Source organism: Budorcas taxicolor, chromosome 15 (assembly GCF_023091745.1).
Source record: "Budorcas taxicolor isolate Tak-1 chromosome 15, Takin1.1, whole genome shotgun sequence".
NCBI classification, from domain to species: domain Eukaryota; kingdom Metazoa; phylum Chordata; class Mammalia; order Artiodactyla; family Bovidae; genus Budorcas; species Budorcas taxicolor.
In genome coordinates, this window is record NC_068924.1 from 45,823,968 (window position 1) to 45,893,704 (window position 69,737).

The 69,737-nt window shown below is 48.9% G+C and overlaps 3 protein-coding genes across 4 annotated transcripts; 2 read left to right on the top strand and 1 right to left on the bottom strand.

Annotated features, from left to right (window-relative positions):
- Positions 1-2,487: 2,487 nt before the first annotated feature.
- Positions 2,488-11,718, top strand: HPX (hemopexin). The gene is made up of 10 exons (XM_052653266.1): positions 2,488-2,564; positions 2,962-3,032; positions 3,125-3,196; positions 3,368-3,489; positions 5,129-5,279; positions 5,977-6,189; positions 6,452-6,559; positions 10,958-11,088; positions 11,170-11,326; positions 11,447-11,718. The coding sequence occupies exons 1-10, from the start codon at positions 2,488-2,490 to the stop codon at positions 11,716-11,718; spliced, it is 1,374 nt and encodes a 457-aa protein (XP_052509226.1).
- A 10,538-nt stretch (positions 11,719-22,256) lies between these two features.
- Positions 22,257-45,044, top strand: APBB1 (amyloid beta precursor protein binding family B member 1). 2 transcript variants are annotated; one of them, XM_052652293.1, is made up of 14 exons: positions 22,257-22,367; positions 29,487-30,218; positions 36,165-36,340; positions 36,439-36,495; positions 36,579-36,661; positions 36,757-36,820; positions 37,243-37,392; positions 37,737-37,864; positions 38,253-38,367; positions 38,511-38,595; positions 38,995-39,078; positions 43,957-44,072; positions 44,217-44,393; positions 44,476-45,044. In XM_052652293.1, the coding sequence occupies exons 2-14, from the start codon at positions 29,501-29,503 to the stop codon at positions 44,641-44,643; spliced, it is 2,121 nt and encodes a 706-aa protein (XP_052508253.1). In that variant the 5' UTR covers positions 22,257-22,367; positions 29,487-29,500; the 3' UTR covers positions 44,644-45,044. The 2 variants fall into 2 exon arrangements, with proteins under 2 accessions (XP_052508253.1, XP_052508254.1); XM_052652294.1 differs by lacking the exon at positions 22,257-22,367 and adding an exon at positions 22,646-22,735.
- A 139-nt stretch (positions 45,045-45,183) lies between these two features.
- On the bottom strand, positions 45,184-49,693 carry SMPD1 (sphingomyelin phosphodiesterase 1). Its single transcript, XM_052652581.1, has 6 exons — positions 49,248-49,693; positions 47,550-48,322; positions 46,843-47,014; positions 46,459-46,535; positions 46,104-46,249; positions 45,184-45,951 (listed from the first exon to the last, which is right to left on the bottom strand). Exons 1-6 carry the CDS (start codon positions 49,545-49,547, stop codon positions 45,542-45,544), a joined length of 1,878 nt encoding a protein of 625 aa, XP_052508541.1. The 5' UTR covers positions 49,548-49,693; the 3' UTR covers positions 45,184-45,541.
- Between the last annotated feature and the right edge of the window lie 20,044 nt (positions 49,694-69,737).

Here is a 69,737-nt window from a genome sequence, read left to right on the forward strand (position 1 = left end):
CTCAGCGGTAAAGAATCCGCCTGCCAATGCAGGAGACACCGATTCTCAGAGCCGGGTCTGAGAAAATCCCACGTGCTGTGGAGCAACTGAGCCCTGTACCACAACTACTGAGCCTGTGCCCTGGAGCCCGCAACCCGCAACTACTGAGCCTTGGAGCCACAGCTACTGAAGCCCACCTGCCCTAGAGCCCGTCCTCCACAAGAGAGTAGCTCTTACCCTCCGCAACTAGAGAACAACCCACAGGGAGTGGCTCCTACCCTCTGCAACTAGAGAACAACCCACACAGCAACTAGAGAACAACCCACACAGAGAGTAGCTCCTACCCTCCGCAACTAGAGAACAACCCACACAGCAACAGAGACCCGGCGCAGCCAAAGATAAATAAATAAAATCATTAAAAAATTAAAATATGTACTTTTTTTGATCTAATGCTATTACATACTTAATAGACTACAATATCGGAGAAGGCAATGACACCCCACTCCAGTACTCTTGCCTGGAAAATCCCATGGACGGAGGAGCCTGGAAGGCTGCAGTCCATGGGGTCGCTGAGGGTCGGACACAACTGAGCGACTTCACTTTCACGCACTGGAGAAGGCAATGGCACCCCACTCCAGTGTTCTTGCCTGGAGAATCCCAGGGACGGGGGAGCCTGGTGGGCTGCCGTCTATGGGGCGCAGAGTTGGACACAACTGGGGCGACTCAGCAGCAGCAGCAGCAGCAGCAGCCTACAGTATAGTAGTATATAATGGCACATTATAGCTGAAGCCCCAGTACTGTGGCCACCTGATGCGAAGAGCTGCCTCATTGGAAAAGACTCTGATTCAGGGAAAGACTGAAGGCAGGAGAAGGGGACGACAGAGGATGAGATGGTTGGATGGCATCACCGACTCAATGGACATGAGTTTGAGCAAGCTTCAGGAGGGGGTGATGGACAGGGAAGCCTAGTGTGCTGCAGTCCATGGGGTCACAAAGAGTCGGACACGACTCAGCGACTGAACTGAACTTAACTTTAGGAAAACTAATCTCCTTGTGTCATTTCTGCTGCTCCGGGTCTTCACTGCAGCACACTGGCTTTCCTTAGTTGTGGTGAGTGGGGGCCACTCTTCAGCAGTGATGTGCAGCCTTCTCGTTGGAGTGACTTCTCTTTTATTTGCACTGAGAAACCAAAAAATTTGTTAGTCATTTTATTGTGATATCCACTCTATCGCAAGGGTCTAGAAACAAACTCTAGCTATCTCTGAGGTATGCCTGTACATGCCCGGTACTAGTTTAGGTAGAGAAAATGTAATGGTACAGGAACTTCTCTGGTGGTCCAGTGGTTAAGACTACCCTTCCAATATCTCGAGGAACTAAGATCCTACGTAGCACAGCCAAAAAACATTTAAAAAATTTTTTAAATACATAATGGTACATAAGACAGGCAAATCAAAACTAGCAAAGAAAAAAAGCATAAACTAGCAGAAGCAAAAGCATATACAAATAAAATAATTTCAAGTTTTATTAAGTAACATAGAGGAAACTACTGAGATTCTGAAATAGCTAGATGAGGTGGACAAGAAAGGTTTCACTGAAAAGACAGCATTTAAGCAAGAATCAGCTATTAATATTGTGAAACCCCAGGACAGTTGTTTTTATTCTGTGATAGGTAAACAAAGCACTTTCCCCTTAAGAGAGAAACTGTGAAGAAAGTCTAATTACTAGTAGGTCTCTCTGAAAGAGACACCTCCTCCAGCCCTTCCATCCCAGGTGATTTTTGCAAAGTCTGTGGGGGTGGGAGCAAGGGCGGAACTTGGACTTTCAGCAATGGTGAAATATTATTGACTTGTCAAGGGCAAAGATAAAGAGACTTGGGAATGCCCCCAGCAGGTCCCTGATGGAGCTTGGAAGAAACTGTTCTCTGAGCAGTTCTAAGTTTGTTTGTATGTGTGTGTGGTTATTAAATATATGTAAGTGTTAGACTCTTTAAGAGTCTCAGAGCTGGGCTTGGCACAGTTCACAAAAATGTTGCTTTCCTCTTCTCTCCTCCTGAATTGTTCAGGTAAGCCCAACCACAGCCAAGTGGTCCTCAATCAATCTAACCCCTTCTTACCCTTTATGGGTACCCAGACGCATCAACAAGGTGAAGAGTCATGTTGAACATCAATGGCCTGGGCCAGTCACTGCTCAAAAGTCACTGAAGGGCTTTGCTGTCCACCTGAAACTATCACAACATTGTTAATTGGCTATACTCCAATAAAAAATAAAAAGTTTTTAAAGAAAAGTCACTGAAGGGGGATGGGGCCTCCTGCCGGGAAGAGTTAGTCTTGGACTTAGATTTCTGTTCAGACCCTGACCTTATTTGCACTGATGTAATCAGCCAATATTGGCATAGTCCTGAGAGATCTCGTCCCCAGCAGGCTTGGAGTGGGGTTGGCGCTGCTGCCTTCTCTATATAGGGGGTTCAGCCAGGCGCCTGGCGCTGTCCTGGGGCCTCTCCAGCTCACCATGGCTCGGGCATTGGGAGCACCAGTTGCACTGTGGCTGTTGGGCTTGTGCTGGTCTTTGGCCAAAGCCCACCCTCTGTGAGTGAAGCTGAGGCTGGGCAAGAAGGATCAGGGTTGGGATTAGAGTGGGATAGGGCCAGGTTTTAGGTCTGGGGTGAGTCTGGGGTAAGTCTGGGTTCTTGGGACTTCCCTGGTGGCTCAGACGGTAAAGCATTTGCCTAAAATGCAGAAGACCTGAGTTTGACCCCTGGGTTGGGAAGATCCTCTGGAGAAGGAAATGGCACCCCACTCCAGTAGCCTTGCCTGGAAAATCCCATGGACGGAGGAGCCTGGTAGGCTACAGTCCATGGGGTTGCAAAGAGTTGGACACAACTGAGTGATTTCACTTCACTTCACTTCTTCAAGTCTAGGGTCAGGAGCTAAGGGAGAGGGGTTAGCTGCTGCGGAGCCAGACAGCTCTGTGTCTTCTCTCTAGGGCTAGAGCTCCTGAGCATGGGCACGGAGTTGAAGGTGGGAACGTGGCCAAGCCGGATGCAGACGTGACGGGTGAGACCCTGAGTCTCTGTGTCTCTGTCTCTGCTTCTGCATTGTATCCTCTTACTGGTCTTTCACCTGCTGCCTCCCTACCTCCTCCCCAGAACGCTGCTCGGATGGCTGGGGCTTTGATGCTACCACCCTGGATGAGCATGGGAACATGCTGTTTTTAAAAGGTAGGAGGGGCTGGGATTGGGGCATTTGGGATCTCAGACTTGGTCCCCTTCACCAGGATGTGTCCTGGTGGTCTTAGGAATTATTTAAGAGCATCACCCACGGCTTCTTTGTAACTATCTCAGTAGGCCAAAAGTTTGCTCTGGGTCCCTCAGTGACTGTATGTTTTGCAGGGGAGTTTGTGTGGAAGGGTCATGCCTGGGCCCGACAGTTAATCTCAGAGAGGTGGAAGGATGCCCCCAGTCCCGTGGATGCTGCATTCCGCTATGATCATAACAGTGTCCTTCTGATCAAGGTACGACTGGACCCAGATCAGGGCCAGGCCAGAAGTGCTGGAGTCAACATGAGAAACCCTCCCCCCAGGTGGCCCTTGCCAACAGGTTCCAAGTTTCCTCCTCCTGGGCCTTCCTTTCCTGAGAAAGGTCAGGCTGTGTGTGTGTGTGTGTGTGTGTGTGTGTGTGTGTGTGTGTGTGTGTGCATGTGGTCCTGACAGGCGCCACATCCAGCGGCTCTTCTTCAGTCCTAATCTGTGTCCACTCCTCTCTGGTATTCCTCAAGCTGTCGACCATCCTTTCCTTCCTAGAAATTCTTCCTTGGCTTCCATGACCCCGCATCTGGTCTTCTTCCTGTGGTTGCCAGGTTGTTCACTGTACAGCAGTACCTGGCTGAGGGGTGAGTGGAGGATGAAATCCACCCCACTGTGCTCATCAGGTCCCATGTCCTGGCCCAGCTTGTGTCTGCTCCTTCTGGGCACCTTCTCCTGACTCACAAAGATGCCGCGTGGCTGGGTGGCCCTCACTGCCGGGTTTGTTTTCCCTCCAGCCTTTTTTTTCTTGCTCTTCTCAGCTTCTCATCCTGGGCCACTCCCTGAATATTCCCTGGGGATCCTTCTCAGATTCTCTATTCACCCTCTCTGGGTGATCTCAACCATTGCCATGGCTCTGAGACTCTCCACGCTGTGGACACCAGATATGGATCTCTCCCCAGAGCTCCAGACATTTCTTTGCATTTTCCTAGCTGACATCTTCAACTTAGACGTTCTGTACACACCTCAAATGCAGCACCCCTCAAACGGACCACAGTATCTTCTGTACAAATCCCTCTCCTCCCGAGTCCCCTGTTTCAGCAAATGGCACCACCACGTGCTGCATCCTGTCAGCCAGGTGCACACGGGTCATGAGACCTGGGCCTTGCTTACCTCAGGTTGATCTCTTCCCCGGCCACATTCACTGTGTGCCAGCCACATGAGTATACTGTGTACACGCTACTCCCTCTGCTAGTAATGCCCTTTCCACACTTGTCTGCCTGGAAAATTCCTGCTCAGTTTTGAACACCTGGCCCAAATGTTCCCTCCTCTGTGCAGCCTTCGAGGAATTCTCTAGGTTGACTTAGGCACGTCTCCTTTATTCCCAATGCACTTCACATGCCTCCACCTTGGAGCTCACATGGCTAGGGCTCACTACGGTCTCAATTTCTGCTTTTGTACAGTGAAAAAAAAAATGAAGTCCTTGAAGGCAGAGGTAGAGTCTTGTCACCCCTTTACAACCAGTGATTCTCACAATACTTGGCATGCGGTAGTCATTCAGCAACTGTTTCTTGAGTGAATAAATAACAAATGAATGTTTGAGTGGATGGATGATTGCAGGATGATTGTGGATGTGTTTGCTAAAACCAGTGGTGTTGCAGATCATTGTACCATGGGAGTGCTAGTTGTACATAATCAGATGTGTGTGTGTAGGAACAATGATTGGATTTGCACAAACTGAAGGTATATATTTGTGCAAGGGGTCAGCACATTGTTGTCCACAGATGGATTGAGAGTATGGGGGACTGCAGAAAAATATTACGTTAACTGTGATAGACAAAAGGTGTTGTGTGAGCAGAGTGGCAGTGTCTGGCGTGCATATTAAAAAAAAGCGTGCTTTTGTGTGTAGGGGGACAAATTCTGGGTATATCCTCCTGAGAAGGGGCAAGAATATCCAAAGTTGCTCCAAGAGAAGTTTCCTGGAATCCCAATCCCACTGGATGCAGCTGTGGAATGTCACCGCGGAGAATGCTCTGAGGAGGGTGTCTTCTTCTTCCAAGGTCAGTGCCGGCTGGAATAAGAGAGTGTGGAGTAGTGGTGGGATGGTGGTGAGGGAGTAGAGGTAGGGAGGGTGGTGCTGGTAGTACCATGATATGGTTTCCCAAGAAAGAGAAATAGAGAAGCTAATTAAGGTCTGCACAGTTTAAGTAGGGGAAGTAAGAGGAAGTCATTCTGGGGAAGTTAACTGGATATAATTCTGCTAAAAGTCCCTCATGTCCTCCATGACCCTTAGGACAAATCCATGTTCTTTAGTCTCACAGACAAAGTTCTTCATGACCTTACATACAATTCTCCAAGTCCCCCCAGCCTATTGACTCTCCAGGGTTTAGTCTCTCAATCCCTTCCCTTGAACATGAAGCCCCCCAAACTCTCTGCTAGTCCCTAGACACCCAATTTGCTTCATGCTTTAGGCTTCCATCTCCCACTCTTGAATGCTTTGTAACTCCTTCAGATTTTAGTTTAAGTATCACCTTCTCTGGGAAGTTTTCCCAGACTCTTCCCACTGCCCTTGCTGAACTGATCATGTGTACTTTGCTGCTGAATTCTGTCATATGACTACTTTCCTCAACTCTTTCCCTGCTGGGCTGTGAGCTCCATGTGATGGGGGCCACATCTGGTCCATCCTGGGGCCCAGTGCAAGCACAAGAGAGGGCACAGTCTGGCCTCACCGAATGCTTGTTGGTTGATTGGACAAAGGCAACCACACGTGGTTCTGGGACTTCTCTACAAGTACCATAAAGGAACGTTTCTGGCCGGCCGTTGGGAACTGCTCCTCGGCCATACGATGGCTCAACCGCTACTACTGCTTCTGGGGTAACAAATTCCTGCGCTTCGACCCCATTGATGGAAAAGTGAATTTCAGTTATCCTCGGGATGTCCGAGATTACTTTATGCCCTGCCCTAACAGAGGTGAGAAAGCCCCAGCCCTGGGACCCCTGGAGGCATGTCCACCTTCCCTGAGTCTGCAAACGCCATGCACCCCAGCTCGTACCCTCACCTATGGAATGATACCTTGGCCCTTGCGCCAGCCCCACTTCCATTCTGGCTCTTCCCAACTGTCTTCATATGGGGAAGACATGCACCCCCAATACGCCCAGCGGTTTCTTCCACCTCAGCCCTCATTCTGACCTCTTGCCTTCGTGTGTTCTCCCTTGCTTATTTCTCCCCCAAGGCCATGCACACAGGAATGCAACCCAGCATGTGGATAAGCGCTGTAGCCCACATCTAGTCTTGTCTGCATTGCTCTCTGACAACCATGGTGCCACCTATGCTTTCAGTGGTAAGAGATGCCCTCCAATCCCCCCATCTCTGTCCTCCATACCTCCCAACTCTTTTGTGTGTGCCTCTCATCTCTGAGATATTTCCTCCATTTTCATCACTGTGCCCCTTATGAAAGGCTCCCATCCTTTCACCCTGGCATGCTCCTTTTCACCTCTCATTTCCTCAGATGCATATCTAAGGAACCTATCTCATTGTCCAGGCCTCTAACTTCTTCCACCTGTCTGCCTCTCAGTACTATCCATGCCAGGTCTGTGCCTTCCCTGGACCCCCTGAACCTATGACTCCTCATATTCCCTTTGCTCCTGCATGTCTCTGACCCTCTCCCCACCCCCCTACCTCAAGCTTATCTCCAGGAGCTCCATCTTTTTCCAGGTGCCTGGTTCCTATATCCAGGCCTCTGGGCATAGCATTACCTGGAAATAAGATGTTCCCGTTGCTGAGCATCAGCCAAGAAGTGTTCAGTTCCTTAGATCTTTAGGCAATAGCTTCACTAGCCTGATAAGATTTCTCCCCTGAGTGACCAGGGGAGACCCCTCTCCCCAGACCTGTGCCATTAATTAGTAAAAGCCATCTAATGCTACCTAAAAAGGATGTCTTGATCTATACTTGAGGACAGCTCTAAGACAGTGACCTACCCCATTACACTCAGCCTAAGACATACGTATGACAGGATACAAGTGTGAAACAGTGGTTTAGAATACAGCAGAGTGAAAATCCTTCCTTACTCCTAACCCCTGAACAAATCCGATCAGATCTGACTACCAAGCTATAATGAAAAATACGCAGCCACAAGCAGAGCATATCCCCATGACAAGGGGGATATATGACATAACAGCATATCCCCATGCTGTAATGAGAACATACGTCCGAGATGAAACACACACCTATAGTGAACAAGTAGACCTGTACTGAGAATACATGCCAGAGTAAGAACACAGCCGGATCAGGAGAATACGCAGCTATGGTGAGAGCAAGGCACCACTGGCAGAACACACACACAAAGTGAGATAGCTATGGAAATAGAGACAGAGATCGGTAGAAAGACATGGAGATAGAAGCACTAAGAAACTAGGGCTACAGGGACCACACAGAGACAGATAGAGAACACTCACCCATGGCGAGATCATGGAATCTCAAGGCCATGTGCGCATAAACAGAATGCAGCTGAAATCCTAAATCAAGAGCATTAGAGGTGTTCCATAGCTGTTGAGAGAACACCGTTATGTTAAAAGTACCCAGCCAAGGTGGGAACTCACTATGTTGGCAAAAACACCAGTACAACCCAGCTGTTCAGCAAAGGGCCAGTTCTCCCCTCTCCCTTATTGATAAATCTCTTGTCTCTAGCTCACGGTTTCTAATCCATTCTTTCTGCTTTCCCACCTTTGGCTCACACATGGACCATTATGTCCTCGCGATTTTCTCTAGTTAGGATCTTTTAGCCTCAGATACAACTCATAACTGCCTCAGTTGCTCTCTTTCCTACTGGCTTTCCAGAGAGAGAATGGGACTGGCCCAGCCCCATAGTTTTATTCCAGACCACATTAAAGTGGCTGCTGGCTGGCCTCTGCATTGGCTACTGATGGACTGGGGCTCAGCACTTATTTCTTCTGCCCAAAGAGCAGCATAGCTCTGATTCTCAAAATAGGAGCCATGAGCAGGGTAGTTTCATCAGAAGGCAAAGGTGGACATGTGGTCACTGAGACTTGCCTGGTTAATACACATAAAGAGAGCTTGTGGCTGCATGGTAACACCGACTATTTATCAAGCACCGGATAGGCACTGGGCATTGTTCTAGGCACTGGAATACAGTGATCAACATGGCAGACAAGACAATTACCCTCATAGAGTCTGCTGGAGAGAGAGATGATAAAAAAAGAGAAAATAAAAGAGAATACTTTCAGGCAGTGTTAGTAGCTGTGAAATGTCCTGGGAACATTAGAATATTTCTTATTCCCAAATACCATTTGAAGCTAGTATAAATGGATTTGTGAGTTGTTATTTTAAAATATAAAATAAAAAATGTTAAGTGTCAAAAAGCTGTGAAGAAAATAGGACAGAATAATTGGATAGGGTGAAGAGAATGATGGGCCCCTTCTCTGAGAGGTGAATTTTTAAAAAATATTTATTCTACTTTTTATTTATTTGTCTGCACCAACCTTAGTTGCGGCATGTAAGATCTTGCTCCCTGACCAGGGATTGATTAAACCCAGGTTCCTGCATAGGAAGCATGGAGTCTTAGCCACCAGACCACCAGAGTAATCCTGAAGAGATGACTTTTGAGCTGAGATTTCAGTGATAAAGAGAAAGTAGCCCCATAAAGCAATGGAGGAGAAGCATTTTAGGGAAGGTGAACAGCAAATAATTTGAGGAGTCAAGAGAGGAGGCCAGTGTGTTGAGTGTTGGGAAAGAGCAGATGAGCAGCTTCAAAAGAGGGAGAAGGAGCCAGATCACATGGGTCTGGGCATTCCCTGGTGGTCCAGGGGTTAGGACTATGTGTCCACTGCTGAGGGCCCAGGGTTCTGTCCTTGGTCGGAGAACCAATTTCCTGCAAGCCGTGTATGGGCCAACCAAAAAAGAAAAATGCTTATATCATGGGCCTGGTAAGGGTTTTCAACTGTAAAAGGAAGCCAGGAGGGGATCTTGAGCTGGGCCATGATCTGTTCTGACTTAATTTTATAAAAGATCATCCTGGTTTCTTATGGAATGTAAGTCACAGAGCTATACTTGTATAACCAGGGAATCAGGCGAAGAGTTCTCACAGCTGTCTGGATTAGAGGTGATGACAACTTGGACTGGGAAAACAGCACAGAGGTGGTGAGCAGTCATCATAATGTATTCTGGAAGTTGAGTCCATAGCATTATCCAATGCCTTGGATATTGGTCAGAGTGGGGAAGGGAAAAGAGCGGTTTCAAGAATGACTTAGCTTGGGGAAGTGGGCAACTAGGTGACAAATGGTTCCTTTTATTAAGATCGGAAAAGACTAGGGCAGAAGGTGTGTGTGTTTGGTGGGAGCAGAAATGAGTTTGGACACATTCGGGTATTGGTATCTAGTAGCCCCAAATGAACACGTCAGGTAGGCAGCTGAGTTTGAGCCTGACACTCAAAGAAAAGGTCCATCAGAAGTGAAGAGAACAGATCAAAAGTCTTCAGTATGCAGATGGGGTTTAAAACCCTGGGCTAGGTAAAATCACCGAGAGAGTGAGGGCAGGTAGAGTGGAGGCCCAAACTAGGGGATTCTAATGTGAGATACCAGGCTGAAGAGGCATCAAAAAGGTAAGAACACTGGAAGAGTCTGGAATAACAGGAGCCAAAATTTAAAAAAAGGAAAAATTTAAAGAAGGGAGCTGTGAGCAGTCAAATGCTGCTAAGCGGTATAGTAAGGAGAAGGCATTAGATTTGGCAAGTTGGAGGATACTTAACCCTGAAGAGAGAAATTTCAATGGCAGAGGGAAACAGGAACGTAAGTGAAGTGGACTGAGGAAGGAAAGGTAAATAAAAGTTTAGACAATTTCTTTCGGAAGTTGTTAGGAAACGGGGAGAAGAAGATTAGGGGCTGGTGTGGCTACTCCCTCTGTCTCTGACCATCTCAAGGGATTAGAGAGCACAGTCCGCGTGAGAACACCCAGTGGGAGCTTGCTGTGCTCTTCCCTTTCCTTTCGTTTTTTCTTTTTGAACTTTTAATTTTGTATTGGGGTTTAGTTGATTAACAATGTTGCGATAGACTCAGGTGAACAGCGAAGGGACTCAGCCATACACATACATGTATCCATCTCCCCCAAACCTCCCCTCCCATCCAGGCTGCCACACAACACTGAGCAGAGTTCCATGTGCTATACAATAGGTCCTTGTTGGTTTTCTACTTTAAATACAGCAGTGTTTTAGGTTATAGGTCCTTGTTGGTTATCCATTTAAAATATAGCATTTCTAAAGAGAAATGATGCAAATGAACTTACAAAACAGAAAGAGACTCACAGACATTGAAAGTGGACTTTTGGTTGCCAGGGGAAAGGGACAGTTAGGGAGTCTGGGATGGTCACACGCTGCTTCCCTTTTAACTTCTGGCCACAGTCTCACTGTAGCACCTCCTCACATGGACATCTGAGATGCATAAGGAGCCCACAGCAAACCTCATTACGTTGGCCTGAGCTAGCAACCTGGCCACTCTTCTCCAAGCGTGCCCTTCCATCAGGCCCCTACTGCCTCCAGTTCCAATCAGGTCACCATGCCTAACTTTTCCAACCGCATGCTTGCTCTATTTTCTCTCCTAGCCTCTTCCCTCCTGGCCTCTGGATGCACTCTCTCCCGCTTCTTGGGACGCACCCCTGCATCTGTCACTTGCCTCTTCACGGCCTGGCCTTTTACCACCAGTGCTAAAGCTTCCTCTGCTACCCACAGAGAACCACTACTGGCGTCTGGACAGCAGCCGGGACGGATGGCACAGCTGGCTCATCGAGCATCTGTGGCCCCAAGGCCCCTCAACAGTGGATGCTGCCTTCCTCTGGGATGAAAAGCTCTATCTGATCCAGGTGTGTGAGGGGAGAGAGGCCTGAGGTGGAGACTGGGGAGAATTCCCTGCTCTGTGCTGATGAATGTCCTTTGTCCTCCAGGGTACCCAGGTATATATCTTCCTGACAAGGGCAGGCTACACTCTCGTAAAAGATTATCCAAAGCAGCTGGAGAAGGAATTCCCTCAAGGGGTCAGCCTTCATTCCGTGGATGCAGCCTTTACCTGTCCTGGATCTTCTCGGCTCCACATCATGGCAGGTGAGTGGCGTCGCGTGCTGAGGGGTGGTTGGTTCTGTGCTTCTCCATCAGGGAGTGAGAAAGGCCAGGTGCAGATCCCCATGATGTGGAAGCCACATTACATCCGGTGTCTCTTCCCAGGCCAGAAGCTGTGGTGGCTGGACCTGAAGTTAGGAGCTCAAGCCACGTGGACAGAGCTTCCTTGGCCCCATATGAAGGTCGATGGGGCCCTGTGTACAGAGAAGTCTCTGGGCCCCCACTCGTGTTCCGCCAATGGTCCGGGCTTGTACCTCGTCCAAGGCCCCAATCTGTACTGCTACAAAGACGTGGAGGAACTGAGCAAGACCAAGGACCTTCCCCAGGCCCAGAGGATGAACAGCCTCCTGGGCTGCGCTCCCTCCCAGCACTCCTGACGCGTGTCTGGCCCGGCTCCTCCTCCCAGTTTCCTTACAATAAAGCCAGAGTGCTTCTTCACTTGAATCAAAGGGCCCTCGTTATGGAACAATCTCACTTCTTTGAGTTGAGAAGCTTGTAACGTCTCTTTTTGAGGCTCTTAAACCTACAGGAGATAAGGGAGGGGAGGGCTGAAGGACAAACCTCATTTCTTTGCAGGTGATTTCTGAATCCCAGTCATCACAGAGAAACAGAGGGGAGGGAGATTCCAGAGGTAGGGGATATATATACATCTATCTATCTATCTATCTATCTATATATATATATATCTCATTATGACTGATTCATGTTGTTGTACGGCAGAAATCAACATTGTAAAGCAATTATCCTCCAATTGAGAAACAATATTAGAAAAAAGAGGGGAACAGAGAAAAAATGTAGAGAAAGGTACCCCTGTGTTGGCACAGGAAGTAAGAAGCAGAGCAGGAACTCTGCCCTGCTAATAACTGACCACACCTTGGCCCCAGGACATAGGGAAATAGGGCTGGAAGTGGCTACGCATACACCAAGTGGGCTGGCCCAGTGCTGCCATGAAGGGCTGTGGCAGTCTTCAAATTGTAGGTCCTGGGGGTTCAGGCAGCATCACAGCAGAAGATGAGGCTTGGTTGCTATGAGTCAGGCACAACAAGCAGAATGAAAAATGAGTGTTTCACCTGCCTGAGGCAAGCTGGGAAAATGGAAGAAGGACTGACTCGGGACCTGCACTATGAAACACATTTTCAGAATGTCACACAGCCTCGTGGGTGTCCCCTGGGTATTTGCACCATCTAGAGGTTACAGTGGTTTGTTCTTTTCTGGTCATAAGCTGACCAAGACTTTAGGGTCCAAACTTACTGACAACCATTTGATTGGGGATTGACCTGGACTATAGGCAACTGGGTCTCAAGGTGACACCTTTTTCTTCCTCTACCTTTCCATGTCACTTGAGGTTGAAAACTTGTTTTAGGCTCAAAAGAAAAAAAAAAAGCCTCAGACTCTAGCAAGGGGCCCTCTCTCTGAGGTTCCATATGCTAGCCTCAGTGACCTGTTCCATTAAATGGGCACAATACTAGACACTTCCCTGTGACAATGAGTATGGACTCAAACCTACCTCTTGGATTCACTCCAGAGCATCCTTGGAAGGATAACCACACTCAGGTCCATGGTCCCTCCTGACCTGGTGGCCCCATCCTCTGTGGGGCTTTGGAGTCTAAGTAGAAGAGAAGACAGACAAACCTGGCACGGAAGGCCAGGCCATAGCATGGTTCCCAACAGGCACCAGGCCCTTGTTATTTAGGAGAACAACAAGGTTGTTGTTGTGCCCCAGGTTCCTTTCCCAGGCTCAATGGCTGGGAAGACAAGCAGGTGATGAACCCAGGTCCCTTAGATCATGGTCCATCCAGAACTGGAGTTTGGCTGGGATTGGAAACAGAGGTAGGGGCCAGGCACCAGGGCTGTGGGATCCACTTCTAAGAAGTGTCTTGAGTTTTCCCTTCCATCCTTGAAGATGTCTGGATGGTTCTCCTCCTGGGGTTGGCTTCTTGTCCTTCAGCCTGAGGGGTGAAGACAAGGCCAGAGTCTTAGTTCTGGGTCTCGTCCAGTCCATGTGCCACCTCTGGGGCCAACATGGCATCATGTCAGGATGCCTAGAGGTGTTCTGAACAGTTATCCAGCAACTCTGCTATTGGAGGCTAACTTCCTCCTCTCTACTGAGAAAGGAGGACTATGTCTCCTCTTTCTTCTCTCTGTTGAAGGGAAGCCTCTAAGCTTGCGTCCAAGGAACTTTCAGAAAAGCTCAACTCATGATTCTTCCATCCACCCTCTTAGTACCTCCTATGCTCAGGGCAGTGTGTCAGGCAGTGGAAAAAGAGATGGGTTGGACAGTTCCTTCCCCCAAGGTCTGCCACTCTACACAGTTGGGGCGGGGGGAGGTTAGGGGGGAATGCAGACAAGGCATCAGATAAATGCAATAGAGTGAGACAGACATTCAGATGGAAGACTACATATGAAAATGAAGTCAGAGCCAGCAATACCTGGATGGGGAGCAAGTTCAGTTCAGTTCAGTTCAGTTCAGTTCAGTTGCTCAGTCGTGTCCGACTCTTTGTGACCCCATGAATCGCAGCATGCCAGTTCTCTCTGTCCATCACCATCTCCCAGAGTTCACTCAGACTCACGTCCATTGAGTCAGTGATGCCATCCAGCCATCTCATCCTCTGTTGTCCCCTTCTCCTCCTGCCCCCAATCCCTCCCAGCATCAGAGTCTTTTCCAATGAGTCAACTCTTCGCACGAGGTGGCCAAAGTACTGGAGCTTCAGCTTTAGCATCATACCTTCCAAAGAAATCCCAGGCTTGATCTCCTTCAGAATGGACTGGTTGAATCTCCCCACAGTCCAAGGGACTCTCAAGAGTCTTCAACACCACAGTTCAAAAGCATCAATTCTGCGGCACTCAGCCTTCTTCACAGTCCAACTCTCACATCCATACATGACCACAGGAAAAACCATAGCCTTGACTAGACAGACCTTCGTTGGCAAAGTAATGTCTCTGCTTTTGATATTTTGAATATACTATCTAGGTTGGTCATAACTTTTCTTCCAAGGAGTAAGCGTCTTTTAATTTCATGGCTGCAGTCACCATCTGCCGTGATTTTGGAGCCCCAAAAAATAAAGTTTGACAATGTTTCTGCTGTTTCCCCATCTATTTCCCATGAAGTGATGGGACGAGATGCCATGATCTTCGTTTTCTGAATGTTGAGCTTTAGGCCAACTTTTTCGCTCTCCTCTTTCACTTTCATCAAGAGGCTTTTTAGCTCCTCTTCACTTTGTGCCATAAGGGTGGTGTCATCTGCATATCTGAGGTTATTGATATTTCTCCCAACAATCTTTATTCCAGCTTGTGTTTCTTCCAGTCCAGCGTTTCTCATGATGTACTCTGCATATAAGTTAAATAAGCAGGGTGACAATATACAGCCTTGACGTACTCCTTTTCCTATTTGGAACCAGTCTGTTGTTCATGTCCAGTTCTAACTGTTGCTTCCTGACCTGCATACAGATTTCTCAAGAGGCAGGTCAGGTGGTCTGGTATTCCCATCTCTTTCAGAATTTTCCACAGTTTATTGTGATCCACACAGTCAAAGGCTTTGGCATAGTCAATAAAGCAGAAGTAGATGCTTTTCTGGAACTCTCTTGCTTTTTCGATGATCCAGCGGATGTTGGCAATTTGATCTCTGGTTCCTCAGTTAGGAAAGCCTTTATAGCTGAATTTTAAAAGATGAGTAGAACGTATGCAGTCCTTTAGCAAATATATATTCACTGCCTGCTATGCACTACCATGCCTGGTGCATTACAGGCAGAAGAGGCAACACAAGCACAGAAGAGCCAGGAGTGGGAACCACAACTACTCAGCAGGGCTGAGTACAAGGGATGAGTGAGAGGCTGGTTGGAGGTGAGGCTGGAGAAGGAGCCAGGGGCTTCTCAGCTTATGGGGGGCTTGCCCATCAGGCTAGGAAGCTTGGATTTTGTCTATCTTTGGGGAAATGGAGACCTACTGAGGGATTTTAGACCAAGGAGTCCTCACACTTGCTGAGATTTACATTTTAGAAAGATGACTCTGACTGTTGCAGAGCGGATTCTGAGTGAAAGGAGATCACTGTGGATATAAGAAAGTCACTGAGGAGGTCAGTGCTGTGGTCCAGGTATAAATCATGGAGGCCCGGACACTGGTGCAATGGAGATGAAGAGAAGCAGGCAGATTAAAAATCATTTAGGGGATTTCTCTGATGGTCCACTGGCTGAGACTCCATACTCCCAACACAGGGGGACTGAGTTCGATCCCTGGTCAGGGAGGTAGATCCCACATGCTGCAACTAAGAGTTCACATGCAACTAAGTCCAACTAACACCTGGTGCAGTCAAATAAATTACTTAATTAAAAAGAAGACATTCTGCAGGACTTGCTGATAGACAGGATAGGAGGGTGACAGAGTGAGAATTTCATCACCGAACGACTCCATGGCCCCTTTTTTCCTGCTCATCATTGTGCCACTTCTTCCCAAACTTCCATGGTGCCCTCTCAAATGCACACTGCATGGTCAATAAGCTTCTCTATATTCTTTACACACTCCGTGGTTAATATACTTCTCTTTTTCTCTCCAACGAAGAGATCGGGCTCTGCCCCAGGGACTTCTTCCTTCCCCTGGAGCTGTTCCAGTGGAAGGGAAGCAGTTCACCATTGGCAAGACTCCCATACATGCCTATGCTATTTTCTTCCTCTTTCTATGCAGGTTAAATTCTTTTCTTTGGCATCAAGCAAATGAGCCATAGTATCCTTATGGCTCCCATCTACTAACCTCCTGACTATGTCCTCACTTGCTGAAGACCCTACTTCAGTCACCAAACTCAGACCCTAGTCTCATTCACAACTGCTCCACCTGTGAAGCATTTCCTTAAATTCCAACACCCTCCTTGTGACCACAACCTCCTACCTGTATCCTTCTTCATTCTCTCTCTCACTGCTCTCTGACTTTTTTCCCATCCAAATTGAACATCAAGGTTGATCAACTGAACAATTTTCTTAACAATGGCTTTATTTCTCTGTTCCCTTTAACTTCTATTTAATCTAACCATGGAAAAGGAAAAAAAAAAAGCCAACTTTAGGGCAGAGAAAGAGTGTAAGCTTGAGTCAGACAGGTTTGAACTCCAGTCCCAGTTGGCCCACTTACTAACTCTGTAGATTTGAGAAACTCAGCCTTTCTGATCCTTGTGTGTGGTGTATATGTATATGCAAAAAAGGAAAATATGTATCAATCACTGTTCCATAAGGATAGAGAGGGCACTCTAGATATTCCAAGTAAAGGAGGATTTGGTTTTTTTTTTGCATTAAAAAAAATTACTTATTTTTAAATTGGGGGATAATTGTTTTACAATGTTGTGCTGGTTTCTGCCATACATCAATCTTAGAGGAGGATTTGGCAGCAAGGAATTTGTTACAAATTGTGGGGGAGGTCTGAAGACGTGTAAGAAGGAAAACAGAGTTACCCAGAGACCAGGAAACTACCACTAGTCTTGACTTAAAGGAGCAAAAGGCAGAAAAGGTATTGCCCAAAGTACAACAAGGAGGTGGAACCCGCAAATCTGCACTGGGAGCTAATGCAGCTAGAGTTTGTATTGCTGATGCTACTTAACAGCCTCCATGTTTGCTAGGGTGGAGCCACTGCTCCTGAATTAGCCAGAGGCCCTGCCAAAAGCAGAGTGACTCTTTCCTTCCTCCCACTTTCCTCAAGTGAGGGTTCCCATTGGCACGATCTAACTGGAATGAAGCGACAAAGGAACCTGAGAAATGTGGTTTTCAGATCTCCAGCCTTGTTGGTACAAGGGAGATTACAGGACAATGGATGTAGGGCTGAGTACCAATAGGCAATATTGACCTCATATATGTGTCATAACTCTTGGTTGCAAGCTATAAAACCTGGCTCAAAGTGGTGTAAACAAGAAATATTGATCAACTTATGTGACTTCAGGAAAAGGTAAACAAAGGTGTTAAATGGATGTTATCAAGCATCTGTCTCTCTCTATCCTTTAGCTCTGCGTTTTTCACATTGGCTTCATTCTCAGGCAGGCTTATCCCTTCTTGTGGCAAGATAAGGACCAGGCTTATATTCTACCAGCACCACTAGCCCAAAAGTTGAAGGAAAATTCCTGGAACTGAGTTTAACTGGCTCAGATTAGTCACGTGCCTATCTCTGAATTGATCATTTTGACTTGATCCTGGATAAGAGCCCAGCACTGAAATAGGTTGTAGAGTTTGAACGATTCCCATCTGAACCCCACAGATTTAGAGTGGGGAGGAGATGGGTCTTCAAAGAAAACTGCTGTGCTGTTACCAATCAGAGGAGGAAAAGATGCTGCACTGGTAACAACAAAGGCAACAACAACTTGTTCATGACAGGATAATACTTATAAGGTTTTCCATATTCTCCGGCCAATCCTCCTTCCCTTCCTCAGCTAGAGACTTCAGAAATATTGATATCACTAGGCGTGAAATACCTTAACCTCTTGCCTGGCTCCCACCTTATTAATTATCCTATCTACCCTCTATCCTCAACCCAACCCTTCAGCCTATAAAGCTCAGGTGTCCAATTCTATCTGAGCCCTTGATCCCACCTCCTATCATCACCTCCAGGATCTCAATCTGTCTTTCATTTTTTTTCTTTCCTTTCAAATCTATCTTCTCTACTTGGTATCTTTCTGTAGTTTATACCCAGGTGGCGCTAGTGGTAAAGAACGCTGCCAATGTAGGAAATGTAAGAGATGCACGCTTGATCCCTGGGATGGGAAGATCCTCTGGAAAAGGGCATGGTAACCCATTCCAGCATTCTTGCCTGGAGAATCCCATGGACAGAGGAGCCTGGCAGGCTACAGTCCATAGGGTCACAAAGAGTTGGACACAACGGAAGCAACTTTGTATGTATGTAGGCACACAGACCATATTCAAGTCTCTGTCATTTTTAAGAAAAGAAAAGATAAAATCAGAATCTTCAATTTTGTACCACTTTTCAGCTACTGTCTATTCTTTCTTCCAACTTTCTTAAAGAGGGATCTGCGCTTACTTATCCTACTTCCTTATTTTCATTTGCTTAAGTACTATTGCACTGTGGCTTCTGCCTCTGTTTTCTGCTAATATAGATCATGGGGGATCCATGACCTCCATATTGCCAAATTCAAAGGACACATTTTTTGACCTTGACCTGTTGGAAATCTCTGCTGCATTTGATGCTGTTGATCACGTCTTCCTCCTTGAAAATCTTTCCTCCCTTGGATTTCTTCCATGACATTAGATCTCTCCTAATCTTCTCTTATTCTCTGTTTCTTCTCCACTTTCCTCTGGGCCTTCTTTTCCTCTGCTGCTCACCAAATGCTAGCATTCCCAGAGTTCAGCCCCCCATCCTTTTCTCATTCTCTACTTGGCCTTCCGAGGAATGTACTAGAATAGTCCTGTCAAAGAATGGTGTTGAGGAAGTCCTTGCTAAACCTAGCAATTGACTTTTGAGAGCCACTGCATATAATATGTGAGAAGGCAATGGCAACCCACTCCAGTGTTCTTGCCTGGAGAATCCCAGGGACGGGGGAGCCTGGTGGGCGGTGGTCTATGGGGTCGCACAGAGTCGGACACGACTGAAGTCACTTAGCAGCAGCAGCAGCATATAATATGTAGTAAGATTTTACTCATGGATTTCCCAAATGCTAACAACCAATCTGAAGAAAGAGGGTTTACTGTATCAACTACAAGAAAAATTACAATATCAAAGCAATATTAACATGTAGTAGTAGAAAAGGTCATCTTTGCTCCAAAAGTGTCTTTGCTGCTAATAAGGTTGCAAGCTCTATTCTTCCCTATAGGTGACTTGGTTGCCAAGTCAGATACAGATGTTCACCAGGCTGATCTATTAAACCAAAGAACATAAAGTCAGTACTCCTGGTAAATGACTCTGGATGGATTTGCTTCTAATGTTTTTCCTGGTAAGTCCAAGGTAATAATTTGAAAAATGTGCTGCCTCAGAGGGACCCACATTGGTTAAAACCACACCGACTATCTGAGATGGCTCATAAGCTACTGGTTGTTCTGGAAACCATCAGAAGGGGGATGAGATACAACATAGAAAGGCTGGATGAAGGGTACAGGTTGACACCCCACCAATCAGGAGGTTTTGCAGAACTAGGAGAGCAGGGATTCAGGAAAACTGTGTGTGGATCAAACTGAACTACATGTACATCTTTTTTTTTTTTTAACAGCTCCGTTACAGCTCAAAGTTCTATTCAATAAACAAAGGATAGTACACCCTCCAGGCGTGACGGTGGAGAGGGTGGAGATCCCAAAGGAGAGGCCTGGACATACATCTTAACTACACTTAACTGTGTTTGCATCTTAACTAATTAGATGCCTCTCCCCATCTTCACCATCACCTGTGATTATCATCTCTGATTACCTGAAGAGAAATCCGTGGATATTACAGCCATCCTGCTTAATGGGATTGGCAAGACACGTATTCTGGTGGGCTGTCTGTAAATGGGTGCTAGTCCTGGATTTTTTTTTTTTCATTTGCTCAAGCAGAAATCTGGAAGTCATCCTTTCCTTCATTCTACCTTAGCCAATCAATTAATCACTAACTGTTGAGTTCTTTCTCCTGAATATTTATTAAAGCTATGCAATCTTCTCCATCCCTAATCCCACCACTATAGTCATCTCCTAGAATTGCTTTCTAACTGGTACTTATCCTGCCAATTTTGCTCTCTTCCTATCTATTCTCTACTTAGCAGCCAGAAGTGATCTTCTAAAATGCAAGGGTGGGACTTCCCTAGCAGTCCAGTGGTTACACCTTTGCTTTCCAATGCAGGGGGTGCAGGTTTGATCCCTGGTTGGGGAAGCTAAGATCCCACACGCCTTGCAACATATATATATATATACATATACATAAAACAGAAGCACTATTGTTACAAATTTAATAAAGACTTTAAAAATGGTCCACATCAAAAAAATCTTTTAAAAAATTTACCTCTTAAAAAAAGAGGATTGATGCTGAAGCTGAAGCTCCAATACTTTTCCCACCTGATGAGAAGAGTCCACTCACTGGAAAAGACCCTGAAGCTGGGGAAGATTGAAGGCAAAAGGAGAAGCAGGCAGCAAAAGGATGAGATGGTTAGATAGCATCACCAACTCAATGGACATGAATCTGAGCAAACTCCAGGAGACAGTGAAGGTCAGGGAAGCCTGGTGTGCTGTAGTCCACAGGGTTGCAGAAAATTGGACACAACAGAGCGACTGAACAATGACAAAGATGTAAAAAAAAAAAAAAAAAAAAGCAAAGGTGAACGAACATGTCCTTCCCCTGCCTCAAACCTTTTGATGATTTCCCATTGTCCTTAAATTAAAGTCCAAAACCCTAACAACATGGTTCTCCTTGATTTGGCACCTGTCTACCTTTCCAGCTCACCTTATGCCATTCTTCTACATTATCACACCCATCCTGGCCTTCTTGTACTTCTCCTTTGACTTGGAATCATTTTCTCTTCTCCCGGATGACCTTTTTCTTTTTCACCTCACCTAAGTGCCACTGCCTTGTGAAAGTCTTTCCAAATGTCCCCAGGTAAAATTTAGTCTACTAACATAGTATTCCACAGACTTCCTTCAAAACACTCGTCACAATTCTAATCATATATTTAGTATCACTTTCTTTTGTTATGCAAGCTTCATGAGGGTAGGGACTGAATCTTGTCTCTTAACAAGTTCCTAGCACCAAGGACAGTGCCTCCCACACTATAATTATTTGTTGAGAATTTTCAAATGAACAAGGACATCTTTCTTCTTCTAACTCATACTCATCTTTCAAAGACAAAAGTCATATGTTATTCCCTCCAAGTTGGGTGACAGTCAAATCTGATTTTTCTTTAGGACCCTAGGACATAGCCTGAGGCTTAGTACATGGTATATAATAGAAGTTTGTCAAATCATAATAAACTCTTGGCTAGGAGTTGATAATTTCTGAAGTCGAATGATGGGTATATGAGAGTTCATTATACTATTGTGTTATCTTTCTATATATATATTTGAAAATCTCCATAACAAAACATTAAAACATTTATATTCACCTCAAGTCAAGTGAAAGTGTAGTCAAATATGATCTTGAGACTTCTGGCTTAGGCAAGCAGTAGACAGTGATGCCACTCACTGGGATGGATGAAATGGGGCTGCATCCAGGCATGTGTGTTTGTGTGTTCTCAGATACATGTACTGGAGAGAATTCTTTTTCACCCCAGTGTAACTTCTTAAAAGGTAAAAAAAAAAAAAAAAATAGGGTGAGACAGAGTTTAGATTTGGACATTTTTAGTTTTAGGCACCCCAAAGGCATCTTTAGTCAGTTGCTCAATAGTTTGCAGGTACAATAAATCAAACCTCTGCCTTAGAGGAATGAGTTAGGGGAGGGTTTCTGGATGGTGACACTCCCTCTCACTGGCTTTGATGGCCTCTGGGCCACTGACCTGACCAGTGGGGACTACCCCACTATCCAGGGAGTCTGCAGTGTTGAGCGCCACCATTCCTTCCTTCACACTTTTCATCTGCATTCTCCCCTTCTTCTTGCCCTCCTGTGAATTTCTGGCAGGGAGCTATTCGTTCTTCATGTCTGCAAGGCCTTGGTGTCACAGTCTCATGTCCAGCCGCAGGGGTAGGGTGTGAAGAAACATCTGGGTTCCAGTTTGTTTCCCCCACTTACCTGTGACCGCAGACAAGTCGCTTTACCTTTCTGAACCTCAGCATCTTGTCTGCAAACTGAGGATAATCAGAGCAGCGACTTCACAGGGCTGGTGTGAGCACGAATGCGTACAAAGGGTTTAACACAGAGCCTGGCACCATGAAAGCGGTCAATAAATACGAGCTATTATTATCACCAACGCTGTGTCCTCATCGCTTACCACCAGGACGTCAGGGAGTGCTGCCGCGAGAGCCGAGCAGGCGGCCTCCTCCAGCCCCTCCCCGCGCGGCCGCGGCCCGGGCACCGCCACCGCGGTTCTCGCTCCAACCTCGGCTGAGCGTCGCCCCGCGGCGGTGCGGGGCCAGGGCCCTGCGGGGCGCGCAGGGTGAGTCCGGGGTCCCCTGGTGGAGGGTGGTGCCGGGCTGGGCGGGGGTCGGCGGATGCTGGGGCAGCCCTCTGGGACCTGGGGACCCACCCGGGCGCAGGGATGGCGGCCGGCGAGGGGGTTGCGGGCGCGGGGCTCCTCGAGGCCGCAGGGTGCAGCAGGGAGGCGCCCTGCGCTCGGCCGCCGAGGGGCCCAAGATGGCGCCCCTCCCCCACCCCTGCCCCGCGCGCGCCTCCGCCGCTCCGGGCGCGGCCCCGCGGCCCGCGCGCTCCTGGGCGGGGGATGTTGTGATGGAGAAGCTGCCGCCGAGCCCGAGCCCCGCAGCCTGAGCCACCTCCGCCACCCGGGCCTGGGGCCTCCCCGCGCAGGTAGGAGCTGCCCCTGACGGGGCCCAACCTGGGCTGTCGGATCCCTGCCCCCAGCGGCCCCCGGATCCTGCAGCCCGAACCCCGGGGCGGCCCGCGTCCCCCGGCCAGGCCCCATCCCTGCGGGCGGCCCTCCCACCGCGTATTCCGACCGCCCTCCTGTGCCCTCCTTCCAAAGTCCGACTCTGCTAAGGTCCTCATGCCGTTGCCTCCCCGACCTTTACCTGCTGCCCCTCCGGAATGAATAGGGAGCGAGAATAAGGATCGGGGAGCTGGGGGCGGTGGGGGATGGGGGAGGGGAATAAGGGGATGGGGGAGGGGTGGTCAAGGACTGGGAAGGGGACCTGGGGTGAGGTGGGCCGACAGGCCGCATGGATTCCTGCAGGGACCCAGGCCTGAAATCTGTCAAGCCGCATTCTGTTGCCCTCGGCGACCGAGGGGTGTGCCCCGGGGCCGGGTGGCCCCAGCTCAGCCTGGAGGCCTAGCGCTGGCGGGAGCACTCATTAGGAGCCGTTTTCCCACTGTCGATTCAGAGGATATTTCGAATCTATTTTGAACCTGCCTGTGTGTTTCTTGCTTTCCCAGCCCCTCGGAGCCCCAGCTGGCTACATGCCTTAAAGCCAGAACCTCGTCTACACTTTGATATCTTTATTTCCTCGCTTCCCATTCATTCTTGAAACCACTTCACTCCATCTTCCATCTCTGGCACCTATGGAAACTGCTCAAGCCAAGGTCACTGGAGACTTCCATGTGGCCAAACCTAATGGACGCTTTTCCTGCACGTCCTTGCCGTTTCTTAGTGTTAGTGGTGTGTGTCTACTCTCCCTGAAACATTTTCTGGGTTTCTCTCCTGCAGCCTTTTCTGCTCCTTCTCAGTTTGCTGCCTCCTTCCCCTTTCTTTAGTTGCTGGTGACACTCTTGGTTCTTTCCTAGACTGTCTTCTCTCATTCTGCACTTTCTTCTCATATTTTATTCACTCTCAAGTCTCCAAATTTCAACTCTCAGAAATGGATACTTTCCAATCAGCTACCCAAGCTGGAATCCTGGGCAACATTCTAGATTAATCTCTGTCTCTCACCCTATATCTTATGTCAGCAAGTTCTGCCACATCCACTACCTAAGTATTTTTCAAATTCATTCATTTCACTCCATCTCACCCACTGCTGCCAAACTTAATCTAGGCCACCCACCCCCTTTTTTCCTTGATTGCTTTGATAACATACCCTCCTGCTTACTTCCCGTTAATACTCTAACATAATTTTTCTTTACTAAAAAAAAAAAAACTATTCAATCATTTATTTATTCAACAAGTATGCTTTGAGCACCTAGTATATAACAGGTACTGTTTGGCGCTGAAGATTAATGATGAGCAAAATACACTATGCCCTTGTTCCCATGGAGCTGACAGTCTAAGGGTAATGTCAGATAAGATAAAATTACAAATATAATAATTACCATGAAGGGAAAGGTGAATGGTGTCTTGAGAACACACAGGAGCACAAGCTAAACTGTACTGGAGGGTAGGGAGAGAGGACTGAGGAAAGCTAAGAACATGACATTTGAACTAAGCTGTAAAGGATGAGTAGGAGTTAAGCTGGGAGGGTAGGGAAAGGGAGTTCTGGGCAGAAGGGGAATCATGTGTAAACACCTTATGGAAGGAGAGAGCAGGATGTCTTTAAGGAATCAAAAGAAGACCAGTGATGCTGGACAGCAAAGTGTCAAACGTGGAAGGAAGGTAGAGGCCAGGCTGAGCTGGACAATTTAGACCATGTTAAGAATTTTGATCATAAAGCCTTTGTCCTTGGTGTGGACTGTTGATGGTAGTAGATGTAGAATATCAAATCCAGAAATTTTTCTTGGATAGAAGATCGTCAGTACTTGGGGATAGATTGAATATGGGGAGAGACGGAGAAGGTGGTGTCAAGGATGGAATTCCTACTTCTGGTTTATAGAACAGGTTGGATAGTCATGTTATTTCATGAGCCAGAATCCTGAAAGAGGACCAGTTAGGGTGTGGGAGAGAAACATGAGTGAGTATGTTGGTTTGAGAGGCCCTTGAGACATCCAGCTAGAGGTATTGAGTAGAAAGTTGAATGTATCTGTCTGGAGCTCAGATGAAGGTTCTGAAATGGAGGTATACTTTGGAAATCATCTGTTTGCAGGGGGCAACTGAGGTTATGGGCATGAATGAATACTTGTATTGAATATTGGGTGAGAATGAGAAAACAGCATGAGAATAAGCCATGAGAAACTCCAGCAGAGGAAGATGAGCCAGCAAAGGAGTGTAAGAAAGCATCAGACAGTATCGAGAGTGTAGGAAGAAAATCAGGAGATACAGTGCGTGAAAGCCATGGCTGAAAGCTGGATGAGAGGCCATGGTGTCAGATGCTGCTGAAAGTACAACCAGGATGAGGACTCCCAAGTGTCTGTTGGAGTAAATGACACTGGGGTCATGTTGACCTTGGAAGGAGCTGTTACTGAGGTGTGTTGGGAGTGAAAGCAGGGCTGGAAAGAGTTGAAGAGTGAGACCCAGGTGAGGAAATGGCAGCTGTGAGTAAAGACATCTCTTTCAAGAAGTTCATGGTGTCAGGTTGGGAAAGATTCTGTGTTTAAGTTGGGAGATAGTGGATCTTATTGAGAAGCTATTTACTACATGGAAGAAAAAATGAATCAACAGTGGTTAAAAAAAAATTCCTAGAAAGGCATGAAAGGAAGAATTTAAATGACAGGTGAAGCAGTTGGTTTTGGAGAAAAGGAGAGAAATGAATAGATGCTGAGTCAGTACGTTTTTGGGCCTGAGGATGTTCTCTGGCTGATGGCTCCCATTTCCTCAATGAATTAGGAGTGAGGGAGGGAGGCATTATCCTCTGAGAGGGAGGGGTGATGAAGGGGTTGGTCCAAGGAGAGCTGTGTTCTTGTCTCAGGCAGGTCTCCGCTGATGTCTTGGCTAAAGTAAACCTTGGGATCCTGTCAGACACGACTGAAGCAATTTAGCATGCATGCATGCGTTGGAGAAGGAAATGGCAACCCACTCCAGTATTCTTGCCTGGAGAATCCCAGGGACAGAGGAGCCTGGTGGGCTGCTGTCTATGGGGTCGCGCAGAGTCGGACACGACTGAAGTGACTTAGCAGCAGCAGCAGCAGCAGCAGCAGCAGCAGTGCCCTGTTCTTTTCCCATCATAATACTCAATCATTTATTCAACAAATACAGAGTGCTTAGAGGGTTAGATACTACCATTATACTGCAGTGTAATGAGCTCTTCAACGACTGTTTCTTGATAGACTGTGAACTCCATCAAGGAAGAGCCATTTCTTTATTATTCATCTCTCCCCCCCACCCCCCAAGCCTAACACAGTGCCTGGCATACAGTAAGCAGTCAGGCTAGAAAACCATTGAGCTTGAGCAGGATTCATCCCCTACCCCTGTGGTCTCCTGTCAGGCCCTTCAGGTTTAGTGGCCGGTCTTAGTTCCTCTCCTAAGGAGCCTGCCTGCTCCCTGCCTTGAGCCAGAATCCGTGTGGCTCCTTCCATCCTTGGAGAGGTCCCAGGTGTGAGTAGTACCAGTGGGAGGGGAGAGGTTGGGTTGTGCCCCCTCTTGAAGATACTGAGCAAGTGGTCATTCTTTGACCTTAAGAAATGAAGTAAAGGTGACCGCACTTTCTTGGGACAGGCAGTCAGGCTTCAGCACTCACAGCAGAACACCCGCTTCCCTCCCCCAGTGCTTTCTGTCCCCGTGAGCAGATGGGCAGGGCTGTCCTGAAGTCACCCTGATTCCTCAGTGTCCCAGCCTCACAGGGCATGTGCCCTTCTCACACCATACCTCCAGATGTCAAGGAGGTTGGTCCCGAGTACTGAGAAACCTGGCTCCACACACTCCTGTTTTAGAGAAGGGCCCATCATCCCTGTGATGTTCCCAGTGTGGCACAGTCATGGGGTCCTTCATCTCCTGAAACTCAGAGGAACAGCCTTTGAGTGAGGATGTCAGTTTAAGCCAGCCATCCCCCGTTTTGCCTAGATCTCAGACCTTGCTTGCCTGGGACCCCATACTACTTCCTTCTCAGGGACCCTTCAGCATTCTCCAGCACCCTCCCTGATTCTCCTTCCCCGGTCCATGGGCCCACACAAGCCTGTCTCAGTGTCTATTCCCAATTAGTTCTGAGCTACGTAGTTCTTAGTTCCTCTTACCCCTCCATCCTGACCAAGGGCCCACTCTGCAGACGCACAGCTCTCTTTGGTCATGGAGTGTGAAGTAAGACACAGCCTTAGATGTTCCATTGGAATGCGGTGGTGCTGGGCAAGGTGAGACGCAGAGGAGGGAATGGGCACGTGAAGAGGGGAGAGGGGACCAAACAGGAAAGACTTACTGCTTAGGAGCTGCGATGGCTAAGCCAGGTTTTGAAACCTGATCAGAGGTCCTTACAAAGGGAGACAGGATTCCAAGCGAGAGATCAGTGTAAACAAAGAGCCAGGGCTAGGTGGGTGTAACAAGTTCCTGTGGCTGGGGCATAAGCTGAGGAAGAGGCAGGATGGGGAGAGGGTCGGAGGGGTCACAGGAATTGGCTCAAGGAGGCTCTTGGTGATCTGCTAACGAGCGCAGACTTTATCCTAAAGGCAGTGGTGAGCCATCTAATTTTTTGAGCTGGAGAGTGACACAATCTGGTTTCCATTTTTGGAAGATTACTGTGGTTCTGGGTAGAGGCAGAGCCGTTTATTTTTCTTGTTGGTGCCAGTGGCCACGAGATTTCTCATCGCCCAGGGGAAGCCATACTGAGCAGACCAGCAGTCAGTTACGTGGGAGGTAGACACATGGACAGGAACCGTTTTTCATTTCTTTCACAGATGTGTGCATGGCATCGTGCTAGGGTCTGAGGAGCTAGAAATGACGGAGAGGTGAGCTATGGCACCCACCTCTCAAGTGGAGCACTGCATCCGGGAGATGGCCAAGCCTTGCCCGGCAGCCTAAACACCTCCCTGCAGCCGGTTCAGGGTTGAGAGCTCTGCCAAGGAGGCAGAAAGAACTGAGGCTGTGGGTTCGGGGAGACAAAGAGCTCAAGGTGAACAGGGAGCTAGAGAGCGCTCAGGTGAGAAATTGAGAAGAAAGAACTGTGCAGTGAGGATCAGAGAGGAAGGTGTGCGTTGGGGGCAAACTGGGGTCAGTTGCCTATTGGGGGAGGTCAGGTAGGAAGAGAGAACTCTGAGTCAGGCTATCGGGGAGGGGAGGAGAGTGTGGTAGGGGCTGTCTAAGAGGGTCAGGATGTGAGAAAATTGAGTAGTCTGGTGAGGAAGAACAAATTGTGAGGGGGCATCCAGGGAGTGAGCACATTATACTGGGGGTCATAGAAGGGGAGAAGCTTCCAGTGGAAGGTCAGGGAGATGGGGAGGGTGGAATGGGGCTCTGAGGGTGGGATCAATCATTAGGGTGATGGGCTGGGAAGCCTGATAGGTGGAGAAGGTGATCCACAAAGGGCTTCTGAGGATGCAGGAGGGGGTTCAGGGGGTCAGGAGGGGTGGACTGTCACTGTGGAACAGGTGAGCCCCTCACCGGAAGGGCAAGTGGAGTTTGGTTAGGGCACCGTGAGCAGTGGCTGACACACAGTAATAGGACCACTGTGTGTTTTCTGAAACTGGCAGAGGGGATGCTCAATGGGGCCAGGGGAGATGGGAGGGCAGATTCATACATTGATTCAACAAGTATTTATTGAGTTCTTGCTTTGTGTCAGCACTGAGCTAAGCTGTAGGCATACTGCATTGAATAAAAAAAGGCAAAATCCTCACCACCATGGAACTCAAATTATAGCCATGAGAAGGCAGTCATTAAACCAAGTAAACGATAAATTAGCTTGTTAGATGGTACTGGTGCTGGGGAGAGTTTGGGAACGGCTGGGAGAGGGCATGGTGGCCTACAGTATTAGGGTATTTAGGGAAGACATCCCTGAAAAGGTGACATTTAGGCAAAGACCTCAGGAGCTGGGGGTCCAGATCAAAGGCACCTACAGTGACCCAGAAGCACTATAGGTGCTGGCAGAGGAACTGGTACCCGAGGTGAGATACTTGGTAGAAACAGTCACCAAAATGCAGCTTCACCTGGTCAAAGGAGCCATGAATTGGAGCTCAAGACCCTTGTTTTGTGACCTGAGGGCTCAGCACCTTGCCCTGGGGGCTTGGGTTGCAGTTCATTCTCTCATCTTCCCGGTCCCTCGTACCGGGTGGACTTGGGGGCCAACTGGGCCCAGTGATTCATGATGAGAGCACCAGAGCCAGGGGAGCTCACAGTCTTGGGGCTGTGGGTAGCGGTGTGGCAAGAGGCAGGGAGCAGGCAGTGTCCAGTGTCTAGAACACAGGAGCTGGTTCCTCACCAGCCGCACTCCTGGTACAGTAAGCCCCAGTTGGATGAGTTGGGGGTGGGGATGCACAGAGAACCATTGTTATGGAGTCCCTGCCGCTGGGAGCGAGGGCAAAGCAGGGGCTAGCTCTGCTATCCCTGGCAGCTCGGGGCTGGGGGTTGCGGATGGGGTGGACCTGGCCTGGGCCTGGCTGGTGCAGGTGGTGGTGGTGGTTGAGTGGGTGTGGTGGTGATGGCAGAGAGTGGAGCCCAGTTACTCTCCTGGGATAACAGCTCACAGGACACAGTGGTATGTGCTGGCCTACTGAGTGAAGGGAGGTGAGGACGTGCAGGGCACAGGCCTGGGGCTGAAGCAGGGGTGTTGCTATGCTGACCTGGAGGCTCAGCATGGTCTCCTCTCCCCACTTGCAGGATTTGCTGAGGCCATGTCTGTTCCATCATCCCTGAGCCAGTCGGCCATTAATGCCAACAGCCACGGAGGCCCCGCACTGAGCCTGCCCCTGCCCCTGCACGCTGCCCACAACCAGCTGCTCAACGCCAAGCTGCAGGCCACGGCCGCAGGACCCAAGGATCTGTGCAGCGCCATGGGGGAGGGTGGTGGGCCCGAGCCAGGCCCTGCCAACGCCAAGTGGCTAAAGGAGGGCCAGAACCAGCTCCGGCGGGCCGCCACAGCCCACCGCGACCAGAACCGCAATGTGACCTTGACCCTGGCTGAGGAGGCCAGCCAGGAACCCGAGATGGCACCCCTGGGCCCCAAAGGCCTGATGCACCTGTACTCTGAGCTGGAGCTCTCCGCCCACAATGCGGCCAACAGAGGGCCGCGAGGACCCGGCCTGATCATCAGCACCCAAGAGCAGGGCCCGGACGAGGGAGAGGAGAAGGCAGCAGGCGAGGCCGAGGAGGATGATGAGGAAGAGGAGGAGGAAGAGGAAGAGGACTTATCTTCTCCCCCAGGGCTGCCGGAGCCCCTGGAGAGCGCGGAGGTGCCCCCTGGGCCCCAGGCCCTGGCAGACGGCCCCCGAGAGCACAGCAAGAGCGCCAGCCTCCTGTTTGGCATGCGGAACAGCGCAGCCAGCGATGAGGACTCGAGCTGGGCCACCTTATCCCAGGGCAGCCCCTCTTATGGCTCCCCGGAGGACACAGGTATCTTGTGCAGCTTGACATGGGGAACGTGGGAGGGAGAGAGGGCAGAAGGTGGGTATCTCCATACAGAGGCCGGTATCCGCCTGGGTGGGGGTCACCAAGCCCGTGTCCTTAGTCCTCAGCAGGCCATGCCCTGCTTTTCTGGAAAGAAATGTCTTCATACTGAGAGTGCTTGAACAAGTGGATAGACCTTTCCATCACACACCCCCAATGGATGATGGACTGGTCTGTTTATGAGGCACTTACCAAGTACTGGCTCTCTGCTCAGTATTATGGTATTAAATCTGCATGCCAATGGGAGATAGATATTATTAGTATGTCCATAGTACAGGTGACAAAAAATGGGCCTGGAGAGATTTAGTCCTCTCCCAAGGTCACCCATGGGCTTCCCTGGTGGTTCAGACGGTAAAGAATCCTCCTGCAATGCGGGAGACCTGGGTTGCATCCCTGGGTTGGGAAGATTCCCTGGAGAAGGGAATGGCTACCCACTCTAGTATTCTGGCCTGGAGAATTCCATAGACAGAGGAGCCTGGCAGGCTACAGTCCACGAGTCGCAAAGCGATGGACACGGCCGAGCGACTTCCACTTTCAAGGTCACCCACAGTCTGAGATCACAGTAGAACTGGGATCGAAACCAGGTCCAAGTGCAGACCTGAGCTCTGGGCCCTTATGCTATCACTGATGCATACAGCCGGACAAACCTAGGTGCCCTCTAGGCAGTTTTGAACAGGCAGCAGCTCCCCACAGAGGTCTATTTGGAAGGATTGGAGTGTTATGTACAGAGCACCACACTGGATGTTGCAAGAGTAATGTTTTGTTAGGAAGATGATATTGACTAAAAGGAAACAAAGGAAGAAGAGGATGCTTTGTTGGGATGGGGGATAGATATTAGGATTGATATCTATCCAAGGACTGATCCTTCAGTGGGCCCCATTTAAAGAAGTTGAATCTCTGCATTTGCTAGTGTCACGTGGAGATGCAGATAGAGCTGAGAGCAAAGGACAGAGATAATGGGCTGCAGCCGCAAGCCTGTGCTGGATGGTAGTGTAAGGAAAGACTCTTCCCACTCCAGGCAGCAGGCACGTTACCCAGACCCAGACTGGGGAACCTTGGCAGGGAGCAGGCAGTTCAGATGAGTGAAGGGCAGCATGCCATCCCCTTTCAAAAAACTTACTATGGACATTTTCAGACATATACGAAAATAACAGAATAATGAACCTGACTTCCCCATGACCCAGTTTCAACAATTACCAACACATGGCTACCCTTGTTGGATCCATACCCCCACCTACTACTCCTGGGCCCCAGCCTAGGCTGTTTTGAAGCAAACACATCTGTAAATGTTCACTCATGCATTTCTTTTCTTTTTTTTTTAATCTTGATTGATTGACTTTTGGCTGCACTTGGTCTTAGCTGTTGCGGTGAGCTCTCTCTAGTTGAGGCAAGTGGGGGCTACTCTCTGGTTATGGTGCTCCATCTTCTCATTGCTGTGGCTCTTTTGTTATGGAGCACGGGCTCTAAAATGCTCGGGCTTTAGTAGTTGTGGCACATGGGTGTAGTTGCCCTGTGGCATGTGGAATCTTCTCAGACCAGGGATAGAACCTGTGTCCCCTGCATTGGCTGGTGGATTCTTGACCACTGGACCACCAGAGAATTCTCCCAACTCGTGCATGTCTAAAATAGAAAACACTTTTTAAAAATCCAGGGACTTCTCTGGTGGTACAGTGGTTAAGACTCTGTGTTTCCGTTGCAGGGGGCACGGTTTCCACCCCTAGTTGGGAACTAAGATCCTACATGCATGCTCCTGCCTGCCCCCCACCCCCGCCAAAAAAAAGCCGAACTACTAAAAACATGTCCACTGAAATTTAACAGTACTTCCTCAATATCACTGAATATCTAGTCAGTGTTTACATTTCCCAGTTGTCTAATGAATGTGCTCCTGCCCTAAAATTTGATTCATTTCATCAATATCCAAATAGGAACAGACCTTTTGATGGTTGGTATGTCTCAAAGTTTCTTTTGATCTGTACCTTATCCCTCCATCTCTATTTTGCTCAGAGTTTTGTTGTTGTTTTAATTGAAGCCACTGTGTTGTCTTCCCTGGGCTTTCCATTTTCTGGATTTGAAGAAGCTCCACTTCCCCTGGATTTCCTGTAAATTGGCAGTGAGTTCTAGAGCCTTCATTAAATTCAGAGTTTTTGTTTTTGTTTGTATTTTGTTTGAAAGGACACTTCACAGGTGGTATTGAGTACTTCTACCAAAGACAAAGTCTAATTGCCTGTCTTTAGAGGGATGTTAGCGACCGTCAGTGATCATTGCCCAGATCCCCTTTATAGGAACTGCTGCTACTCCAACTCCAGCGGGTTACTCATAGGGTTAGGTGTGGGGAAATGTAGTCTCAGTGGAGCCAGTTCTTCCAGGGAAACTGAAAACTAGATATCGATGTGAAACATCCCAATTTCTAAATGTTGGCAACCAAGTCTGTTTTTTAAAAAAGTACCACACAGGCCAAACAAAATCTATCTGAGGCTTACACTGGCCTGCAGGCGGCTTGTTTGCAACCTCTGCCTCAGGGCGTGTCAATCAGGGACCAAACAATGGAGAGCCTGGTTGCTCTGGGGTCCCTGGATGGTCTCTGTGGTGGTCACTCCTATGAGCCTTCTGAGAGTGGGAGGACAGAACTGCTCAAGAGCTGGGAAGAGTCTGCCGGGTGCGGGCAGTGACCTCAGCGAGGGAGCTGGTGTGAGAGGATGGGCAAGGATCAAGGTTTGCTGGAGGCAGTGGAAATCGAGAATCTCGGGATAGGCTGCGTCACTGCCGACTCTCTTGCTATGACCAGGGAGACCACAGAGGAGGTCTGGTCTCCGGTAGGAATGTGGTAGAATTGAGCAAACGTTATTTTCTCCTTCCCACCCTAGGATCTCCACAAGGTTGTTAATTGAATGTGGAAGTATATGAATGAATGAATGGGTGGATGCATGAATGATGAGCGAATGATGAATGAATGAACTTCCTACCTGTGTTGGGTTCATACTCAGTGCCAGGTCTTGTCCTAAATGCTGAGAATACATACTACAAATGATAGAGTTTCCTGCCCTCTTGGCACTCAGTCTAGTATTTTGATAGCAGTAAATAGGTAGTTTGAGCCCTGGGGTTGCGGAGGTACAGGAAGAGCAGGTAATAGACCCAGGGGTGGGTCAGTTTTGAGAAGGGATCTTTACACTGATGCCCAGTAGGTGGTGCCAGGTGAAGTTTGAGGGAATGTAGGCTGGGATCAGAGAGGATTAGGGGCATGAGAGAGAGAGAAGCAGGGAGAGAGACCAAGGGTGAGGGGAGTGGTCAGAGGTAAGGCTGAGAGGCAGGCGAATAGGGGCTCCTAAGGTCCTACAAACCTTGTGGAGAAATTGGGTTCTGTCCTGGGGGCAAAGAGAAAACAATTAGAGTATGCAACTGGAGAGAAGGTTGTTAGCATTTGGGGCTGTAGCATGCAGCTCAGATTGGAAAGGGCTAAACAGGAAGAGGGAGACCAACAGCCTTGAGAGGCTGTTGCAGTGACCTAGCTGGACTTCGGGAGTGAGTAGGGCTGGGGAAAGGGAGAGCATGTGACTGCATCCGGCTTAGCCAAGGAGGCCTGAACCTTTGAGTGCGTGGGGGGAGCGCTTGAATGAATTGGCGCAGGAGAAAGTATGCATTTCTAAATAAATGTGTGCTTGTGGAAGCAAGGGCCGGGGTGGGGCTGTGCTCGGAGGGAGATGTGCCAAGCTCCAGAAGGGCCTCCCAGATGGTCCGGGGGGAGAGCGGCCCCTCCAGGACAGATCGGAAGGATGAAGCTCTTTGAGGCAGGAAGGTGCCGACTGACAGGGATGGCAGATGGATTGGTGTGCGTGACTCAGTCAGGAGATGGTGACCTGGTCCTCAGATTCAGGGGTATATGACCCTTCAGGAAGAAGGGTGTGGCTCTGGGGGACACAGCTGTCCTGGGTGTGGTGTTCCTGGAAGGTTTGGGGGGAAAGCCCTGAAGACGGTGGAGGGTCCCCAGGGAAACGCAGGCATTCTAACTCCCTGGGGCCTTAGGGGAGAGGTGGCTGGGGGGAAGGAGGCAGTAACGGGTACCTGGAGGCTGGATGGGCAAGAAGAGCCCCTCCTCTGTGAGGCCACTTCATTGGAAGCTGAGGGTGGCGAGGTACCTTGCCAAAGTGACTCTCGCATCAGGTACACAGTCACCTCGGTGTAGCCACGCCCACGTCCAGCCCTCCTTGCCTGGTTGCCCAGCAGCCTGGGTCTGGGGACTGACTGCCTGTCCCTCAGTGCTGCCTCTTGGACCAGTCCGGATTCCTGGTTTCCCTGGTAACGGGAAGCACGTCAGCAGTCTGGGCACTCCCAGCCGGTCCTGGTGCTGCGGTTGCCGAGGAGACGCTGCAGCCTAGCTGGGCCCTGGCAGGTGAGGGGGGTTGGTGCTGGGAAGCCCCAAGCCCAGCCTCAAGCTTGCTGGGGCCCAGCCCCTGAAGCCCACCCTTCGCTTGAACTGCTTGGCAGATTCTGGGCAGGGGTGGGATCCCTGGGAGCCTGGAAGCCACACCCTGTTTGCACGGAGAGCTCTAGGCTTTGCAGAGCCCCAGGTGGCTGGGGTGTTCCCACGAGGCTGAGCCTCCTGTCGTCCCTAAGGCTGGGCTTGACTGTGGCACTGAGGTGACCGCTGCGGGGGGTGGGATGGAGATTCAGGATTGGGGGAGGGGATCTAGGATCAGAAAGAAGAGATGTGAGCAGGGAAGGCTGGGGTCTCACGAGCTGCACCCTCCATCCCCACTCCAAGGGGGTTCCCTTCCCTGTGGTCCTGGCCCCTCCTTGGTGAGCTCCAGGTAGGGGAGGATCCTGCCTGGCAGGCGCTCTGCCCTGGTGAGAAGTGGGCGGGATGAGCTTCTCTCTGCAGCCCAGCACCAGGCTGTGAGCCCAGCTGGCCAGGCTGGAGGGGCTGTGAGGAGGCAGGGTGGAGCAGGAGGGGCTGGGAAGGAGTGCCATGGCCTCCCAGGACTTTTTCCTGGCCATCCTCCTGCAGGACAGTAGCCCAGGTGAGGGGCGGCATGTACCTGGGCACCATGTGGGGCGGGCTGGCAGGGAGCATGGACCTGCTGGAGGCGTGAGCTGGGCTGCGGGGCTGGAACAGTGTGGCTCTGCTTGGAGAAGGGAGGGCATGTCACAGGTGTGTGGTGTGCACATGTGCATGAAATGTCTGCACGTGTGTGTGGCAAGGGTCAAGGTGTGAGTGTCTGTGGTATCTGCACACATGTGGCAGAGGTTGACATATGTTGCGTGTCTGTGCATTCACTGTGGGTGTGGTACCCACACATGTGTTGGCATTGTGGATGTGGTCTGCACATGTGTGTGTCAGGAGCTAGACTATACATGTGTGTGCACACACCTTTGTGGATGGTGGCTGCATTAGTGGATGGATGGAGTTGATGTGTGTGTGTTTGTCCCTGGACATGAATGCAATACCTGCTATCCGTGTAGGTGTCTCCTGTGCGTGCACACCCTTGTGTTTGTGGGGGCTACACAGGTGTGTAGTAGGGCTTCTATATGTTGTGTGACTGTGTGCATGTGTGTGTAAAGGGTAAGTGTGTCCACTTGAGATACGGATATGTATGACAGGTCATTTGGGGTCACTCAACCTCCTTGCCTTCTCTCTGCCCCCCTCCTTCCCTCTGTGTGGCCACATTAGCTGGGAGCACGGCCCAGGAGGAGACATGAGTCACGTCCCTTGCTGGTGGGCCCCCCATGCTGTGACTCTAGACTTCAGGCTCTAGGCGGAAGCAGGAATCTTGTATTGGAGCCCTTCCCCCACCCCTTCTCCACCACTGGGTCTCGGGAGGGGACTGGGCATAGCACCCACGATTCTCTTGTTAGGTAGGCAGACCCTTACCAAGACCACCCCCCCCAACCCGGCAGATTCCTTTTGGAACCCCAACGCCTTCGAGACGGATTCCGACCTGCCGGCTGGATGGATGAGGGTCCAGGACACCTCAGGGACCTACTACTGGCACATCCCAACGGGGACCACTCAGTGGGAGCCCCCGGGCCGGGCCTCACCATCACAGGGGAGCAGCCCCCGAGAGGAGTCCCAGGTGAAGCCCACAGGCCTGATAGTTCTGACCTGGAGTGGAGGGGGGTGCTGCTGGAGCAAGATAAGCCAGCCACTCCTTGCTCCCATTCCTGCTTCTAGCTCACCTGGACCGGCTTCACTCATGGAGAACGCTTTGAGGATGGAGAATTTTGGAAGGTGAGTGAGGGGACCTCCTTCACGATGGGGGAGCTGGAGACGGGGCATCATTTGGGTCCTGATTTCTCTCTCCCCTTCCTCAGGACGAGCCCAGTGAGGAGGCCCCGATGGATTTGGGGCTGAAGGACGAGGAGGGGATGTTGCCTTTCCCAGCTCAGAGCCTCAGGTGAGTGGGCTGGCAGTGGGATGGGTCTGTCTGGAAGGGGCCTTGGGACAGCTCCCTCTTCGGGGGCCTGTACCAAGTGTTACATCTACCTCCAGCCCAGAGCCATTGCCCCAAGAGGAGGAGAAGCTGCCCCCACGGAATGCCAACCCAGGGATCAAGGTGTGTTCAAGGCGATGCCTGTGCCCAGGTTGGGCCCCCGTGAACAGGAGCGCCCTCGGGTCAGGTTCTGGGGTCTCTCTGGTCTCAATACAGCTCTGCAGGTCCTCAGCTCTTGCACTCTCAGCACAGACCCTTGTATCTGAGCGGGAGGCACTTCAGTTTATAACTCAGGCAGCCCTGTTGCTTGGCAGCGGGTCCCTCCTGGCTGGGCTCAGGTGCTTCTTGCCTAGGGGTCTCCTCTGAGAGCATCAGCCCTCCTGCAACTCTGTCCTGTTTGTAGAGCCTCTTATGTCCTCCCACCTGCTGTGCTCCTGAGTCGGGAACTCCTCTGGTCTCAGCAGAGTGCCCTGTGTCCTGGCTGGGGGCTCTTCTGGGTTTAGACTAGACCCTCCATCTCCCACCCCCTCTTTTGTGTCTGGCAGTGTTTCGCCGTTCGCTCCCTAGGCTGGGTGGAGATGACTGAGGAGGAGCTGGCCCCTGGCCGCAGCAGCGTGGCAGTCAACAATTGCATCCGTCAGCTCTCCTACCACAAAAACAATCTACACGACCCCATGTCTGGCGGCTGGGGCGAGGTGAGCTGGCAGGCGAAGTGCAGAAACTGGGAGAGCTGGGTGAACCAAGCTGCACCTCTGCCAGGGCTGGGGAGTGGGGTGCAGATCCACCAGGCAAGTCTTCGAGATGGAAGTGTGACTCCTGATTGGGAGATGGTTGCCTAACAGCGAGGGGGTTGATAAAAGGAGTCACGTCGGACATGAAAGGTGTGAGCTTTGCTAGAGTTGAAGCCTGCAGGGTGGCTGGTCCCACACCAAAGAAAGGGCCCTAGAGAGGTGGCTCATCTCCCTGGAGCTGGAAGTGGTAAATATCAGCCACCTTCCCGGCTGGGGCACCGCTGAGCATCTGCTTCCTGGGCCTGCAGGGAAAGGACCTGCTGCTGCAGCTGGAGGATGAGACGCTAAAGCTGGTGGAGCCACACAGTCAGGCCCTGCTGCACGCCCAGCCCATCGTCAGCATCCGCGTGTGGGGCGTCGGGCGGGACAGCGGAAGGTGGGAGCAGGGCCGGGGCTCCGGGGTGGGGGCTCAGCCAGCAGTCAGAGCGAGGCCCTCCTCCCTAACTCTGTTGTTTGCCTCTCTTGTGCTGCCGGACCCAGAGAGAGGTACTATGCCTAATCTACCCTGACCATTCCTCTCCCCACCCCTGGACCAGATGCAGCAAAGCGCCCAAGTCTCCCTAGTCCGCCCCGCCCCTCCCTGCGCGCTGTGCTCGCCCATCCTCCCCGACCTCGGCATGCTTGCCTGTCTACCCTCCGGCCAGAAGGCAGTGCCCACAGGACAGCGACCCGAGGGCAGACGGATGGGGAGGGTGTGGGTGGGCGGGAGTGAGGCTCTGCACTGAAAGGCACCGGGAGACACTGAGGCGCCCCTCCCCCAACAGGGACTTTGCCTACGTAGCTCGCGATAAGCTGACCCAGATGCTCAAGTGCCACGTGTTTCGCTGTGAGGCACCCGCCAAGAACATCGCCACCAGCCTGCATGAGATCTGCTCTAAGGCACGGCCCCCTTCGCACCCTGGAGTAGCTGCCACCTTTGCTGTACAAGGACGTGGGTGGGGTCTTTGAGTGGGGGGCGCTCCAGGGCAGCAAAGCCCTGACGGACCCGCCCTCCCTCTTCCCCCTTCCCCTCCCTTTCTCAGATCATGGCAGAAAGGCGCAATGCCCGCTGCTTGGTAAACGGACTCTCCCTGGACCACTCTAAACTTGTGGACGTCCCTTTCCAAGGTCAGTGTCACAACCCCACCAGGTCTGTCTCAGTTTTGTTGGCAAAGTTGAGGGGACCCAAGAGGAGGCACGAGTTCCTGGGCAGAGTGATAGTAAAATGGAGACTCAGCACTTAACCTGGTCGTCCAGAAGTTCATACTTCTAAGGCGGGGGATGTGAGTTAGATCCCTGGTCAGGAAACTAAGATTCTGCAAGCAGTGCAGAGTGGCCAAAAACAAAAAGAAAAATGGAGATTCAATTCCTGGGGTCAAATAAGTGGAGGGACTTTGGTTAAAGAGAGGCAGGGGAGGGGTGGAGGTAGGGCCTTGGCTGAGTCAGTGTTCAGTTTATGCCCTGGTGATGGGGACTGGGAGAAGCAAGATCTGTCCCTGTGACTGATCCTCTTCTTTCCTCCTGCAGTGGAATTCCCAGCACCTAAGAATGAACTGGTACAAAAGTTCCAAGTCTATTACCTGGGGAATGTGCCTGTTGCTAAACCTGTTGGTATGTGTGTCCTTTTCCACCCAGGGACCACCACCTTGATGTCAAAGCCCTTCCCCCACCCTGCACCTCCCAGTACCTCTTTCACCAGACCTTCCTCATGCTTGATGTCACCTGGCTCTTCAGCGTGCATCCCACCTTCTGTACCTCTGTCCCAGCTTCACTCTGGGTCTTAGCTTCCCTGAGTGTGAACCAGGCATATAGGGAGACCCATTCTTGAAAAGCTTTGGTTAGGTTGGGAGGTGGGTCTTTGATGACTAAAGCGCTGGAGCAGCCAGGAGCTGTGTTTGGTATTACCACCAACTGTGGACTGTGATCATCTAGAAAGGAAGCAGTGAGCATATTTGTCAACATGCTTTGTGTTGGTAAAGTACTTCCGTATATGTCATTTAATTCTCGAGAATCCTGTGAGTTTTGGATTATGATGATACCCACTTTATAGTTAAGGAAACTGAGGGTAGAGACTATTAGGTTCACTCTGATACTTCTAGTACTTTCATAGTACCTATTATTTACTTGTTCATTCACTTAGCAAATAATTATGAGGGCTACCATGTACCAGGTTCTGGCCTCGGCCCTGCTTTCACAGAGGTTATAGGAAACTAAGGTAGGAAAAAAGAGGATTAAATCAAACAGTCACACAAATAAATGTGTAATTACAATTTGAGTCATTTTACTGAAAGAAAGTAGCAAGATGCATGGAACTATGTAACAGAGGAGCTTCATTTAGTCTAGGAAGTCAGAAAAGATTTGAGAAAGTGACATTTGAACTGAGATCAAAAAATAAATAGGATCTAATGTGCCCAAATGGGACGGAGACAGGAATAAAATGGGGAAAGATCACTCTAGGCAGAGTGAAGATTGGGTGTGAGGACCCATCATGAAAGACACTTTAGTATTTCAAAGTCATTGAGAAAAGCGGTGCCAGGTGAGGCTAGGAGCTTGGCAGTGGTCAGACCCTGCGGAACCTCATAGGCCGTGTTTATGATTTGTTCTTCATCCCCAAGTGTTAAGCTATCAGAGAGTTTTCTGGAGTGCACTTGTCATAATCATTTTAATTTTGTGAGGACTTCCCTGGTGGCTCAGCTGGTAAAGAACTCTCCAGCCAAGGTGGGAGATGCAAGAGATATGGGTTTGATCCCTGGGTCAGGAAGATCCCCTGGAGAAGGAAATGGCAACCCACTCCAGTATTCTTGCCTGGAAAATTCCATGGATTGAAGAGCCTGGTGGCTACAGTCCTTGGGGTCACAGAGTTGGATAAGACTAAGCACACATGCTCGCACCTAGGTGATACCATGGAGAAGGATGTTCAGCAGGTGGAGGTGGACCTGGGGGCCTCAGGAGGGCCTTGCAGTAGTTGTGGCTGGTAGTGAGAGTATCTTGCACTGTACTGGGGCTGGAGAGGAGTGTGTGGATTCGAGAGGTTTTTAGATGATTAAACTCAACATGCCTTGGTTGGATGTGGGGTGAGGGACAGAGTCCTTAAGGTTGACCCCTGGCTTCCTGGCTTTTGGCACTAACTGGATAGTGGTGCCATTCTCTAAAGGTAGTAGGTACTGGAAGAGGCCAGTTTTGGTTTGGAGATTTGAGTTCAATTTTAGGCATGCTCAGTTTGGTGTGTCTTTGGGAAGGTGAGTAGCAAACTCAAATTGGCAGCTGGATTCACAGAGGAGACGACTGGGCTAGAGATACAGATGTGGGCATCATTGGGTTAGAGAGGTAATCAAAGCCGTGAGTCTGAAGAGGATTGACCCTGGAACGTGGGCAGCCACTGTGAGAAGGGTTATCAGGCTAGGCCTGGCTGTGAGCCCCTCCAGCATTTAATGGACAGTGGAGGAGCAGGTATGAGGTCAGAGGAAAAGAGATGGCTTCAAGAAATGGTCAGGTGTCATGCCAAGGGACACTTGGGAAGAACTCAACAGTATTTGGTGAATGGATAAACACACACACAAACAAAAGAATGCTCAGGTGAGAGCCCAGGAGATGGTGGACTGAGGACTCTAACCCTGGTCATCTTCAGTTCTCTGTCCTTCCCTTTATACCATGCTGACTAATGATCAGCACCATTACATTCAGTGAGGGAACCCTTCTTAGGGTGGGGATTGAGCTGGGGTTAAAGGAAGGCCTGGATTTGCAGAGAGGAGTAGGCTGGATTCCGAGGCACTGCCACAGCTGTGGAGCCAGAGGTGAGGAGATTCTCGTGGGAGAGCAGGAAGGACTCATGGCTCCGCCCTCCGCTTTGTGCTGTTTCCTCCTCCCTTTCACCCTCAAGTTCATGACTCTTCCAGTTATTGCGTCACTCCCCTATCTACCTGCCATTCACATAGCTTCTCAGTACAATAAAGGAACTGTCTGCAGCCCTGGATGGATCCTCTGCTGTCCATCAGCTTAGAAGGTCTGCCCTGTTGAAGCCAAGAGTTTCACACGGTAGTCCCTAAACTCACTTTATCATGCTTTATTTATGCTCCGTTTTTTACCCTGCGCAAGTTTAACATTGGCCCCTCCTGAAGCTGCAGTATTCACTCATTAATCATCCATCCATCAACAAATGACTACCCAGTGCCTGATTTGTGCCAGGCACTGGTCTAGATTCTTGGTATATGTTAAAGAACAAAATTGCCTTTAAACCAAGATTCCTGCCTTTAAGTAGCTGGCATTCTATTCAGAATAGACAGGCAATAAGTAAATTATATAGTATGTTGGAAGGCTACAGTTGAGACCTGAAGCAATGAATCTACTCATTAGAAAAGACCCTGATGCTGGGAAAGATTGAGGGCAGCAGGAGAAGGAGGCAACAGAGGACGAGATGGTTGGATGGCATCACCAGCTCAGCGGACATCAGTTTGAGCAAACTCCAGGAGATTGTGAAGGACGTAGCGACTGAACAGCAAGGATGAGGGGGGTTGGGAGTTTGGGGCTGGGGTCAGGGTGTAGGTTTCAGTCCTGAGCTGTCACCACATATGACAGACTCTTTCCAGGTCACCTAGTTCCACTGTTGTCCCCGCCTCCATGCTGATCCTCCCCACTCTGGGGCCAGGTGCCACCCCCACAGCTCCATCTGCTTATTAGGCAGTCTGACTTTGATGTCTGGTCTCCACATGACTGGCATCAGTGTCATTCACATCTGAGCGCTCTGTGGGCTGCCCTCACCCACCCACTCCTGTGTCATCACCCTTCTGGTAGCTTCTGGGTTGCTGGGTTATTATACCAGTTTGGGTACATTTGCCCATTTGCCTTTCTCAGACATCTGGAATTCCTTCAGTCAATAAGCCCTGTGCAAGGACTGGGGACAGAGAATGAAACTTGATATCTGTCCGTGAGATGGCCATAGCCTAGTGTGAAGAAGTTCCTAGCAGTTACAAGATGTGCCAAGAGTTGTCTCAGCAGCACCCTGTCTGCCTGTGGCAGGGAAGGCTTCCCAGACAGAAGGGCCTAGGTGAACCCTGAGAACTGGGAGTTTTGCAGACAGTCAAGAGAGGAGGAGCCCTCTGGAGGGAGGCTTTCCCTCAGTTACAGTCTGTCCCTGGAGGGCATCCTCTTCTTTTACTTTGTGTTTCCCATCTGCCTTGCTGGGCATTTGCCAAGATTAGATGTTGATAATGCTACATAAATCATTTGAAGCTCAGGGAGCAATAAAATATGAAGCTTGACAGGTCAGATGAGGCCAGTTTTTGGAGGACTTCATGCTTAGGAGAGAAGTTTGGCTTTGATCCAATCAGAGGTAAGATGAGCAAGGCCAAGGTGAGGGAGGACTTTGAGGGAAGATGTGTTTTCTGCCCTCAAAGGGTCCACAAGTTCGGTTCCCAGTGGGAGCCCAGAGGCACTGACAGGGGCAAGCGGGCCTGGGGTCGGACCAGTGCATGCTTCTGCATGGACGTCAGTTACTCTAACGTCGTCACTGTAACCACACACAGATGACACAACCAGCTCGTGAGCAGTGCAGGGAGCAGAAGCTATGCCCCATGCTGCTGCCCTGGTTCTCTGCTGAGTCCCAGTGGCGGTGGCATGCACGGATGCATGGGTGGAAATGTCATGGGTGGAAGTGTTTAACGGCAGTTAACATTTGGAGTTAACGGAAACATTGTTACAAGGGCAAGTTGATTGATCTAAAAGCCAGGAACCTTGGATTCCTTGGCTTTTGCATAAATATTAGAAATTACTGAGTGCAGTAAGATTTTGACAGCCCCTCTGGTTCTGAGACTAGGACTACAGACAAGGGGCAGGGGAAAGGCCTGGCTGAGAACCCAGGCTCTGGAATCAGACTGCCTGTCTTCAGATCCTCATTTCTCGGTTGTGACCTAAGGTCAATTACCTGATTTCTCAATATAAGCTTCAGTTTCCTTATCTATAAAATGGTGATAAAGGGATCTGTTGTGAGATTGTGTATGACAGTGCACTATAATGTCATAACGTGGTGTGACACATGAGACAACATTGCTCAAATGGAAATTAAAAAAAAAAAAGCCTAAAGCAAAGCTTGCATCCTGGAGTCTTAAGGACTGGCGAGAACTGGCCTATAGGGGCTGATTTAGGAGTTGTATGAAGCACTGCCATGTGTGACTGTGGAGAGCAAGGTATGGGGAGGATAGAGCTTTGGGGGTCAGTCTGCTTAGAAGGCTGGAGGAAGAGACAGAGTCAGTGAAGCAAAGCAAGCTTAGGATTCAAGATGGAAGAGACTAGAAAAGTGCCAGGTCACCGAAACCAAGGAGGAGTGCACCAAAGAAGGGTATCTATGCAGCATGGTCCAGGGCTGTGGGCAGGTGAAGCAGGGATGGGGCAGAGACCCCGGGCTTGACTGGGCAGAGCTGGACAGTCCAGCGTAGAGCTGGGGTGTCCTCTGTCCACCACCAGCAGTGCCATGTTCATGTCCTTGTCTTTCAGGGGTAGATGTGATAAATGGGGCCCTGGAATCCGTCCTGTCCTCCAGTAGCCGTGAGCAGTGGACCCCAAGTCACGTCAGCGTGGCCCCTGCCACTCTCACCATCTTGCACCAGCAGGTAAAGACCTGGGTGGAGAAGGTATGGCAGGGCCCTGCTGTGGAGCGCAAGACTGGGAATGAGGGGAAGGGCCTCCAGGAAGATGGACTCACCCAGTGGAAGAGGGTCCGGCCATCCCTTTCCAACTGGTGCCCCTCCCCGCAGACGGAGGCAGTGCTGGGGGAGTGCCGGGTGCGCTTCCTGTCCTTCCTGGCCGTGGGCAGAGACGTCCACACGTTTGCATTCATCATGGCTGCCGGCCCAGCCTCCTTCTGCTGCCACATGTTCTGGTGCGAGCCCAATGCTGCCAGCCTCTCGGAGGCCGTGCAGGCTGCGTGCATGGTGAGTGGGGAGGGTGGTGGAGCGGTGGCGCCCAGCCCACTTGGGGCAGGCTGCGGCATGACTGCGCCTCCTGCCTTTGCAGCTCCGCTACCAGAAGTGTCTGGATGCCCGCTCCCAGGCCTCCACCTCCTGCCTCCCAGCGCCCCCAGCCGAGTCTGTTGCCCGGCGTGTGGGGTGGACCGTCCGCCGGGGCGTTCAGTCGCTGTGGGGCTCCCTCAAGCCTAAACGGCTGGGGGCCCACACCCCCTGAAGCCGTCCGTGCTCCCTCCACCTGCTTGCATTGGGCCCCAGGGAACTCAAGGGTGCAGGGTGGGGAGGGGCCCTGCAGGCTATTATTAGACTTCAGGTCCCCCCCCACCAGAGTTGCCCTCCCCAGTAGCTGGGGTTCCTCACCTGGGGGCTGGGAATGGAGATCTAATTCTGCAAGTGACGATATTGGATCGAGAGAAGAGGAGCAGAAAGAGGAAGCAAGGCCAGCCCCAGCTCTCCATCCCCACGTTTCAGGTGAAGCAGGAGGAACTGGTCGAGGCCAGGCTCCATCTTCATAGGATCCTGCTGGGGCAGAAGCGGGGGGCCGGGTCCAGGCATGGGTCCTCTCTCCTCTGCTCTGTGGGTACCTCTGCTGTACTGATATCACTAATAAAGTCTGCCCTGCTGAGCTGTGTGCTTTCCTGTGCCCGCAACACACCATCACTCCAAGAACCCTCCTCCTTCTGTTAGGATTTTGTTCCTGGGGCCCCCTTGCCCTCCCTGCCTCAAAAAAAGAAATTGGGACTGTTGCAGCAGGGTCTCAAGTCCAAGTTCCTTGTATTTATTTGAACAGCCTGGCAACCAGGCAGCAGCAGACGTACAGGGTTCCTGGCTGACCAGTACAGGCCTGGGGTGACAACTTCTGTCTGGTCTGCCCAGGTCAGTGCCAACTGAGACCTCTGCTCCATGGCCACAAAAGGACAGCAGCCTCAGAGCAGCCAACCCCCCTCCCATATTTTGCTAAACCAGCTCCAGGAAAGGAGGTCTTGTTTTCGAGGTGTGCATGGACCACCAGAGATGGGCCCTTCCACCAGACATTCTTCTTCTCACAGTGGCCCTCTGGGGTTTTCACGCCTTTCTTACGACAAGCTGTTTCCCACTTCCGGGCCCCAGGGGTGTCAGCACAGCAGTGGTCTTGACCACAGGCTCTGGACATCGGGGAGGCTCGCATCCGGCACCAGGTGGCGACACAGAGCAGGGCTGTCTGAGCGGGCGGAGAGCTGGGCACACAGGGTAGCGAGGCGGCAGGGTGTGCCGCAGGGCTCCGAGGGCGGGTGGCCCTTATGGTAGAGAAACCAGAAGGTCTGGAAAAGCTGTGTGTCCCTCCACATGCGGTACACCAGGTCGTGCCAGGCGGTGGGCAGCGCGTTGGGCAGCCCATAGGTTTCCCGAGCCCTATAGAGGAGGTGCCAGTGTGGTGTGGCTCCGGGCTCGTTCGCCTCCGTCAGGTTCAGGATGTAGGTCTCATGGTCCAGGACCACGTGAGAGCTCCCGGAATAGTTGCCGTCTATTTGGTAGACACGGTACCCTGCAAGGAGGGAGGGCTGACTGGACACGGAGCGGGCAAGGCCACTCCAGCAGGGAGGCGCAGCTTATCCCCTGGGTGGCCCTGGCTCCGGCTCACCTTCCTCTCTCTCAACCACCTCCTTCACCCCAACAATTTTCTTCCGCCCCACTCACCAGGATTAAGGCCGATGTAGGTGGTGGCACTGGGCGCCAGGAAGGCTACAGACAGCGGCCGGCTGAGGGTCTCTTCGTCATAGAAGACCTCAAACTCATCCACGTGGGTGTGACCAAAGAACTGACCGGCCAAGGTGTTCTCATACCTGGCCAGAAGACACAAGTCACATTCAGAAGATTCCAGTGAGGGGAGAAGAGGATCCGAGGAGGACAGGGTGCTTTCTTTGTCCATCCAGTTCAAGGATGTAGCCTCCCCACCCCATGGGGGCAGTGGGGGATGGTGAGATGCCCAAGGGAATTTCTGACCCTTAGACTCTTGAAAACCACTCAGGCCTGTAACACATCTCCCTCCTACCTTTCCACAATCCTGTAATAATTCCAGCTCCAGCTCTTCAGGCAGTGCCCTGGGGGAATGTGGCCAATTATGTGCACCTGTGGGGAGGGTTAAGGAAGGTTTTCAGGAGAAGAGGGGTCCAGGTAGCACTAGCTAGGATGGCAGGTGTTCATGTCTCCAACAAGGGCTGGCATTCATGGCCAGAGAGGGGGAGCAAGTGAAAGGACTTTCTAAGAGTGACGGTTGAGCTGAATCCCCAGGGAACACTGTTGGGAGTGCCAGAAAAATAGAGCTTCTCTGCCTACAAGTGCTCCAGCACCAGACAGGAGTCTGCTCGGGAAGGGCCTGTTCTTCCCTCCCACACCTGGCCCCTGCCCACCAGCTGAGCTCCCACCACCCTCTCACTTTGTCTCCTCGGTCCTCAGCGGCCTGAAGCTCCCCCACCAGCCACTGGAGCTGTCCAGCAGGGTCTGTGGAGTTGATCAAGAGCCAGAAGTTCTCACGGGAACAGAAATTCATGTTGAGAGAGATGAGGCGGAGGCCAGGGCGTGGGGAAAGGGCATAGAACCCCCCAATTCTGAAACAAAGTGAACACGGGTCAGCACACATTTGGAGTCTTGGCCCTCTGTGCCTAGTCCTGTGCAAGGAACCTGTGTGAAGGAAAGAGGCACCCAGGATGATCCCTACCTTCATGCTCACATTCTGGCTGAAGGTCAGACAGCACTGACTAGAGGGCCCACGGGACTGGAGAGTGGCTCAGAGGACTAGAGGCTCTAGGAGCTCAGAGGAGAGAGAAAGTGGGCTAGAACAGGAAGCAAAGGTCGTCCAGAGAGAAGAGAGCCCCGGCCTACCTAGGTGAGCTGGAAAAATTGGGATGTTAAAGGGGGAAGGCATCTTAGAGAGGGCCAACATGAGCAAACACAGTGCCACTAGCCCTGTGAAGGAGGGTGCCTGGAGATGAGGGTGGAAATGGAAAGTGGGGTCAGCCTGGGAGGGGAGGGAAGCGAGCTGAGGGCTCAGGCAGAGCACTCATGTGTAATGCCAGCTCCCCACTCCCTTCGCTCTCATCCACCTTTCTCCTCCCTCCTTGGGTTTCAGTGGGTCTCAAATACCTGAGGGTGTGAAGGGCTTCAGCCGGCAGCCAGGGCTCCCACGCCTCGGCCATCGCCTCATAGAGCCAGTGGGAAGACTGGTTGCCCTTTATGAAGGGGGGAGGGAAGCCGTTGACGGGTGTGCTCTCGTGGTTGCCCACGGCAGGGTACACCGGCACGGGCCCCAAGAACTTCTTCACAAGGGCTGTGACGGTGGTCAGCGCCCGCAGCTGGTCCTGACGAGACTGCTGCCAGACGTTGTGAGCAGGGATGTCTCCTGTCCAGTACACCATATCAAAAGGGCCGGCGGGGCCCAGCCCACTCAACAGGCTCTCCAGGGTTCGCAGAGGCAGGTCACACTTGCTATACTCGCCCCAGTACCCAGCACCGGGCTGGGAGGCAGGCGGTGGGCCCGAATCCCGGCGGCAACACAGTGGGTTCTCACAGTTGGGGTCTGTGCCTTCGAGGTAGTCGTGATCCCAGTGCAAATCAGTGAGGAAGAGGACGCGGCTGACAGGGGAGCCTGGGGCTGGGGGCTTGGGCGGCTGGGGGGGCGGCTTTGGCACGGCCGGCAGAGAGATATTCCAAGAGGAGAAGATGTCCCAGTGCCCACAGGAAGAGCCCAGCAGCAGACCACAGGCCTCCGACGGGCTCAGCACTGAGCGTGTCCACACCTCCACCATGTCGTCCTCGAAGAGGTGGACAGCTGACTGGCACACGGCAGGCGGCGCGATCTTCAGCAGCATGCACAGCTTGATGGCCACGGAGCCCACCCAGGCCACACTGGCCTGATTCTGCCATGGGAAAACCAGTGGTGAGGAGTCAGAGACAGAGCTCAGGGACCAGGCCACCCTGGATATGAAAGACCCTTTGGGCTTCCATACCCACAGTGGGGCTGGGATAGACTCCACCATGGCAAAGAGATATCAGTTCACACCTGTCTCCCACAGACATTGCCCTGTGACTCAAGCAGCACCAGGCCAGTACTTCCTTTTAAGCTCAGTGGCAGTTCAGGCCTTTGCTGGCCCCGCTGACTTTCTCAGACACTGTCTGCTGAGTGCCCTGAAATTTGGACTGGGCAGAATGACAGACTGACCAGGATTTGGGGACACACGTGAGGATAGGGCCTTGATTCCCCGAGGAAACCTTCCACCCCCCCCCCCCACCCTCCGACCACCCCCCCAACCAACCAGCGTTCATCATAACCCCATGAGGGACAGTCAAGGCACCCCCGACACAACTAGTCCCACATCTCTGGATATTCTTTAATTCAGGTTCTCTTTTGGGTAGTAGCTAGCCCCAGCCATAGTGGTGCTAGGTGTAAGGTGGAGGGGATTCAGTCAGGCGCACCAAGCTGGGAGTCCTGCCCTCACCAGCTGTTGGCCCTCCTACAAGTGACTTCAGCTCTGGGGCCTCTGTTCATTTATAAAGCAGAGATAACAGTAATGAAGCCACCTAGCAGGCGACATTTAACCTGTGTAAAAGGGCTAGCACAGTACCCAGCATTAAACTTGCACTGTTTCCTTACTTCACAAGGTCACAGTGGACGTGGTGGTGGTGATGTGCAGCCAAAGAACAGCAAATTCAGCAAAGTCTTGTGGAAGACAGCCTCTCCATTAGGGATGCTCTTGGAAACCCCAGAGCTCCGGCCTTAGCCCCAGCCCCTACCCGCAGCTGCACCTTTCTAGCCAGTCTCCCAGCAGCCCCTGTAGCGCTCACCCTCAGCCCGAAGTCGATGGCGGTGAATAGTCCTTTGCAGGTTGGGCAGGTGAGGTTCCACCAGCCAAAGGCCTCCTGGAGCTGGGGCGCTATGCGAATGAACTTGGCGGGATGGCCTTGGGCAGGAAGAGGGTGGGCCTCCGCAGGGGACCAGAGGACCAGGGAGTTGGGCAGTGCCAGCGCAAGTGCCAAGCCCAACCACAGGAGCCTCAGACAGGGGGCCCCGAAGGACCTGTCCGATGCCTGCTCCCCGCCCGACCTGGGGCGGCCGTGGCCGGGAGACACTCCATGGCGGGGCATCGCCCAGCTTCCTAGACCAGGCTGGTTCGCCTGCCCGGCCCCGGCTGGTGTAGGCCTCAGTAGGCTCTCGGGATTCCAGGCGGTGCCAGGGACACCGATTACCCCCCGCGCAGTCGGCTGACTGCTCGGAGAAAAGCCACAAAGCAGCTCCGCCCCTTCCTCTTTCTGGGTTCCGCAGCAGCTGATCGCGGTGGCTGGAAGCCAGGGCGCAGCTAGGGAGGCGGAGTGGACGCGGAGTGGGCGGGGCGCGCCTGGGACCTGCCCAGGCTCGCGCCCGAGATCTCACCCCCGCCTGGACTGCGGCTGGGGGCGGCTGTCGCCGCCCGGCCCTTGCTGGCGCCCATCTAGTGTGGCTGGTGAGAGGCTCCTCCGAGGCCCCTTAGGCAACTCCTCTCACTCGAATTCCTGGAATAGCTAACTGCCAGGCCCACTGGGCGTTAAACTCGAAGCGGAGTGGGCAAGAGCTGGTGGTGGTGGAGGGGAGCGCAGCGAGGCAAGGATGCTTACACTGTCTGTTATTCTCCGCCCAGAAGGTGCCAAACCTCAATTTCCTATGTTCTGCCACTGGTCTCTGCACCCGTGAGTCGTCGCCCTGCCTTTAGTCGTGGTATCTCAGACTTCTGTAAGTGGAAGGGACCCTAGGCTTACCCATGCCTTCATTATGTTTGAGGAAACGGAGGCTCAGATGGTAAAGTGGCTAGTTGAGTTCAGTCGCTCAGTTGTGTCCAACTCACTTTCAGTAACATGGATGCATCTAGAGATTACTATACTAAATGAAGTAGCTCAGAAAGATACGACAACCTGTGACGAAGAACAGATTAAAGACCATACAGCCAGGAACATGCATTAGAACTTGGGTCTTCCACCTTCCTGTATCCTTGATGGTGAAAGCTATCATTTGCCGAGTGCTGTAGGATGTCCCAGGCACTGAAACAAGCATTTTATAATGACTAATCCTCAGTTCTAACAACAACTCTAAAAAGTTAGTATAATACTGTTATTATCTCCATTTTACAGATGGGAAAACTGAGGTACAGGGTAGTTAAGTGGCAGAATAGTGATTAAAACTGAACTGTATCTCAGTGCTTCTCCAGATCCACAGAACTATCAGGTTCCTGTCAGTTCTTCCCTTTGAGAAATTTTTCTTTAAAAAACAAAAAAATTCATTTATTTTTATATTTGGTTGTGCTGGGCTTTCTTTAGTTGCAGCGAGTTGGGGCTACTCTTTGATGTGATGCTCAGGCTCTAGGCCCACCAGCTTCAGTAGCTGCAGCACACAGATTCAGTAGTTTGGGCTCACGGACTCTAGAGAGTTGGCTCGGTAGTTGTGGCACTCCAGCCCAGTTGCTCTGCTGCACATGGAATCCTTCTGGACCAGGGATCGAACACGTGTCCCCTGCATTAGCAGGTGGATTCCTATCCACTGTACCACCAGTGAAGTCTTGAGAATTTTTTTCTAAGTGACCCTTGCCTCCAATTTCTATGAGCATCATATCAGATAGAGTAATTATAGTATAATAGGAAATATATTTAGTTTTGTCTCCAGTTTCTGGCACAGAGCTCCTGAAATCTTTTGAATTTTCTGCTAGGAGTGTCTTTTGTTATTTTTACAAGCCCCTTTCAATCACACCCAAATTTATGTTAATAGGTGAATTAAGGTGCGGCGCCTAAATAGCCTCAGGATGGGGCTGATTCCTGGAAAGAACTAGTGATCAAAGTGAGATGTTTTGGTCTCACTCTCAGTCTCCAGGTTGGGGAAGAAGGCTGGGGATTTAGCTCTATAAAAACTCTCAGAGTGCTTCTGGGTTGGTGAACAATCGAGGTGTTGAGAAGGAGGTATGCCTGCAGAGGGCATGGAAGTTCTGTGGCAGTCCGCCTCCCGTGCTTTGCCCTGTGTGTCTCTTTCATTTGGCCATTCCTCAATTGTACCCTCAGTATTAATCAGAACGTGTAAGAAGGTGTGTTCCTGAGTTCTGGAAACTGTTCTAGCAAATTATCAAACTGAGTAGAGGGTCATAGAACCCTAGAATTCACAGCTGGTTGGTCATAAGTATAAGTGGCAATCTGAGATGTTTTGTAAGCAGGTAGGGAAGGGGGTCCCCAGAAGGAAAGAAGCAAATATAGCTTTCAGACATAAGAGAAGCCCTTTTAGGCTTAAGCCATTTTGTGGTCTAGTCTGATGCAGCGTCTGCCCTTGGACAGTTCTTGTGCTGTGTGCTCCGTTGTGTCCAGCTGTTTGTGACCCCATCCACGAGGCTCCTCTGTCCACGGGGATTCTCCAGGCAAGAATACAGGGGTGGATTGCCATTTCCTTCTCCAGGGGATCTTTTTGACCCAGGGATTGACTGCATGTCTCCTGCATTGACAGGCGGATTCTTAACCTGCTGAACCATCTGGGAAGCCTCCAATAAAGATCTTAAGGGAAAATAAAGAACAAGAGTTTTCAAGAGAAGTAACCAAAGTAAGGGTAATAAATCAGTTGTAAAGACTCCCAGTTCTGTTTCAATGGTAAATGTTAGCCTGAAGCACTTTCTTGAGCTGTTTTTCAGAATTAAAACCCTTTCTCTGAGTGAGTACCCAATTCCTAGATCAACTGGAACCTAAAGGATGCTGCTGCTGACTTTTTCTGACCCTTGGGACTTCAATCAACTAAAGTTGGAACTCTGTCAAGTTCTGCTTCTATTCTCTGCAGAATTCTCCTGCTCAAGCCCCTTCTTGTATGTGTATGCATCCTTAGCTTAAAACTTCCCCAATTTTGCTGTTTAAGGAGATACTACTTTGGGAATGATTCCTGATGTTCATCTTGTTACAAGTAATAAATTTTTTTTATTTCTCCTAATCTCTGTCTCCTTTGCATCTCTTGACACCCACAAAGAGCTGAACTGAGTTTTCTGGTAACATTGTGACTGGGTATGTTGCAGGAAGGGGAACTTCTTACAGGACCTGAGAGTGGGCTCTTGTCTGACACTCTGAAAAGAATTGTTGGAGGAAACACAGGTACTGACAAAGCAAGAAGTGGTGGGGAAGGGGTGGGAAGGGGTGCCTAGGTGGAGAGCAGCAGGATAAGGGAACTCAGGAGAACTGCTCTGCCACGTGGCCTGCCACCTCATGGTAATCGGCCAGGCATTCTCACTCAGGGTCTTTCCTGGTGGCAAGTGCATCCCTCAGCCAAGATTAGTAGGACATTTGGACTGGAGTCTCTTTTCTCCCTTTGACCTTTCTTGAATTCTTCTAATTGGTGGTAGCTTGTTAGTTCTGCGCTCCTTACCAGGACCTCCTCTTGAGATAATTCACGCAAGTGGCTGCTACGTTGCCTGGCCAGGGCAGGTGGTTTCAGTCAGTGTTTCCTTAACGTCTGGAGTGGGGACAATCTTGTGGGACTGACCCGTTTAATTTGTGGGATCTGATCCTAACTCCAGGTAGATAGTATCATAATTTAGTTGAACTGTTGTAAAATTAGTTGGTGTTGGAGAATTGGTTGGTGTCAGAGAAAACTCTTCCAGAATTGGTGTCAGAAATACAATTTGCTAGCTTGGCCCTAGCTCATGGAATCTTGTGATCCAGGAAGAGATAGAATGGAAGAGCAGGGGACAAGGAACCTTAGATTTCTGGGTGGCCACACAGTCATCCATGGTATGAAACAGCAGCTGTGCTGTAGTCAATTACCAAAGGTAAATTTTACCAATAGAATTTAGAGATAGAGCCAACCTCGAGGAAATGGAAACTAGTGAGAAAAAAGCAAACTACGCAATCTCTTGGTTATTGATATCTGTAGTAGCTAAAATGGAACAAGAGAGAGTGCTGGATTGGACCTTGATTGGCTTGAGCTTCGGCTACTAGCCCCAAAGCCAACAGCAAAGGGAAAATATTATGTGGGGACAACAGAGAGTAAGACTCTGGTCACCAAGAAGATAGTCTGTGTTGGGAGAAGACAAAACCAAGAAACTACTAAAACCAGGGGATATAATGTGAAGGAATTGTTTTATTTTATAGATTAGTATCATCAACTTCTTAAATAGCCTTCACTGAAATGCATTGTGAGAACGACTAATTTGGGGATAATATTTTTTTTAATGCTACAGAATGGAAGATCATGTTTAGGTTGATACGGGACCTATAGCTTACTATGGAACAATCACCAGTGGTTATACAGGATCCAGACGCACAATAAGTTGTTCCTGAGGAAATGGCCAGCCTGCTGGATTGGATAAAAGCCACTGTAAGGTCTGTTTACCCTGCTAAGGTTAACTATTCAGCAACCCCCATTAAATGTCACGTGGAGCGCTGCAGATAAAGAAGCTGATCTGCCTCATGTGCAGGCCATGAGGAATGGATTTTATGATGACCAGGATATTCACTCCCCTGTTCTTGAGTGACTTTGGCCTGCGGCAGCTTAAAGTGGGGTTTTGGTACCCAGCCAGAGATTGAGGTCGGGTCGCAGTGGTAAGAGCACTGAATCCCAACCATTAGACCAGTGATCAGTGACAAGGCCCTGGCTCTTCAGCTTTGCAGAAAAGAATTCCCACAAAAATGGAAAGTAGTGAAACCGATAAAGTATTTATTACGGGGGAAAAAGTACAGTACATGAGGACAGACACATACATGGGAGGACTCGGAGAGAGAGTCTCTGAGTTGCACCCTCGTGGCACTTTGAATCACTGTTATGGGGCGTTTCTTCTGGGTTTCCTTTGGCAGTCATTTTGATTTGACTGGTTCTGAGTCTGTATTTGGTTTACCTCAGGAGTCTCCCGTATGGGCATGTTCATCTCTTAGCCAAGATGGATTCTAGTAAAGAGACCTATGGGCATTTGACATTACTTACTCTGAAGTGACGTCCCCTCCCTTTTTGACCTCCAAGGAGCCTTTCTGTGCATATGTAGTCGGGGAGGTCTCCTTGACTTCAAGAATGAGGAATATGTGGTCTTTTATCTCTTATCTGGGCAGGGCCCAGACTCCTCCAGCATCCTGTTTTCATGGAGTTTCTGTCCACAGAAGATAAGTTATTCAGCCAGCAGCCCATCCATGTCCTGCTTCACCCTGACTATGCCCAGTGCCCAGGACACGGTAAATGCTATCGTTAAGGAGGCTCCTTTTGCGTGGACACCACTGTTGCATTGATGCCCCATGTAACTTTACTGCTACGTAATCAATCACCAGTCCAAGAAATCTCATTTGATCTGTTGTCTTCCCTTCTCATCCATCTTACAGATGCTAATAAAAACATTATATTAATTAACAAGAGAATGGGGAGATGTGGATGAGAAATCAAGGGGACTCATCCCAACAGGGTGGATAGCTTTAGATGGTTATCAAGAAAGGGAGTTCAAGTAGCCCCACTTGTCCTTACCTGTTTCTGCTCTGAGTCTCTGTCCTTACTTACAGAGGACACTGATGACCCTTAGGGCTCACATTCCATCTGTTCTCCAAGACCTTATTTTCTAAGGTCTTGTAAGCAAAAAATGTTATATATCAGAACCAGATCTACAAGGTTCATGTACTGCAGTTGCCTACATAGCTAAGATGCTCTAAAGAATAATTTCAATGAGTCCAGATTCTTGCATCTTCCCATACACGGAAAAGAACTAAAATAACTTGAAATATCTGTTCTTTGTAATTAGCAACAACTTTTTGATGTTCAACCAAATGTTTGTTTTCCCAGCACACACCTCATATATATTCTTGTTCCTCCCTAACCTCTTTGGAGCAGGTCCTCAGAACTGAGATGCTGACTCCTGCGCTATAGCTCTCAGTTTAGTCAGTTCAGTCACTCAGCCGTGTCTGACTCTTTGGGATCCCATGGACTGCAGCACACCAGGCTTCCCTGTCCATCACCAACTCCTGGAGCTTACTCAAACTCATGTCCATCAAATCGGTGATGCCATCCAACCATCTCATCCTCTGTTTTCCCCGTCTCCTCTTGCCTTCAATCTTTCCCAGCATCAGGGTCTTTTCCTGTGAGTCAGTTCTGCGCATCAGATGGCCAAAGTATTGGAGTTTCAGCTTCAGCATCAGTCCTTTCAGTGAATATTCAGTGATTTCCTTTAGGTTAGACTGGCTGGATCTCCTTGCAGTCCAAGGGACTCTCAAGAGTATTCTCCCACACCACAGTTCAAAAGCATCAATTCTTCGGTGCTCAGCTTTCTTTATAGTCCAACTCTCACATCCATACACGACTACTGGAAAAACCATATCCTTGACTAGACGGACCTTTGCTGGCAAAGTAACGTCTCTGCTTTTTAATACCTTGTCCAGGTTGGTCATAGCCTTTCTTCCAAGGAGCAACTGTCTTTTAATTTCATGGCTGCAGTCACCATCTGCAGTGATTTTGGAGCTCAAAAAACAAAGTCTCTCACTGTTTCCATTGTTTCCCCATCTATTTGCCATGAAGTAATTGCACCGGATGCCATGATCTTAGTTTTCTGAATGTTGAGTTTTAAGCCAACTTTTTTCACTCTTTCACTTTCATCAAGAGGATCTTTAGTCCTCAGAAAGATCCCCAATTAAACTTAACTCACAAATTTACATTGTGTATTTTTCTTTCAGTTGACAGTCTTATCTTTCACTTGTGTCTCATCTCCTTAATAACATCATTTTTGATCACTCCCTCCTTTTTCATTTGCCCAGTCCCCTTTTTCACAGTGATTTCACATATATTGTTGCTCTTGATAGAACCATCACTTGCTACATATTTAACATCCTTATTCTTATGGATAAGTGGTCAAAAACCTCTCTTCCCCTGATATGGATGACATTGTTCTCCAGAAATCAAATTCAGAGAAAGAGATTAACATGCAAGAGATTTGGGAATTCCCTGGTCATCCAGGGGTTAAGACTCTGCCCTTTCACTGTTGCAGGCCTGGGTTGAGTCCCTGGTAGGGGAAAGAAGATCCCACGGCAAAAACAAAAATGAAACAAAGAAACAAAAATAATGCAAGAGGCTTATTAGGAGATGCTCTGTGGAAAGAAAGGGAAGGTAGCAGCATTGGGCAGAGGGACAAGTTGAAGTGTGATGCTGTCTCCATAGAGGCTTCAGTGGATTTCATGGGAGTTTTGAAGCTGAGATGACCCTTCAGAGTTGTTCCGAAATAGGGTGAGGGACTTGCTTCATTTGGGGAAATCCCAGTAGCTGATCCCAGAACAGCAACTGATACCCATCATTTTCCTCTTCTATACTTTCTCGATTTCCTTCACCCCTAGCTAGCACCTCTGTTGATTTCAGTGGCTTACCTGATGGTGTGACCCAGACTTTTCCCTTCAGGAATCTGAGCCCGGTATCCATGCTGTCCTAAGTCAGAGCTGCTGCACTTTTCATGACCATCAAAACAGAGCAAAGCAGGGGAGTATCAAGAGGCTCCCAAATGAATCAGCTGGTGCCAAATGCATCCCCCTATGTCTCCTTTGGTAACAGCTATCCTATCTCCCTTTATTTATTTATGATCACGCTGCACAGCTTATAGGATCTTAGCTCCCCAACCAGGGATTGAATCTGTACTCTCTGCAGTGAAAGCACAGAGCCCTAACCACTGGCCAGCCGGGAAATTGCCCCTTCCACCCTGCCTCCCCTTGTTCCTGTGATCAGGATTTGAGTTGAGAATTTTAAGTTGTTTTTTAAAAATAGTATGTATTTATGTATTTTTGGTGGTGCTGTGCCTTTGTGGCTGCGTGCAAGCTTCCTCTAGTTGCAGTGAGCAGGGACTACTCTCTAGATGAGGTGCGTGGGCTTTTCATTGTGGAGCACAGGCTCTGGGGCACTCGCTCAGTAGTTATGGTGCACAGGTCTGTGCTGCCTCCACCCCCACCCCCACCAGCCCCTGGCATGTGAGATCTTCCCTGATCAGGAATCTAACCCATGTCCCCTGCCTTAGGTAGATTCACCAACCACTAGGGTAGTTGGGGTTCCAGTTTGGAACAGTGATTGGCAGAGGGATAATATGGGTTGGGACTGTAAACTTCCTAGTTAATTTGGGGAGTCTGTCCCCATTTGGGGTACCTATGTGCCATTGTGTTAGGAAACCTATTCAAATTCTGTACAGATGACTAGTCAACACTTGGGCTAACTGTGAAACTGGAAATTAAATCTGTTATTTGTCAGCAACCAAGAACTGATGGGGAAAGGGCTCCCTCTTGTGGAATTTCTAGAAAGTACAAGAGACCCTGAACAAATGGCATCTTCTGACAGGCAGTTCCAACTAGGTGTGCACAGACCCCTGCAGGGCAGAGCAGTGGCTAAGGGATGGGTTTTAGAATCAGTTTCCTGAGTTAGAATCCTGGCTCTGCTACTCATTAACTGTATGACCCTGAAAAGTATGTCACCTTCTAAACTTCCATTTCTTCCTTCCTGTGCGACATGGAAATAATAGTACAGAATTTTGGTAAAGATTCAATGAGATAAAGCATTGTTCGGTTGCTCAGTCGTGTCCGACTTTTTGCGACCCCACGGACTGCAGCACACCAGGCTTCCCTGTCCATCACCAACTCCTGGAGCTCGCTCAAACTCATGTCCATCGAGTCAGTGATGCCATCCAACCATCTCATCCACTGTCGACCCCTTCTTCTCCTGCCTTCAATCCTTCCCAGCATCAGGGTCTTTTCTAATGAGTCAGCTCTTCACATCAGGTGGCTGAAGTATTGGAGTTTCAGCTTCAGCATCAGTCCTTCCAATGAATATTCAGGACTGATTTCCTTCAGGATTGATTGGTTTGATCTCCTTGCAGTCCAAGGGACTCCTAAGAGTCTTCTCCAACACCACAGTTTGAAAGCATCAATTCTTAGGTGGTCAACCTTCTTTATGGTCCAACTCTCACATCCATACATGACCACTGGAAAAACCATAGCTTTGACTAGATGGACCTTTGTTGGCAAAGTGATGTCTCTGCATTTTAATATGTTGTCTAGTTTTGTCAGTACTAAATAAACTAGAGATAAAGAGTAGTTAGAACAATATGTAGTGTCTGCATCTGCCATTTATACTGGTGATCCTTGATGTAATTTAATGAGATCTGACTCCTGTCCTCCCCAGCTTCCCACACCCCATTTACTGTGTCCACAGTCAGGGGAAAGGAACTCTGGTTGCAGTGAGGTAAAGAAAGAATGTGGGGAACAAATGCCCGCCTCCACTGAGATATAGGTAGCATTTATTTAACAGACAGTAACAGCTCCTTTTATTGTCAGGCAGTCATACATTCATTCACTCGAAACACACACACACACACACACACACTCACACACACACACACACACACACACACACACACACACACACACACTGATTTGTCAGAACAAAACCCTCATTGAATTCAGCCTCCCTAGAAAAGCCTTACTGTACAGTTATCTATTGTTATTCAAGCAGCTTCCTGGGGCCTCAATCTCCCCACCCATGAACTTCTCATCAAAGGATTCATTCAATACAAACAATTCTCCTCTGAAAGGAGAGGGATAAATTCTGCATCTAAGAAAAATATAATTAGAACATTTTATGTATTGTTATACTATCATCTGCTGGTATCCGTGGGGGATTGGTTCGGTAGAACCCAAAATCCACAGATGCTTAGAATCCCTTATTTAAAATGGCATCCCACAAAGAGTACAGTTGGCCCTTCTCTCCTCAGATTCGTCATCTGTGGATTCAACCAACCTCTCAGTTGATTGAATCCATGAATGTCCAACTTGCAGACAGGGAGGACCGACGGTGTTAGTAGTGTTAGTAACTGAGCAATTGTAATCAATCCCATGAGCGCTTCAGCTGCTGAGAGGAGTCGTGGGAGCACGGAGGAGAGCGACCTGCGATTGAGGACTCTCATGGAGAAAGAGACTTGTTTGCCTAGATGTGGGAGGCCCTATGCCCCCACACAGGGAATCTCTTGCATAGTCCTCTGGCGGGAGAGGGCTGGGCAGCTTTGGAGACAGAGAGCAGATGGCAGCCCTGAGAGGGAGTTGGAGTTGGAGAGCGCCAAGAGCTGAGCATGGCTGGCACCAGCGGGACTGGGAGGATCACGTTAAGAAGGTTAGTGTTAATCCTCAAAGGAACGGGTATATTTATTATTAATTCTGTTCCTTCATTTATCCAGCCAGCCAGTCATTAAGGTAATAAACACTGCCAGGAACCATGAAACACAGAGATGACTAGAACATCAGCATCTCCCTCAGACAGCTCATGGGTCTGTGGGAAGAAACAGACATGAAACCACAAGCCTTACAATAAAGATATTTCAATGAAACTTCATGGTCCAGTAGAGGTCAAAGAAGAGGTGGTGGATTCCTGTTGACTAGACAGTAAGGGTTGGTGGGGATGAGAACTGTTTTTTTTCCAGAAGATGTCAGCCTTGAAATAGGAGTGTTTGCCTGGAGGACACAATTGGCAAGTGGTTTCCCCTTTCTTCTCAGTGCTTGAGATGCACTAACCTTTCAGAGCTTACACAACATGCTCTCAGCTTTCTTAGCTGAGCTGAGAACAGCTGTGCTGTTCTTTCTGCCTAAAAGGATCTTCTCTCTCCTTTCACTTAATTAACTTCAACTCATTCTTTAGCTGAATTGTGATTTCCTTGGGGACATTTTTCCTAGTCTATTTTTTCTCTTTTCCTTCTCTTCCCTCTCCTTTCTCTCCTTCTTTTCTTTTTCCGCTACCATAGGTCCCATTACAGCTAAAAATTTATGTTTATTTATGTGCTTTTTTGATTCATGTCTGTCTTCTCCTGTAGACTGTAAGCTTCATGAAGGCGGACACTGTGTCTGATTTTGTGGGCTTCCCTGGTGTCTCAGATGGTTAAGAATCTGCCTGCAATGTGGGAGACCTGGGTTTGACCCCTGGGTCAGGAAGATCCCCTGGAGAAGGGAATGGCAACCTACTCCAGTAGCTTCGCCTGGAGAATTCCATAAGCAAAGGAGCCTGACAGGCTATACAGGCCATGGGGTTATAAAGATCTCGACATGACTGAGCCACTGAAACAATACATATCCCCAATACTCACCACGGTTGCTTAAATAAATTAGAAGTGAGAGTATAACAAAAAGACCAAAAGTATGAAATATTATATAACAAGGAGAAATTTTTCAAAAGTTTAGATGAAGAGTAGATGAAGTTTGAGAAGAGATGGGTGGGCAGGGAGGAGATCTTGAAGAATTTCGTTACCATCTAAACAACTGAGTCCTTAAAGGATATTTTAATGGGAGTGTGGAGATGCAATGAGGTAGGCCAGGGAAATCAGCTGGTAAAGAATGGTGATAGGAGGACTTCCGAGGTGGTCCAGTGTTGAGAGTCTGCCTGCCAATACAAAAGATGTGGTTTGGACCCCTGGTCCGGGACGATCCCACATGCCCGTGGACAATCCCATATGCCTTGGAGAATCCAAGCCCAAGTGGGCTGCAACTACTGAGCCCGCATGCCACAGCAACAGAAGCTCCCAGCTTGCTTTGTGAGAAAGCCCACACCCCAAATACTTTGTAAGTAAATAAATAATTGGAAAATAAATAATGGTGATAGATCAAGTTAGAGATGATGAATTTTGAAAAGTGGGATTGAAGCTGGGTGTTCCTCAGAGCATATATAGTGAAGAGATATTTGGAAAGTGGCCTCAAAAGAAATAACTGCAGGCTGTGGGGAGAGGACTCTTGACACCATCCAAGTAGCCACCTCAGAGCCACAAGGAAACAAGTGAAAACAGTGAATAGTTGAAGACACCAGGGTTTCTGGCTTGGGAGACCGGCAGATGGAGCACATGTGAAAATGTCAGGCTGGGACAAGAAAAGAGATACAGCTTTCTCTGAGGCTGAAGGTGGTGTACTTCAAACTCATGGAGGGGGAGGAGGAGGAGAGAATGGGAAGGGATTTCAAAGTCCCTGTGATCTCTGTCAGCTAGGAACTGAGGTCCACGGTCCCAGGCTGTACTGCCTCCTTCCTCATCTGTCTTTCTAGCAGCTATCCTTCAAGTTTCGGCTCAGCCACTCCAGCACTCACTGGGCACCCCTCCCCATGCTCCTCCCATAACACACCCATCAGACACCCAACCTGAGACAATCACCGGATGCTTGCCCTACTAGAGCAAAGTGTGGTCGCTGGGGGAGCTTCAGTTTCACCACTTTGTCCCCACTTCCTGGAATGGCACTCACTGTTCATCTGTTTCCCAGAAAGGAGGGGGACTGCGACTGGGGTGTGGAGGAGAATGTTGACAGTGTAGAGATGAGCAGAATGACAAAGAATTTAAGGAGAAACAACCAATCTTCTTGATAAGCAAGACTGGAAATTCAGGTCAAAAGGTACAAAATTCCTAAAAATAAAGTACTGAGGATGTCATGTACAGCACGATGAGTGTAGCTAACACTGCTGTCTGGGATATTTGGAAGTTGTTAAAAGTAGATCCTAAGAGTTCTCACTGCAAGGAGAAAAAACAATGTTTTTTTAAATTTTTCTTTTTTGGTATCTCTTTTAGATGAATGATGTTAACTAAACTTATTTTGGTAATCATTTCACAGCATATGTAAGTCAAGTCATTATGCTGTACGTCTTAAACTTACACAGAGCTATATTTCAATTATATCTCAATAAAACTGAAAAAAAAAGACAAATGATCTAAAACCTTGGTTGATAACCAAGTTGAACCACCTGGATAGACTAAATGGGAATGAACTTTGTTGTTTGATCAGATGATCTGATTGACAGTCCCTTTTAGAAAGTTAGAATTTAACTGTCTCAGTTGCCCATTAGTCTTGTAATAAGCAAAATGATTTTTAATCAAACATATTTTTTCTTGCATCTTATCTAATAATTTTATCGATATTCTTCTTTTTGCTCCAAAGGAAAAAAAAATTTTTAAACCTGGTTTCTTGGAAGCTTAGATCCCTTGAAATAAAACTTTAACTTTTCCTTAAAATTAGCTTATTTGAGAAGTTGCTCTAACAAAGCCATTGCTTGGCTTTGTGTAATACCACCCACACTTTTCTGTTACACCAGTGTAGGGACCATACCCTGGTAAGGTGTTTCAGAGGCTGTCTTGGAGATTAAAGCGTGAATAGAAAAGATTTCTATGTTTTTAAAGCCCAGTTTTTTAAAAACTGAAAAAGTAATATGAACACACATTAAAAATTGTTTTCAGGTACTTTAATGGGTGTACTTTTTTAAAAAAGGATGCTTTTTTCCTACCCCACACTCTTGAGCCTTTCTCTGGAGAGAATCATGACTGCTTCTCTGTGTGTTGGTAGAATGTTTCTGTCATAATATGTGGATGTGTGTCTGCGTGGGTAACAGAAAGTTGAAAGGGACTTGTGATATCTCAGTATTTTGACAAATGCCCTAGCCTGAGAAAATACACATACCCAAAGGATTACTTAAAAGTTACCTGAACATCTTTTGACTCTTACCCTAATATCCACTTTCAGCCTATATAAATGTAGTCTGAAATTCTATGAAAGTTAAAGCATAAGGCACCAGTGCTATCAGATGCAGGGTGGGTGCGGGGGAGATATTCCAAGAAATCCACTCAGAATGGCTGGGAACCTGGTACCTTTCTTGGAGAGAAAGGCTTGGGAGAGTTGCAGAAACATATATAGCCAGGGCAATCCCAGTGAAGTTACCAGGGCAAAGTATGGTGAGAGAGTCCTCGGAAGAGCTTGATTGTGACAGAGTCTGCTGCCATCTTTCCAGCTTTGCTTTTCAAGCAGGGAGGCTGGCTGAGTGACCCTCAATGTTAGAGTAAGGAGGAGGCAGCAGTGCAGGAGTCTGCATGCTCATAGCTCGTTGTCATGAAGTCAAGTGGATGCCGTGGGAGAGAATGAAATGTGAAGGAGCCTTGTCCAAAGGGGTCCTTGGTACTGGCATTAAGAGACTGTAGATTGTGAACAGGAACTGAGATGAGGACTCAGAACATTATCTGGATAGTCCACTTCCTGCCTGCTTTTCCCCCCACATCCTAGGCCAGGGAACAGTACAAGGTTGATATCCCTACTGGGCCTCTGGAATCTGCAAATGTCCCCAGGAGAAAGCCAGATACCTATGCAGAAGATATGAAGAGCTCAGTTATAACAGGCTAATGCTACATGAAAAAACTCATGCCCAAACACACTCTGTGGACTCTGGAGGAGTCAGCAAGAGGTGAAGCAGGTGGATGGAGAAGGAAAGAGCTATTCATGCCTCCTTACATCACTATAAGTTCCCAGGCCACAGAACTGGCCTGAGCTGGAAGTGCAAGTTTAATGAGGAAAGCTCTGAACTGGAAATGTTTTGGATTTTGATTTAGGCAGAACAGAATCATTTTAATACATCAAAGTGAGTTTAAGTTGCCAATGTGAGACTTTTTCTATCTGAAGATAACCAGAACTCTATGAGATCTACTTGGGACATCATGGGAAGGGTGGTATGAAATGGCATTCAGGGCAGCATGTTTGAAGGCTGTGGTTGGAAAGAAAGCAGAGACTTGACTGTACTCCACTGAGTTTGTAACCGAAAGTGGGGTCCAGCTGCTCATTGCTCAAAAGACAATAAAGGGGCAAGGTTGGTGGAAGGAAAGTTTGCTTTATTTTGGATGCCTGCAAACTGTTGTGAGAGGGGGCAGACTTCTGTCCAAAAGCTGATTCTCTCCCACCGAAAACCAGTGGGCAAGAGCTTTTATAGACAGAGGGAAGGGGCTACAAGCAGAAACAGCACAGTCAGCTCTGACAGTCACCTAGAAATTGGTCATTGATGATCTGAAATTTGTCATCGATGGTCTGACTAGCATTATCTTGATTGTCTTAGGTACAGTTAGTCTTCAGTTCCAGGCTCAGTTTGTTCCCACTTCCTTGAGGCCAAGTCTCTGGAATTGGCCTCAGATTGTCATCTTGTAGTTAGCTTCTTCCACCTGGTGGGGATTTCTGTATCTACAAGACAGCTCACAGGTTATGACTCAGAATACTATCTATAGCACTTGAGGAGGAACCATAGGTCCTTGATTTTGCTTAATGAATAAACTATTATTATTTGGTCTCCTTTGACTGCTTTCCTTTGGACCGCCTGTCAGCAGTCACACGATGACCCTACGTCACCAATGTTGACTGATGATCCCCCAGTCGTTCTTGGGAGGAGGCTCTCTATTCACTGTGTGCACTTGTTACTAATGATGAAGGTTACCTGTGAGTATCCTGAGACAGTGCTGCACCCCGAACACATTGCCCTATGGAGATATTTTGAACTCCACTGAAGCATGTGATCAGGCCTTTGACACCATGGGTGGAGTGCGATGTCAGAGGGATCATTCTGTACCGGTGTGGGGTTGAATAGGGGTGGACTCCACTGCACAACCAGTGGGTCATTTACATTTATTAGCATCTCTACTATCCACAGAAGCAAAGCACTGGTGGCACTTTTCAGCCAGAAAACAGGAATCTACCTAGAAAATCAATAGGTATAGTTGTGAAGACATGTGCACGTGAGTGGTGAGGCTGGATGCACCCTCCTCCCCATCCCCACCAGTGCAATGGCTCTCTGACTTCACCAATACCTTAAAATCTTTCATTATTTTTCTCCCTTTTATCCACCTGTCCTGGCTTCACATCCTTTCTATATCATATTCTGTGATCTAACACTACAGTGATTCTCCACAGATACCTGCAGCTCCCTTGCTCTTCTTTCCTCTGTCATTTTCATCTGGCTTTGCTAATGCTGAATCCTAGTGGCTGAAATTGTTACAGAAAATTCTATAGGTGAGAAGATATATATGATGATAAATCCATAATCCGCAGCTTCACATGAGCTGTCAGTGCTGCCTGGCAATTTTTCTGCTTTTCTCTAGTTGGCTTGTCCTAATTTTTCTATAATAACTGTTTCAAACTTTGTTAATCTTTTTTAAAAAATTTAAGTATGGTTGATTTAACAATATTGTGTTAGATTCTGGTGTACAGCAAAATGATTTCAGTTACATGTATATTCTTTTTCATATAGGTTATTACAAGATTTTGAATATAGTTCAATATACTATGATTTTGAATATAGTTCAATATATTCTCTGTGCTATATAGTAGGTCCTTGTTGTTTATCTGTTTAATATACAGTAGTTTGTATTTGCTAATCCCAAATTCCTAGTTTGTCCATCTCCCCTGTTTTCCTCTTTGGTAAATATAAGTTTGGTTTCTATGTCTATGAATCTGTTTCTGTCTTATAAGGCATTTGAATCACACTTTAGATTCCACACATAAGTGATAGCATATGGTATTTGTCTTTCTCTTTCGGACTTATTTCACTGAGTATGATTATCTCTGTGTCATCCATGTTGCTGCAAATGCCATTATTTCATTCTTTTTATGGCTTAGTGGTATTCCATTGTGTCTATGCACCATGTCTTCTTTATCCATTCATCTGTTGATGGGAATTTAGGTTGTTTCCATGTCTTGGCTACGTGAATCGTACTGCTATGAACATAAGGGTGCATGTATTAATATCTTCATAAATTACAGTTTTGTCTGGATATATGCCCAGGAGTGGGATTGCTGGATCATACAGTAGCTCTCTTTTTACTTTTCTGAGGAAACTCTATACTATTCTCCATAGTGGCTGAACCCACTTATATTCCTACCGACAGGATAGGAGAGTTCCCCTTTTTCCACATCCTCTCCAGAATTTATTGTTTGTGGACTTTAATCTTCTCATATCTCTGATTCCTCTGCCCCCATACCACAAGTTGCATTTGAGAATTTTGCCTTCTATTTATCAAATTATTTAGGAGCAGTCACTAGGAAATACCCTTGTTTTTGATATAACAAATGAGGTCTACTCACATCTGTAGCCATCCTCTCCCTCTCCCTTCTGGTGTGTCCTAACAACCACAGCAAATATTTACATAACACTTACTGTGTGCATCTACTTTTATACCATTTTAGAGATGATGAAACTTGGGTGCAGAGAGGTTAAGGAACTTGCCTAAAATCGTACAGCAAGCAAGTGATAGAGCCCAGTTCTGAAGAGAGAAAGTGTTTCTCCTTCTACCAAAGGCCAGTGCTTTTTTTTATGGTTCGGAGGCTTTTGAACCAGGGATCAAATTACCAACATCCATCGGATGATTGTAAAAGCGAGAGAGTTCCAGAAAAACATCTACTTCAGCTTTATCGACTATGCCAAGACCTTTGACTGTGTAGATCACAACAAACTGTGGGAAATTCTTAAAGAGATGGGAATACCAGACCACCTTATCTGCCTCCTGAGAAATCTGTATGCAGGTCAAGAAGCAACAGTTAGAACTGGACATGAAACAACAGACTGGCTCCAAATAGGGAAAGGAATACTTCAGGGTTGTATATTGTCACCTTGCTTATTTAACTTACATGCAGAGTACATCATGTGAAATGCTGGACTGGATGAAGCACAAGCTGGAATAAAGATTGTTGGGAGAAATATCAATAAACTCAGATTCCCTTGTGGCTCAGACGGTAAAGCGTCTGCCTGCAATGTGGGAGACCTGCATTCGATTCCTGGGTCGGGAAGATCCCCTGGAGAAGGAAATGGCAACCCACTCCAGCATTCTTGCCTGGAAAACCCCATGGATGGAGGAACCTGATAGGCTACAGTCCATGGGGTTGCAAAGAGTTGGATATGACTGAGCGACTTCACTTCACTTCACTTCACTTCAGTTACAGAGATGACACCACCCTAATGGCAGAAAGCAAAGAAGAACTAAGAGCCGCTTGATGAAACTGAAAGAGGAGAGTGAAAATGTTGGCTTAAAACTCAACATTCAGAAAACTAAGATCATGGTATCTGGTCCGACCATTTCATGTCAAATGGTTGGGAAAACAATGGAAACAGTGACAGACTTTATTTTCTTGGGCTCTAGAATCATTGCAGATGGTGACTGCAGCCATGAAATTAAAAGATGCTTGCTCCTTGGAAGAAAAGCTATGACCAACCTAGATAGCATATTAAAAAGCAGAGACATTACTTTGCCAACAAAGGTCTGTCTAGTCAAAGCTATGGTTTTTCCAGTGGTCATGTAAGGGATGTGAGAGTTGGACTATAAAGAAAGCTGAGCATCAGAGAATTGATGCTTTTGAATTGTGGTGTGGGAAAAGACTCTTGAGAGTCCCTTGGACTGCAAGGAGATCCAACGAGTCAACCCTAAAGGAAATCAGCCCTAAAGGAAATCAACCCTGAATAGGCTGAAGCTGAAACTCTAATACTTTGCCCCCCGGATGTGTTCTTCACAGAGAGACCCTGATGCTGGGAAAGACTAAAAGCAGGAGAAGAAGGGGATGACAGAGGATGAGATGGTTGGATGGCATCACTGACTTGATGGACATGAGTTTGAACAAGCTCCGGGAGTTGATGACGGACAGGGAAGCCTGGTGTGCTACAGTCCATGGGGTTGCAAAGAATTGGACACGACTGAGTGACTGAACTAAACTGAAATCTCATCCTATCTATAGATTTAACCACCACAGACTATGGGAGAGTGGTTCGGAGGACAACAACAGTTTCAGCCGCACTCTCATGCTCTTCCTGTTTTTGAACCCAGGTTTATGTTCCAGACAAACTGTGAGGGAAAACAAATTGAAATGTTGGATTTTAGAGCATAGAAAGGTTTATTGTAAGGGCTAAGCAAGGAGAACCATGGTTCATGTGCAAAAAGCCTGAACTCCTCATGGTTGTCAGGGAAGAATTTTTATTTACTTATTTCTCTATCTATTTATTTAGATATTTAGTTGTGGCATATGGGATCTATTTCTCTGACCAGGGATTGAACCTGGGCCCCCTGTATTAGAAGTGTGGTGTCTTAGCCACCGGACCACAGGGACGTCCCAAGAGGAAGTTATTATAGGCAAAATTTGGGGGAAAAGCTGCAGGGTGTGTAACCCTCCCCTGGTTGAGTGGTGTGAAGTAACTGGGTGGTGTTCCAGGAATCTCAGTCATCAGCCTTCTGGTTCCAACCATCTGGAGTCCATGAGCTTGAGCTCAACCTGAAGTTACCATCCTCCCTTGGGTGCAGGGGCGCTTATTCCTCCCGATGAACTCAGAGATGCGCATCAGGTTGCTATGCACACCCTCTGAAGAGCAGCCAGGACCAGGCCCCGCTGTACTACTGTTTTTTCTGCATTCCCTCACTCTCCTAATTAGTAACTGCTTGAATCTCTCCTTTGGAAGGTCTAGGAGGCTAAAGTCTGCTTTCTACAAATAAGAAACGGGGAACACAGAAAGGCCTTTATGCCTGGGAGGTCCCCACAGTGTCTAGCTCGCTGTTAATCCTCCCTTTTCTTTGATTCTCCTCAATCTTGCAGAAACAAGTGTTGGACAAGAAAAGGAATAACATTTTGGATAGAGAGGTTAATCATAAACTCGGCAGAGGAACTAGGTTTTAGGGGGTCTCTGTTTCATTCCCTCTGTAACATCTTCAACTCCTTCTACTCAACCTGAAAGCCCAACTGACATGCCCATCTTTAAAAATTAAAATGATGCAAACCAAGACAAAACAAACACAGTCCCTCTCTGGACCTAACCTGTTCTCCGGCCATCCTTGTTCTGGTTTCTTAAACAGGGAGCATCTCAAGAGACCTCACCGTGCATGCTGTCTCCACTTTCTCACTTATTTGTCCTTTAAGACACTCCAGTATCATTTTGACCCCATCTGCTAAGTCGCTTCAGTCATGTCCAACTCTGCCTGACCCCATAGATGGCCTCCTACCAAGCTCCCCCGTCCCTGGGATTCTCCAGGCAAGAACACTGGAGTGGGTTGCCATTTCCTTCTCCAATGCATGAAAGTGAAAAGTGAAAGGGAAGTAGCTCAGTCGTGTCCGACTCTTAGTGACCCCATGGACTGCAGCCCATCAGGCCCCTCCATCCATGGGGTTTTCCAGTCTACCAAAACAGTTAAGGTACATATGACCTCCACATTAACAGATCTAATGGATACTTTTCAGTCCTTCTTTTCTGGATCTGCCAGCAGAATTGGAAACTTTTTTTTTTTTTGGCTGCATGATGTGTGGGATCTTAGTACCTTGACCAGGGATTGAACTCACGTCCCTTGCATTGGGAGCACGGAGTCTTAACCACTGAACTGCTAAGGAAGTCCCATAATTGGTCATATTTGAGCCCTTTGTCTTCAAGGACTATCTTCTCTCTGTTTCTCCGTCACCTCAGTTTTCACTTTCCTCCTTTTTCCCCTCCTTGTCTGATCCTTCTCAGCCCTTTGCTGTCTCTTCTCCTCTCACTCCTTCCCAAGCCCTCATGACTTTGACTTC

Bases quoted from the DNA above. Each gene is read 5' to 3' on its own strand.
- HPX (XM_052653266.1), top strand. From the start codon at position 2,488: ATGGCTCGGGCATTGGGAGCACCAGTTGCACTGTGGCTGTTGGGCTTG. The intron at 6,190-6,451 runs GTGAGAAAGCCC...TTCTCCCCCAAG, and splicing joins TATGCCCTGCCCTAACAGAG to GCCATGCACACAGGAATGCA. The intron at 11,089-11,169 runs GTGTGTGAGGGG...TTTGTCCTCCAG, and splicing joins AAAAGCTCTATCTGATCCAG to GGTACCCAGGTATATATCTT.
- APBB1 (XM_052652293.1), top strand. From the start codon at position 29,501: ATGTCTGTTCCATCATCCCTGAGCCAGTCGGCCATTAATGCCAACAGC. The intron at 30,219-36,164 runs GTATCTTGTGCA...CCAACCCGGCAG, and splicing joins TGGCTCCCCGGAGGACACAG to ATTCCTTTTGGAACCCCAAC. The intron at 37,865-38,252 runs GTGGGAGCAGGG...CTCCCCCAACAG, and splicing joins GTCGGGCGGGACAGCGGAAG to GGACTTTGCCTACGTAGCTC.
- SMPD1 (XM_052652581.1), bottom strand. From the start codon at position 49,547: ATGCCCCGCCATGGAGTGTCTCCCGGCCACGGCCGCCCCAGGTCGGGC. The intron at 46,536-46,842 runs GTGAGAGGGTGG...CCCTCCCCACAG, and splicing joins CTGAGGACCGAGGAGACAAA to GTGCACATAATTGGCCACAT. The intron at 45,952-46,103 runs GTGAGTGGGGCG...CCCTCCTTGCAG, and splicing joins CTACATCGGCCTTAATCCTG to GGTACCGTGTCTACCAAATA.